We start from the raw sequence: 54,763 nt of genomic DNA, 5'->3' as shown, positions 1-54,763 counted from the left end.
TGATGCATGTTTCTATATTTGAGTTGTCTTTTACCTTATAAAGCACAAATCATGCATTTTGATCCCCTGAGACTGCCTCACATGCTTTAATGAAGAAGTGTATTCATGTGTGTGTGTGTGTGTGTGTGTGTGTGTGTTTGTGTGTGTGTGTGTGTGAGAGAGAGAGAGAGAGAGAGAGAGAGAGAGAGACTCCAGTTATCCCGGTCCTCCATACACCCGGCGATCTCATCGGTGGTCTCCACTTCCGCATCCATCTTAATTATGTCCACAAATGTTTTGGTAAGACATCCTCGCGACTTGCGTCTGCGCCATGGAGATGGCTCCCACAACACCAGCATGCTGGCCGGAAGCTCTCGGTGTCTGTAGCAGTGCCCAGCCAGCCTCATTCTCCTTGCTGCCATCTTCCCACTCACCCTTGGGCTTTCTCCGTACAGATCTTCAATACTGACGTGCGCGTTATGACTTATGTCCAGTGCTGCATGTAGCATTCTGGTGTAGCATCCGTCCAGCGACCTCTGCAGGGAGTGGGTCAGGGTCCAGCACTCACAGCCATACAGAAGAACGGTGTCCACAGTGGCGTCAAATAAGTGGAGCTTGGTTTCATGGGAGAGGTTGGATTTCCACACATTGCTCATGCCATTTAGAGTGCTCCACGTGAGCCCCTTTGAAGTCCTGCTCCGTTGAGTTGACCCAAGAACCCTGGTATTTGAAGTCCTCAATCTCCTTCAGAGCAGTACCTCCAGCTGTCATTAGGGGCAGATGGTGCAGGTGATGATCTCAGTTTTCTTGGCGTTCAGTCCAAGACTTGGCACATTCTTTTTCTAGTCTGGACAGGAGCTTTTGTCGCCATGATGTCAAAATCCTCTCTGTTGTCGTCCGGCATCACAGCACTTTTGTTCAAAAGTCCAAATACAAGTCCCTATGGCCCGAAGTAAGTTAAGGAACACCATAGACCTTAACAATTTTCATCACGACGCCTCTGTGTATTGAGTCAAATGCCTTTTATAAATCAAGAAAACACAGCACCGTTGTCTTGTTGTTCTGAAATCTGAGTTACTGACCTATTAAGTATCATGTGGTTGTTCATCTTTGCAATGATACAGGTCAGGCTGATGCTGCAGTAGTTATCCAGCTTTGAGAGATCCCTGGATTTAGGCACTGGGGTGATGTTGGAGAGAGACTAATTATCAGGCGTGTTATTTTTCATTAGGGCATGGTTGCAGATGTCCAAGATGATGTCATCAATGTTGCAGTTCTTAAAGACCTCTGTGGGAATGCAATCTGGCACAGCACTCTTTCCTTACTTCAGAGTGGATTTAATCTTGGCGAGCTCTGCAGCTGTAAAGGGGCCATCGCCAATACTGAGATTCTCATAGACCGCAGGTATCTCCTCCTCTGCTTCTTCCACTGTTGGTTGAATGCCTAGGAGGTTCCTGAAGGGAGTGAACCAAGTGTTCACCCTCTCCACTGGGCTGTTGCCTGCAACTTGGCCTTCGATCCTTTGCCCTTTTTCATCCACTCTTCTTGTTAATGACTTTCCAAGCCTCACTGTATCGTTGCTTCCCTCGGGCTGCCTCCACTCTGCGCTCCTTTTCCATCAGCTCCTCCTGTGTGATCTTATCGTAGGTATCAAAGAGCTGTTGCTTTGCCTCATTCATTGCCAACCGGCTCATCATAGTCTTCTCTTGGTCAAGACGTTGGTGAGCCTAGTGCAGCTACAACCTCCGGATGCCTGGACCTTAGGGATGTGAGAAATTGGAAGCAATTTCTCACATCCACTGGGTATGGAGCCTGGTCGTACTGAAAAAGTCTTCCAGTCATGCTGGGTCTTCAGATTTGGCTTGTGGACCCTCAAGCTTAGCCTCACCCTCATGGAAACCACTCGGTGGTCTGAGCCCACAGTGTTGAACGAGGTTCTGCATTTGTGATCGAGTTCCTCCACTTGTGCCTTACCTGTAAGTAGTCTAGCTATCTAAACATACCGGAAGTCTGGTCCTGGAAGGTCCATCTCTTTCCTCTTCTTTTTTGGAACAGGGTGTTACCAGGAAGTAGCTCATGTTCCGTCAGAAGGGTAGCAAAAAGTTCGCCATTTCAGTGTGTTGCATCTGGAAAGTGAAGCGTGCATCCTCTGGTCTGAGCCTCGCGTTGAAATCTTCCAGAATTGAGAGGACGTTGTACGCTGGAACTGCAACAGAGATTGCTACTCTAAGGTCCTTGTAGAACCTCTCCACTTCTTCAACTGAAGCCATGTTGGTGGGTGAGTACACAGCCTTGATGGTAGTGACCAGGTTGCTGTCAAACTCTGCTATAAAGATCCTTTCAGTGTGCTTTTTTAAACCCCAAGGAGAGCCTTACGCGCCCGCAAGCTCAGCAGTAGTCTCACACCTGTCGCTGCCTGGGCCTCATTGCGCCATGTAGTCAGGGTTTCCTCAGGGTTTGGGGTCCAGTCATCATACCGCCCCCCAGAGAGGGACCAGCACCTCGGTCTGCCGCGAAGCTCCTGCGGACCTCCACCGCTGGAAATATAGAACTTGGAATGTTGCGTATCTCCATAATGTTTAGGGGGTTAACTGTAAGACTCCACAGGGGGGTATTACCAGGCTTAGTTGAACAGACTATGGGTTCGCCAAGTGTCATAGCCCTGGTTTGACTTGTTTGTTGCTTAATATGACACCAATATTAACCGGATACCACTGTCAGATAGCTAGAAATGACTTAACTATCCTACCTGTTACCACTGTACCTGGTCATATAGCTAGAAGTTACTTCACATCCTTTGTCCTACAGTCACTGAATTGGCCATAACCTTTTTGCAAACCAGTTCTTGTTTGTCTCAAAAATATTTAAATTTTAATAGATTCACTTAAAATGTATTCAAAGAAATTCCACCCAAACAAACATATGTATTAATGTCCCTAATACTTCACTTGTCAAAATACACACATCTAAAACCATTTCCAAAGCCAACATTTCAAAGATGAATTTGGATGTTTGTAGTTTGTAGATTGTTTCAGATTCATTCTTAGATATATATTTTTGATGTCCAGTACGTGTTTCAGTCTCAGGAATTACATGTTTTAGACACACTACATAATTTATATTATAATAACTGTGATAAACGAATGAGTTGGAATATCACATAATTTCAGAATAATAAATTATACTAACTATAATTCAAATTCCTTATCCTCAAAATTCCCACAATCTAAATTCCATCTGAAATTACTAAACTGAATTGGAATTTCACAGCATCTCTTTTCATAATTGACCCAAACCCTGTTGTGTATGTGTAGTGATTTTCATCATATTGTAAATGACCTAAACCCTGGTGTGTGTGAACAGAGTAGTGATCTTTGGATTATGGAGCTACTAAACCAGACATGTGATAGTATGGATGGGCTACTAAACCAGATATGTGATAGTATGGATGGGCTACCAAATCAGATATGTGATAGTATGGATGGGCTACCAAACCAGATATGTGATAGTATGGATGGGCTACCAAACCAGATATGTGATAGTATGGATGGGCTACCAAACCAGATATGTGATAGTATGGATGGGCTACTAAACCAGATATGTGATAGTATGGATGGGCTACTAAACCAGATATGTGATAGTATGGATGGGCTACTAAACCAGACGTGATAGTATGGATGGGCTACTAAACCAGATATGTGATAGTATGGATGGGCTACTAAACCAGATATGTGATAGTATGGATGAGCTACTAAACCAGATATGTGATAGTATGGATGAGCTACTAAACCAGACATGTGATAGTATGGATGGGCTACTAAACCAGACACCATTTGCTTTTCCCAACTCTCAGAGGTTTCTCTCAGCAAGACAGATAATATACAGTATGCTTCACCACTCAGACAGTGTGGGTGCTTCTGTTTCCTTAGTAACCACTCAATAGAATCCAATATGACAGTCCTCCAACATGACAGAACACCAATATGACAGAACACCAATATGACAGAACACCAATATGACAGTCCAGCTTCCCTGTGAAGCTGCTGTTGTGAGAGATCTCTCTACCCATTTGATCTCTGTACTGAATGTGTGGGACTTTTCATCTGGGTTATTGTAGTGTAACAACCCTTGGCTGCGCTAAGTGAGTTAGCACTCTTAGTGTTGAGATTAGCGAGTTGGGTTTGAGAGTGTGGGTTTGATCCGCTACAATTCTTACACATTCAGGTGGATTTCATGTTGAGGTTCTCAGTGAACCATCAGAACAACTACATTTACACTTCAAAGTTTTAATTCGTCCACACACTTCCCTTGCCCACCTCTCTCTCTCTCTCTCTCTCTCTCTCTCTCTCTCTCACACACACACACACCTCCTTGCAGTTGGTGAAGCACTTCTCGGTCATGCCCTCCACCTCCGAGGAGCATGGGAGTTTGGGTTCCTCCAGGCCAGATTGAACAGAGGCTTGACTGGGGGGTGTATGGTTGTGACTGGAGGGTGTATGGATGTGACTGGAGGGGTGTATGTGTAGTAGGGAGCACTGCTCCCAGGTAATTGCAGCACAGATAGCCACTCCCCCAGGAAGTTCATGTATGGGCTGAGTGCAGCATTGGTAGAAACCCCGCCCCCTGTACCAATTTCCCTTGGCCTAATTGGAGGAGCCCACAGGTGCCTATAAATAGAGGGTAATGGGTAGCCTTGTGTAGCCTCCACCTGGTTAGGACCTCTCCCCAGCACCAGTGTTCGCTGCGTTGATGGTAGGTAGGTAGATGGAGGTATAGCTTACAGGACATTTTAATGTTTTCTGAGTTTGTTTTCTTTGCTAATGTTTGCCCACTGTGCTCTCTCTGTACTGTAGCTCCTCTCTGACCCCCCTCATGGGATTTCCTGTATGACTGATTGCCGCCACTCCACTGTGGGTAATTACATCTGGTCAAATTGAGAGTTATGTTGGTGGGGCAGCTGAGGTGGTTCTAACTTTGTATGTTTTTATGTCTTTCACCAGTGTGTCTGCCAGTGTCAGCTTTTGGTGCCCTGGCTTTGCTGGTACTGTTTGGTAGCCATCCAACACTACTGCCAAGTGGTCTCAGGCTGGCTGCTGTTTTGCCTATACTGGTTTTGGTTTTATCAAATTAGTTATTCATTGTTTGTTAACTAACTGGCATTTATTTCTTAGAGGGCCTCCCCTGTGAACCCCCCCAGGCCACAGTAGAGTGGAGCGTCACCAGTCGGTGGGTTAGTCAGTTTTCCCCTCCCACACTGCACTGCATGTTTACACCCCATTTTGCTGTGGTTGAAGTAAGGTTGCTGTGGCTTGCTGTTCCTACACTAGTGTGTGTGAAGTATTGCACCCCCTGGGCTCAGCCCTCTTAGTCTACCCCCGACATTGGTGGCTCACCCTCTCCTAGGCTCGCCAAACCCCCCTAGCCCTCAGGTGTTCAGGCCTGTTAGTAGTTTTATTAAAGTTGTTCCCTTTTTATTTATAACTTGTAATAAATATGTATGTTACCCTGATTTTAGGAGTTAGCTCTTTTCCACATTTCCAGCTGTAAATAAACTTGTGCTCTTTGTTGGAAACGCGTCTCTGGCTGTCCATGGTTGAACTTGTGTCACTGTAGTCCCGAGGACCTCACCTCGTGTATAAAAAAGGTGGCGTTGTCGAGCTTATCACCTGGTTACAATCTGGCGTTGTCGGCAGGATCCAATTTGTACCAGCAGAGGCGTGTTTCTTTCAAATTGTTTTTAATGCCAGTTGGTACACTTTTGTGTATAGTGAGCCTGTTCTCTAGTTTACCGTGAATTGTTTAATTCCAGAGGCAAAACAGCAGCTGGCCCAGCCGGACTGAAGACACCCAGCTGCAGGTCTGACTGTCCTTCAACCCTTCCCGTGTTTCCCTGAGTCACCGCTTCCACGTAACAATGAGTGCAGAAGAGGAGATGCAACAGTTAAGAGACTTGGTTGCCCAACTGATGGCTGATAAACAAAGGTTGGAACAGAGGGCACATGGAACAGAGGGGACATCGAGTGCAGAGGCCCTCACAGCAAGTAGACCTATCCCCAGTGCCCCCGTGACTGAACGCTTGATCTATGTGCCACGAGACAGAAAATGTCCCATGTTTAGAGGCAAAACTGGTTTAAGTATTCTAGAGTGGGTTGAGGAAGTCCGTGCCTGCATGCGTCTCCGTCATCTATCCCCTGTTGACCAAGCTTTTTTCATTTATGACCACTTGGAGGGTGAAGCAAGGGAGGAAATCAAGTATAGGCCCAGAGAGGAGAGGGAGGACCCGGAGAAAGTGCTTGCAGTGTTGCTGGAACTGTATGGTTGCTCCCAGTCATATGTTTCACTGCAGGAAGAGTTCTTTTCTAGGAAGCAGCTAGAGGGAGAATCACTGCAGGAGTTTTCCCATGCTCTGATGTGCCTTATGAACAAGGTGATTGAATCTTCCCCAAGTGACATACCAAATTCAAATGTCTTACTACGTGACCAGTTTATTGAGCATGTTTCTGATTGCACCCTGCGTAGAGAGCTTAAACAGTTTGCCCGCCTCAAGCCTGCTTCCACCTTGATGGAAGTCCGGAGTGAGGCCATTAGATGGGAAAGGGAGGGAATGCCAGGGGGTGGGAGGGGTAGGAGCTACTCGGTCCCCTCCGCTTTTGGCACCCAGTATGCTGTGCAGGGAAGACCCCCTATGTCGACCCCTCTTAGTGGTGTTCCCCAGTCTGAACTAGCGGAGCTGAAGGAGATTCTGAAGAGTCAGCAAGAGCAGTTAAACCAACTCGCCCATAGCCTGGCACGTCTTCAGAACCCCTACAACCGCACTTCACGTAAGAGTCCTGTCATTTGCATGAGGTGCCAACAGCCAGGCCACTTCGCCAGAGAATGTGATGGGGAAAGAGTCCCCTCGCAGGCCCCACCACCACAGATCTCTGCTCCCCCAGCTCGGGGTAGGTTCCAGGGATCCACTCAGCCGGCGGGAAACTAGTGCCCACTGAACTGCAGAGCCAAAGTTCAGATGGGGGCCCTTCTGGCTCACTCCCTGCTACTAATCCTGGTCCTACAGAGCACCTGGTAAGCCCATGTCCACATCTCATGGTATCTATGGGTGGGGTGGGTGTCCCTTGTCTAATAGATACAGGTTCCATGGTCACTACCATAACCGAGAGTTTCTTTTTACAGCATATGAAGCCATGGGGCCAAGAGAAACTACACTCCTGTAATTGGTTAGAGCTTAGGGCAGCTAATGGAGGGGAAATACCATTTATAGGCTACCTAGAGTTGGATGTAGAATTGTGTGGGAAGAGAATCCCAAAGCGTGGAGTGTTAGTTGTAAGGGACTCCACAGCTCAGTTACCTTCTGCTGCCCCTGGCATCATTGGTTCTAACGTAATCAGGGAGTGCTACAAGCAACTATTTGTAGAACATGGTCCTGCCCTATTTGATGTGCCACTGGTGTTACAGGCCCCCAGCCCCATTCAACAGGCCCTGCAACAGTGCCATCGAACCAGCATCCAACCTCCCCCAGACTACTCAGGTAGAGTAAAAGTAAGGGGTGGGAGGGGTGTTCGGATCCCAGGGTGTAGTATGAAATTGGTGGCGGCTACCTGTTCACAATGTCATTATGGCAGCTCAGCACTTTTTGAGCCTCCTAGTGCTGGTCTGCCTGTTGGGCTGCTTGCGGCCTCGGCACTAATCCAGGTTTCAAGGGGAATAGCCTACATTCCTATATTCAATGTAGGGGTCACTGAGGTGGTTCTCCACCCTCGCACAGGGCTTGGTATCTTGAGTAATACCAGTGTGGTCAGTTTGCCTAATGGCATCATAGAGGTTAAAGGAGTTGTCCAGGCCACTATTTCCTCTCAGGCAGCTACTGACGCCATACCGGCAAAGATTAACCTTCTAGATTTGTCGGCACTACCCGAACAGGACCAGGGCTCTGTTAGGTCTTTACTGCAGAATTACAGCTCTGTATTATCAGCACATGACAGTGATTTAGGTTGTACCAATCTTATATCGCATGACATCCCACTGCTAGATGAGACCCCAGTAAGACAACGGTATAGGAGGATCCCCCCCTCAGAGTATGAGTCGGTTAAGGCCCATATCAGTCAATTGCTGGAAGCACAAGTCATTAGGGAAAGTTGTAGCCCTTTTGCCTCCCCCATTGTCCTGGTAAAGAAGAAGGATGGGAGCCTTCGCTTGTGTGGACTACCGGACATTGAACAGTAAAACGCGCAAAGACGCATTCCCCTTGCCACGCATTGAGGAATCCCTGGATGCCCTCTCAGGTGCACGCTGGTTCTCCACACTAGATCTTGCCAGCGGCTATAATCAAGTTCCAGTAACCGAGAGAGACAAACCAAAGACCGCATTCTGTACACCTTTTGGCCTTTTCGAGTGGAATCGGATGCCTTTTGGCCTCTGTAATGCACCAAGCACCTTCCAGAGGTTAATGGAGCGGATGTTTGGAGCCCAACACTGCCAGTCATTGCTCCTGTACCTTGATGATGTTGTAGTATTCTCGTCCACAGTAGCAGAGCATTTACAACGCTTGAGCGCTGTACTGGGACGCCTGAAGAAGGAGGGCCTTAAGGTAAAACTGGAAAAGTGTTCCTTCTTCCAACAGAAGGTTGGTTACCTGGGGCATGTTATCTCTAGTGAAGGGGTTTCAACTGCTCCTAGTAAAATTGAAGCTGTGTCTAACTGGCAGCAACCTAGCAATGTTGCAGAGTTGGAGTCTTTTTTAGGGTTGGCCAGCTACTACCGACGCTTTGTGGAGGAATTTGCAAGGATTGCAGCCCCCCTGCATAGGCTGAAGGCGGAGCTGGTGGGCGGAAAACCCAGGAAGGGATCAGGACAGAAGCTGGCACTGGTATGGACAGAGGAAACGGTGCAGAGTTTTGAGGAGCTCAAGCATAGGTTGGTGACAGCCCCAGTGTTGGCATATGCTGACTTCTCCCGCCCATTCATTCTGGAAGTAGATGCTAGCTATAATGGGTTGGGGGCAGTCCTGTCTCAAGAACAAGGTGGTGTGGTCAGGCCTATAGCATATGCCAGCCGTGGCCTTAAGCCAACAGAACGTAATATGTCCAATTACAGCTCCATGAAGCTTGAGTTTGTAGCACTGAAATGGGCAATGTCTGAGAAATTCCGTGAATACTTGTTGGGCCAAAAGTGTGTGGTTTATACTGACAACAACCCACTTAGCCACCTTGCCACGGCAAAGCTAGGTGCTGTTGAACAAAGATGGGCCAATGAACTGGCTGCTTTTGATTATGTCATCAAGTACAGGTCTGGCAAGAGTAACAAAAATGCAGATGCACTTTCCAGACAGTACATGCCGGGCCCAGTGACCCCCCAAGACTGTGTTCCTGGCATTCCGGTTCCTACCTCCTTGCAACAACAAGCCTCTGCTCCTGGACGGTCCTTCCAGGTAACTCAGACAACCATTTCCGTCCTGCCCCGCACCTCCCCTGCTGATCTCTGTGCCCTGCAGGAAGCAGACCCTACCATACAGGAGGTCCTGGTCTATTGGAGGAGGAAAAGGCGTCCGGATGCTGCCGAACGGGGCTTGATGTCCAGATCTGCTCTTATCCTGGTTAAGCAGTGGGACCGCCTGCTGGAGCAGAGCGGGCTACTTCACCGACGGGTGTTCCGCTCTGATGGGGGGGAAGAGATCCTCCAGTTGGTCCTCCCAGTCTCTCTCAAGAACCAGGTCCTCCACCAGCTGCACCAAGAGCATGGCCACCAGGGCATCGAGCGGACCACTGACCTAGTCCGACAGCGGTGCTACTGGCCTGGCCTTTATGAGGACGTTAAGAGTTGGTGCCAGCAGTGTGAGCGGTGCCAGATGGCCAAGGACAACCAACGGGGAGCACGTACTTTCATGGGCCATTTACAGGCTTCAAGGCCTAATCAGGTGTTGGCCATAGATTTCACACTGTTGGAGCCGTCTCAGGCTGGGGTGGAAAATGTCCTTGTAATGACTGATGTGTTCTCGAAATACACCCAGGCAGTTCCCACCAGAGACCAGCGGGCGTTAACTGTGGCCAAGGTGCTGGTTAATGAGTGGTTCTACAAATTTGGGGTGCCCAGCCGCATACATTCCGATCAGGGCAGGAGCTTTGAAGGTGCTCTCATCCAACATCTGTGTGGCCTGTATGGAATCCAGAAAACGCGCACTACCCCATATCACCCTGCAGGCAATGGACAATGTGAGCGTTTTAATAGAAGTTTGCACGACCTTCTGCGTGCGTTGCCTGTGACCAAGAAAAGAGATTGGCCCGCCTACCTCCCACAGGTTGTATTTTCCTATAACACCACTGCCCACCAATCCACTGGTGAGTCTCCATTCTATCTGATGTTTGGCCAGGACCCTCAACTACCAGTTGACTTCCTTCTAGGGAGAATTGAGGAACCAACGGCAGGCAGCGTACATGACTGGATCCAAGAACACCAGACCAGACTCCGCATTGCGTTTGAAGGAGCGAGGGAGAGGCTGAAGGTTACTGCAGAGCGCCGCAAGATTCGTCATGATGAGAAGGTGAGGCCTGCCCCCTTTCAGGAGGGCCAGCGGGTGTACCTTCGGGAGCTGGGCAGAAGAGGACGTAACAAGATCCAGGATGCCTGGAGCTCGGTGGTGTACAAGGTGGTGAAAGCTCCCACAGACGAAGGACCAGTTTACACCATCTCACCTGTTGATGACCCAACGAAGGTAAAACATGTTCACCGATCCTTACTTAAAGCCCAACCAGAAGGTGAACCTTCTGATGGTAGGACTGAGAGTGCATCCCAGGAGGACCAGGAGTTTCAGCTGGAGTGTGACAATGAGGGAGCCCCAGATGGAGATTGGTGGGTTAGGGTGCAGGAGACCCTACAGGACCCTGGCGTGGCGGTACCAGTGGCTGGAGCATCTGGAGTGCCTGGCCCACCACTCCCCCTGATCCACCCTGTGGTTCCGCAGGCACCCTGGTTGCAGATGGACCCAAGGCATGTACCACCTGCCCCTCCAGATGAGGTTGGACCCAGCACTGATGGGGCCGTGCTGCGGAGGAGCAGTCGCACCACAGCAGGGCAGCATAACAATCTTTATCATCTCCCGCAAGCCATGGGGGGCAGGGCTAGAGGGACAGCATCAGCCTCAATGTCTAATGGGATGTCCGCCGTCTTTAGGCCATGGCAATAATCGTCGTGACGCCGATACAAATGTCAGGGGAAGATTGTAGTAGGGAGCACTGCTCCCAGGTAATTGCAGCACAGATAGCCACTCCCCCAGGAAGTTCATGTATGGGCTGAGTGCAGCATTGGTAGAAACCCCGCCCCCTGTACCAATTTCCCTTGGCCTAATTGGAGGAGCCCACAGGTGCCTATAAATAGAGGGTAATGGGTAGCCTTGTGTAGCCTCCACCTGGTTAGGACCTCTCCCCAGCACCAGTGTTCGCGGCGTTGATGGTAGGTAGGTAGATGGAGGTATAGCTTACAGGACATTTTAATGTTTTCTGAGTTTGTTTTCTTTGCTAATGTTTGCCCACTGTGCTCTCTCTGTACTGTAGCTCCTCTCTGACCCCCCTCATGGGATTTCCTGTATGACTGATTGCCGCCACTCCACTGTGGGTAATTACATCTGGTCAAATTGAGAGTTATGTTGGTGGGGCAGCTGAGGTGGTTCTAACTTTGTATGTTTTTATGTCTTTCACCAGTGTGTCTGCCAGTGTCAGCTTTTGGTGCCCTGGCTTTGCTGGTACTGTTTGGTAGCCATCCAACACTACTGCCAAGTGGTCTCAGGCTGGCTGCTGTTTTGCCTATACTGGTTTTGGTTTTATCAAATTAGTTATTCATTGTTTGTTAACTAACTGGCATTTATTTCTTAGAGGGCCTCCCCTGTGAACCCCCCCAGGCCACAGTAGAGTGGAGCGTCACCAGTCGGTGGGTTAGTCAGTTTTCCCCTCCCACACTGCACTGCATGTTTACACCCCATTTTGCTGTGGTTGAAGTAAGGTTGCTGTGGCTTGCTGTTCCTACACTAGTGTGTGTGAAGTATTGCACCCCCTGGGCTCAGCCCTCTTAGTCTACCCCCGACATTGGTGGCTCACCCTCTCCTAGGCTCGCCAAACCCCCCTAGCCCTCAGGTGTTCAGGCCTGTTAGTAGTTTTATTAAAGTTGTTCCCTTTTTATTTATAACTTGTAATAAATATGTATGTTACCCTGATTTTAGGAGTTAGCTCTTTTCCACATTTCCAGCTGTAAATAAACTTGTGCTCTTTGTTGGAAACGCGTCTCTGGCTGTCCATGGTTGAACTTGTGTCACTGTAGTCCCGAGGACCTCACCTCGTGTATAAAAAAGGTGGCGTTGTCGAGCTTATCACCTGGTTACATATGGTTGTGACTGGAGGGTGTATGGATGTGACTGGGGGGTGTATGGAGGTGACTGGGGGGTGTATGGAGGTGACTGGGGTTTGTATGTAGTGTAGGTGACTGGGGGTTTGTATGGAGGTGACTGGGAAGGGGTGTATGGAGGTGATTGGGGGGTGTATGGAGGTGACTGGGGGGTGTATGGAGGTGACTGGGGGGGGTGTATGGATGTGACTGGGGGGGGTGTATGGAGATGACTGGGGGGTGTATGGAGGTGACTGGGGGGTTGTATGGAGGTGACTGGGGGGGTGTATGGTGGTGACTGGGGGGTGTATGGTGGTGACTGGGGGGTGTATGGAGGTGACTGGGGGGTGTATGGTGGTGACTGGGGGGTGTATGGAGGTGACTGGGGGGGTGTATGGAGGTGACTGGGGGGGTGTATGGAGGTGACTGGGGGGGTGTATGGAGGTGACTGGGGGGTGTATGGATGTGACTGGGGGCTGTATGGATGTGACTGGGGGGGTGTATGGAGGTGACTGGGGGTGTATGGAGGTGACTGGGGGGTGACTGGGGGGTGTATGGATGTGACTGGGGGGTGTATGGATGTGACTGGGGGGTGTATGGAGGTGACTGGGGGGTGTATGGAGGTGACTGGGGGGTGTATGGATGTGACTGGGGGGGTGTATGGATGTGACTGGGAAGGGGTGTATGGAGGTGACTGGGAAGGGGTGTATGGAGGTGACTGGGAAGGGGTGTATGGAGGTGACTGGGAAGGGGTGTATGGAGGTGACTGGGGGGTGTATGGATGTGACTGGGGGGGTGTATGGATGTGACTGGGAAGGGGTGTATGGAGGTGACTGGGGGGTTGTATGGAGGTGACTGGGGGGGTGTATGGTGGTGTATGGTGGTGACTGGGGGGTGTATGGAGGTGACTGGGGGGTGTATGGTGGTGACTGGGGGGTGTATGGAGGTGACTGGGGGGGTGTATGGAGGTGACTGGGGGGTGTATGGAGGTGACTGGGGGGGTGTATGGAGGTGACTGGGGGGTGTATGGATGTGACTGGGGGGTGTATGGATGTGACTGGGGGGGTGTATGGAGGTGACTGGGGGGGTGTATGGAGGTGACTGGGGGTGTATGGAGGTGACTGGGGGGTGTATGGAGGTGACTGGGGGGTGTATGGAGGTGACTGGGGGGTGTATGGATGTGACTGGGGGGTGTATGGATGTGACTGGGGGGTGTATGGAGGTGGCTGGGGGGTGTATGGATGTGACTGGGGGGGTGTATGGATGTGACTGGGAATGGGTGTATGGAGGTGACTGGGAATGGGTGTATGGAGGTGACTGGGAATGGGTGTATGGAGGTGACTGGGGGGTGTATGGATGTGACGGGGGGGTGTATGGATGTGACTGGGGGGGTGTATGGATGTGACTGGGAAGGGGTGTATGGAGGTGACTGGGGGGTGTATGGAGGTGACTGGGGGGTGTATGGATGTGACTGGGGGGTGTATGGAGGTGACTGAGGGGGTGTAAGGAGGTGACTGGGGGGTGTATGGATGTGACTGGGGGGTGTATGGATGTGACTGGGGGGTGTATGGAGGTGACTGGGGGGTGTATGGAGGTGACTGGGGGGTGTATGGATGTGACTGGGGGGTGTATGGAGGTGACTGGGGGGTGTATGGAGGTGACTGGGGGGTGTATGGAGGTGACTGCCTCACGTTCCCTGGAGTGAGGGCATTGATGGTGACCCCTGGGCTGCCCCTGGCTGCTATAATAATAATAACTACAGGACCCGAGAGGGGGGGTCTTTATTTTTTTTTACCACAAAGTGACACATTACACACAAGTGAGAGGGCGACTTAAGTTGGCACACAGCACACACACATGCAATTTTTGTGTCACCGGTGGAAATTGTGCGGTGCATTTATCCCATCCCAGCTGTCCTCCTCCAGGGGCAGCCAGGAACTCCTCCTCCTCATCCGACTCCTTCAGTTCATCCCTCCTCAGGTTCTGCTGCCTCCGCAGGGCATCAATGAACCTCCAGATGGTCAGGTGGGCGGCGCCTACCAACCCAACGAAGGCATGATGCCATCCCTCCATGGAACTGTCATCTACAGTACGTTAGTGCTTCACCTGTCCTGTACACCCAGACTAGGAGTGAGACCAAATGTTCACAGGGAAAATGAAAATAAAGCAAACTATATATTTCACAGTCACTAAACAGGCTATGAAAATATTGATGGTGCTCAATCATTTATCATATGTGTATATAGAGCTTTGTGTGCAGTCCGAATGTAACACAAACACAGACTCCTACACACGGTGCCCTTTACACAAAACAAAGCAGCGACAATAGATAAAAATAGAACAAGAAAAAGTTCTTGTTTTTTGTTCCTTGACCTAGTTCATTGCAAGGTACAAAACAAGAGCAAACATCTTTATTTGTCACACAGTGAACACACATCACATGGTGTAAGGAGGTGGCAATGCCAAGACACACACACACAAACTGACTGGAGCATCCACCGATGAAATTCTTCTCCTGCTCTTGACCCATCCCAATGTCCTTCCCCCAAGGGCAGCTGGGAGCAGACAGTAGGCAGCGTGCATGAGCCGCGCCCGGGGACCAACCAAGTGCTCTTGTCCGTCTTCACCAGGGACAGACAGCGTCAGCAATTTTTTCTTCTGCATGTTGTTCATACTGGGTTCTTTATGGGGGAAACCCTTGCGAGCATGGGGAGAACATGCAAACACCACACAGAAAGGCCCGGAGACCTTCTTGCTGTGAGGAGACAGTACTAGGTAGCCTGGTATGACCATCCCGATCTAGCGAGCTCACTGCTTCGCTCCACAATATCAGTCTGGCCTTCGCCCCATAGAGAGCGATTATGTAGGAGGGGGTACTTGCCTTGACAGACAAACACCTTCAGCCAATGAGCGTTCAGCAAACCTTTGCCGAATCCAGTCGGAAGAACGGCAAAAACGTCTTTTCCAGGAGAAACTGGCACTTTCTACCATCACACCGCCCTCCACCCATCTCACTACCATCAAACCACCCTCCACCCATCTCACTACCATCACACCCTCCACCCATCTCACTACCATCACATCCTCCACCCATCTCACTACCATCACACCACCCTCCACCCATCTCACTACCATCAAACCACTCCACCCATCTCACTACCATCACACCACCCTCCACCCATCTCACTACCATCAAACCACCCTCTACCCATCTCACTACCATCAAACCACCCTCCACCCATCTCACTACCATCACACCCTCCACCCATCTCACTACCATCACACCCTCCACCCTTCTCACTACTATCACACCAACCTGCACCCACCTCACTACCATCACCCTCCACCCATCTCACTACCATCATACCACCTTCCACCCATCTCACTACCATCACCCTCCACCCATCTCACTACCATCACACCCTCCACCCATCTCACTACCATCACACCACCCTCCACCCATCTCACTACCATCACACCCTCCACCCATCTCACTACCATCAAATCACTCCACCCATCTCACTACCATCAAACCACTCCACCCATCTCACTACCATCACACCACCCTCCACCCATCTCACTACCATCAAACCACCCTCCACCCATCTCACTACCAACACACCCTCCACCCATCTCACTACCATCACACCCTCCACCCATCTCACTACCATCAAACCACTCCACCCATCTCACTACCATCAAACCACTCCACCCATCTCACTACCATCACACCACCCTCCACCCACCTCACTACCATCACACCCTCCACCCATCTCACTACCATCACACCACCCTCCACCCACCTCACTACCATCAAATCACTCCACCCATCTCACTACCATCAAACCACCCTCCACCCATCTCACTACCATCACATCCTCCACCCATCTCACTACTATCACACCAACCTGCACCCACCTCACTACCATCAAACCACCCTCTACCCATCTCACTACCATCAAACCACCCTCCACCCACCTCACTACCATCAAACCACCCTCCACCCATCTCACTACCATCACACCCTCCACCCATCTCACTACCATCACATCCTCCACCCATCTCACTACCATCAAACCACTCCACCCATCTCACTACCATCAAACCACCCTCTACCCATCTCACTACCATCAAACCACCCTCCACCCATCTCACTACCATCACACCCTCCACCCATCTCACTACCATCAAATCACTCCACCCATCTCACTACCATCACACCACCCTCCACCCACCTCACTACCATCAAATCACTCCACCCATCTCACTACCATCAAACCACCCTCCACCCATCTCTCTACCATCACACCCTCCACCCACCTCACTACCATCAAACCACTCCACCCATCTCACTACCATCAAACCACCCTCCACCCATCTCACTACCATCACACCCTCCACCCATCTCACTACCATCACATCCTCCACCCATCTCACTACTATCACACCAACCTGCACCCACCTCACTACCATCAAACCACCCTCTACCCATCTCACTACCATCACACCACCCTCCACCCATCTCACTACCATCAAACCTCTCCACCCATCTCACTACCATCAAACCACTCCACCCATCTCACTTCCATCAAACCACTCCACCCATCTCACTACCATCAAACCACTCCACCCATCTCACTACCATCAAACCACTCCATCCATCTTACTACCATCACACCATTTAACCCTTTAGATGACTAAAGGGTTAAAAATAAAACATTTTTTACATTATTTCAGCTTGGTACCCAATATAATCTTAAAATAGACACTTGAATGATAAAGAAATAACAGGTGGTGAAAAAATGCACCCTATGCGCTTTAGAAAATGAAAAGATAGTTGGTCATACACACATTTTTGGCCATTTTTTTCTGTTTTGGTCCAGAAATAGAGTCAATATGTTGTCAAATGTCGAAAATAACCATTCCATTAAACTCCTGGGGCCGGTTGCACAAAACATTTTAGGTTTTCCCCTTAAGTATGACCCTTTATGGTTAATTTCCCCTTAGTGAAGGGAATTACTTAAGGGTGTTGCACAGAATCCCTTACAAGGTTTCCTGAGCTAAGGAGAAACGTTAAGGGTTTTCATACAAGGAAAGAGATTTTACAGCAGTAAAATTGTAGTTTCCATGGTGACCATTGGTTTGCTTGCACGTGACCGGCTATCTGTCACAACACTACACTGGAACGTCCTGCGAGGCTGTGAGTAAAAAAATGGACTGTCGATCAAATGTGTAATGAAATATCAGTTGCTCCTCACTGTCTAGTGGGTTCTCCCTGTCGCAGAACACTCTTCTTGGGACGCGATTTCCATTGTTTATGTTCATAAATGCAGCCATGTGGCTTAGCTAAGGTTGGGGTAGAGGTCCCTTAGGTTTTTTCCCTCATTTTGCTTGCTAAGGTCTTTTGTGCAACACCTAACGGACTTTAAGGGACTCCTTAAAGTCGCACTGAAATGAAAAAAGCATTCTGTCCCATTTTGGTTCACATAATTGGTCATAGTGTTCATCTATTCAACGAAGTATGCAAACAATTTTTTACAAAATTCTACTTTTGTTGTAATCTTATATCAAAGTATATAATTTCTTACTTCCTGGAAAACGGTAGTTTTCGGTCACGTGTAATGACGACAACAGGTACCTTAGATTTTAGGTCAATAATCTCACGACATCCACCCGTCAATCAACGCTATCCTTCTATCAAATCTTTTCTTAAAACCCGTCCACTTGTCAATGTTCCAATCAAATTCCTCTAAACATATGTCCCACCCTCATAGCTTGTTTGCGTCGGAAATACGTCAAACTACGGAAGTTAGATGATCTCAAACATCCGTTTCAGTGCGACTTTAAGTATCAGACCAAGATAAGTAGAAAACCTTAAATACTTGAGGGACATCTTAAGGAAACCATAAGGGGAATACTTAAACGTGTTTGTGCATCAGATTTTATTTTAAGGAAATCTTAAGTCAGAACTTAAGGGAAAATATTAACTTAAGGTGTTTTGTGCAACCGGCCCCTGGGGTCAGAATTGTATGGGAAAATTTATTATTTTGTCTTTGTATGTTGTTTACTTCAAAAGTTATGCCACTTTCTATATCATATTTAGATTTTTTGGGTTTGGGTTAGGTGCCATAGAGGGTTAAAAATGAAGCCTTTGGGACATTATTTCAGCTTGTTACCTGGCAGATTCTGAAAATAGACACTTTAAGGATAAAGAAAAATCAGGTGGCATAAAAAAATCCGGGGGGTGCGCGTGGACCCCAATTTCCATCTAGACTAATAGAAGTGTAGAAGGTGTGGTCTAGAGAAGGTTAATAACCTGCTACTCAGTGGTGGAACATTTAGCTACTAAGCCTCTGATTTCAGGACCATAATCATTTGAACATCCTACATTTTTTGTCAGACTTCCAGGTCTCCATGAGACAAGTTCTTAATCCCCATGCTTCACGGTAGGTGAGACAGGTTGTTAATCAATCAATCAAAGCTTTATTTGTATAGCGCATTTCATACCCAGAGGCAACACAATGCGCTTTACAGAGAACAAGGGAGGTGGGCATACGACCCACTCTCTACATATTCCAGAGGGAAGCAAAAAAAACAGTAATCACCCGGGGGCCAGATAAGTGAGCTGTAAAAATTCTTCCCTGACCCCTCTCAACAAGGCGATCGAGCAAGCTCCAGGAGTATGTTTGTCTACCAGCTAAGAACATTTATAAAGCAATACATTACATTAAATTACATTTCAGAGTAAGAGAGGCTAAAAAAGCATCATAGGAGAGAGGACATCCTACAGACATGCTACGACAACCACAGCAGACACAGGGGTATCTATCGGACTCCGGGAGGTCTGCTGGGGACAGTGGGGCATCCACTGGACCTGGACTACGACATCCACAGCTGACACAGAGGTATCTATCCCTACTCAGGGTGGTCTGCGGGCGACAGTAGGGCATCCACTGGACCTGGTTAGAAGATAGGAGGGAGAGAGAGAGGCACTAGGGGAGGCAGAAAACTGTTAGTAGCACACTGAGCCATTGAAGCAACAAAGCTGTCAGAACAGAACAAGCCTGTTTCAGGGTAACCAGCTTCTGTACACTACTTGATATACATACTGTGCATAGCAGGATAAACACCAATGTATACAGAGGATTCACAGGTAGGTTTGAGGCTGCCTTTCTGTATCTCAAGGTCCTACAGTAGATAGTGATTGTAGGCTAGGTCGAAAAGGTACGTCTTGAAGTCTCGCTTGAAGACCTCCGTTGTTTCGGCCCTTCTTAGGCACTCCGGTAGGGTGTTCCAGAGGTTGGGGGCATAGAAACTAAAAGCTGCCTCTCCATGTTTCTTGGTCCTGGCTTTTGGAACTGTTAAAAGTTCAGTATCTGTGGATCTGAGTGGTCTGTTGGGCATGTACTTAACAAGCATGTCTGAAATATATTCTGGTAAGTGACTGTGGAGAGATTTATAGACTAGTATTTTAAAGTCTATTCTAGAGTTGACTGGTAACCAGTGTAGTGATTTTAAGGCTGGTGTGATGTGTGCCCTTCATCTAGTCTTAGTGAGGACTCGTGCTGCAGCATTCTGTATTATTTGTAGCTTAGAGATTGCTTTCTTTGGTAGGCCTGATAGTAGAGCATTGCTGTAGTCCAGCCTGTTTGTGATGAAAGCATGCATTAATCTTTCGGTGTCAGCCTGAGAGAGAAAGGGTTGCACCTTGGCAATGTTCCTTAGGTGGTAAAAAGATGTGGAAATTAAGATCTGAGTCAAGTATGACACCTAGGTTTTTAGCCTGGCAATTGGTGTCAATTTCCAGAGTTTTTAAGTGTGCAGATAGTTTCTCTCTTTCAGCTTTTTCTCCAATGATCAGTACTTCTGTTTTGTCCTGGTTTAGTTGGAGGAAATTATGTGACATCCATACATTTATATCCGTAATACACTTGACAAGGCAGTGAACCAAGCTGCAGTTACTGGGTGTTACAGAAATATAGAGTTGGGTATCATATGCGTAGCTATGGTAGCTAATGTTGTGCCTCCTGATGACACTGCCAAGGGGCAGCATGTACAGGCTGAAGAGTAGAGGTCCTAGGATCGATCCTTGGGGCACCCCACAGGTCATAGGGATCTTTCCTGAGCTATATTCACCGAGGGCAATGAAGAAATCATGACCGGTTAGATAGGTCTTAAGCCAATTTAGGACTGGACCAGAGAGGCCAACCCACTTCTCCAGTCTTTCGATGAGGATTGCATGATCTATAATATCAAAGGCTGCACTCAGGTCCAGGAGGACGAGAACAGAGAGCTCTTTGGAGTCAGCATTAATTCTGAGGTCATTTACACCTTTGACTAATGCCGTCTCTGTGCTATGATGGGCACAAAAGCCGGACTGGAAAAGGTCAAGGGTACAACTTGTAGCTAGGAAATCATGAATCTGTTTGAAAACATTTTTTCCCAGAATTTTACTCAAAAAGGGAAGTTTGGAGAATGGTCTAAAATTGCTAACTGAAGTGTCTAAGTTGTTTTTCTTCAGTACGGGTCTCACCAAAGCAGTTTTAAGTATTGGTGGGAAGACACCTGTAGATAGGGAGTCATTAACAATGGATAAAATGTCATAGGATACAGAGTCAAAAATAGTTTGGAAAAAATCGGTGGGGATGGGATCCAGCAGGCATTATGAGGATTTGAGTTTGGATACTACTTTTCTCAACATTTCTGTGTCCATCAGTGTAAACAAGCTCATATGTCCATTACATGGAGGGAGAGGATCTGTGAACGGGATGCATGGCCTTTCCTGGGTGATATTCCTCCTAATATTCATAATCTTATCTCTGAAGTAAGCTGCAAATTCCTCACATTTGGAGGTAGAGAGCAGGTTATCAGGTGTTTTTATTGCAGGGTTTATTAGGCTATCAATTGTTGAGAAGAGCACCCTTGAATTATTTCGGTTGATAGATATACATTTTGAGAAGTGGTCTTTCCTTGCATTTCTTATTGCTTTATTAAAGGCAGAGAGATGTTCTTTGAGAATATCATGGTGGACCTGTAGCTTGGTTTTTCTCCATATACGCTCAGAACGTCTGCAGGTTCTCTTTAGTTGTTTGTTTCCTCATTTCGCCATGGAGCTTTATTATTGGCTGTGATCCTTTTCAGTTTAATAGGTGCTACAGAATCCAAGGCTGCCCTTACTCTGGTGTTAAAGGTGGTCTTCAATAGTTCCTAATGGCCCCACTTCTGGAGTTGATAAACTGCGCCCCGGGCTGATGTAACAGTTGGTTGGGGGGCGCATTATAAATAAAAATAACATAACATAACATAACAAATTGTTTGTGGTCATTATTTCTCTAAAACTATCGGCTACTGCGAAGGTAAGATAACGTTTCTTGATAAAGCGCCCAGTACTACTTTTGACTTTAGGAACCAATGCAGTGAAGAAGATACAGAAATGGTCGGAGAGAGCGAGGTCACTAATAAAGAAGACAGTGATAGTCAGGCCCTTAGTAATCACTAGATCAAGGGTGTGGCCGCGGTTGTGGGTTGGCTCAGTGATATGTTGGGTAAAATCCATGGAGTTTAGGAGGTTGATAAAGTCCCTGGCTTTCGAGTCCGCCTCAGTGTCCACGTGTATGTTGAAATCTCCAATGATGATAATCTTATCATAATTTGTATGGATGATGGACAGGAGTTCTGAAAATTCTGTAGAGAAGGCAGGGCATTGTTTGGGAGGCCTATACAAGGTTACTGCCAGAACTGGGGGCTGGCTTTTTAAGACAATAGCGTGGTATTCAAAAGAGGCAAAATCATCGAAGGAGATGGTCCTGCAGCTGAGGGCATCTGTAGCTATGGTGGCTGTTCCTCCACTTTTTTTCCCACTTCTGATAGATTGAAAAAAGCTGTAGTTAGGAGGAGAGGCTTCAATGAGGGCTGCTGGTCCATTTATATTTAGCTAGGTTTCAGTTAGGAACATACAGTCTAATTTATGTTCACATATACACTGTAAGATCATTAATGAGAAAAGTTTTGCTTGGTAGGGACCTGACATTCAGGATCGCCATTGAAATAGCTTCCGGAGAAAAGGGCTGGCTCGCCTGACTAGTAGGCCTGGATGGTATATTCACTGGAACGGATATCAGGTTTTTCATATTAGATCCACCTGACTGTTTCCTTATGGTAATAGGTGTGCGGTGGGAGATAATTCGCTGAATGGCATATTCAGGTGGGCAAAATTTGTTTATAAAAATATAAACGTCGCTATGCCAGGTCTCAGTGAGGGGCAGGGAATCCAGGTCTATGGTGATGGGGCGCTGGTGAGATGGAGCTGATGTAGCCCGACCCGTGGGTACAGGAGGCAAGGCAAGGCAAGGCAAGGCAAGTTTATTTATATAGCACATTTCAGCCACAGGGCAATTCAAGGTGCTTTACATGAGACATTAAAAGCATTAAAACAAAAAGCAAGACATTAGGTTTATGTTTGGCAGTAGGGTGGTTGAGACGGGTCGGGCTAACCCCACATCAGACGCTGGATGATCTCAGCGTCAGGTCCATATTCATACTGAGCAGACGGGCACCTGACCTGCTAGGATGAAGGCCGTCCCTGGCGAAGAGGTCCGAGTGGTTCAAGAAAGTGGTGAAATTATCTATGAAGGGAAGCTTCAACTGGCAGCAGTAGCCTTTCAGCCAGATGTGGAGCTGACGGATCCTACTATATTTGGCATCACCATACCGGGGAGAGGAGAACGGGCCAGAGATGATGCAGGTCTTTCCTGACGCCTGAGCAGTGGAGATCAGGGCCTTGAAATCCTCCTTCAGCCGCTTAGATTGCTGGAGCTTGTTGTCATTTGTTGTTGGATGATGATGGATGAGGCCTGGGGATAATCCGCGAGGAGTGATGGGACAACAGTCCTGATGTCCGAGACCTTAGCTCCTGGGAAGCAGCAGGTCCAGGCTTTCGGGACCACTACATGGCGCACCATGGATGATCCGATGACGAGCACAGATGGGGGGGCGGGATTAGCGGTGGGCCCACTGGGCTTAGGGGGCCTCCTTGGCTGCCTCACACCTGAAGGCCAAGCGGCAGAGGGTGGGAGCCGGGGGTCCCCTCGGTGGACTGGACTGTGCTCAGGCCAGGAAGCAGGCTGATTAGCCTGGCTATTTTGCTGCTCGCCAACCAGAGAGGTGTGGATGGGCTGCGGAGGACTGGTATGGTACTGAGTAGAGCAGGGTGTGAAATGAGCCCCAGCAGCAGGGAGCCAGACCGAGGAGCTGATGCTGCTAGTATCCTTGGACCTCTTGGATACAGGCTCGGCCAGCGGAGCAAAACTATTCCTCAGCTGGAGGGTGTCGTCGTCAGAGGGTTGGGAGAGGACCCTGGAGGTTTCCCTTCCTCGTTTCCTCCTAACAGTGGTCCAAGGAGTGGAGCTTAAATGCTTGGGTCTGGCTCCGAGTATGGGCCAGGACTCCTCACCCAGGAGGAAACCAAAATCCACATCCCCACCCCCGGATGCCGCGGACGGTGGAGCAGTGGGAGGCAGAACGCCGACGTCTGGGTCGGGTACCAGTGAGTCCAGGAAATGTTCGGCTTGGTGTATAGAGTGTAGAGTAGAGATCCTACCTTCCAACGCAAGACTCGTTAAAATAATTGTGGAATTAAAATAAGAGGATAAGAACCACCAATCTATTTGCTAAAAGCAAGGCTCAGCTGCTGGCTTGAGCAAAACAACGCTCAGCAAGCTGTAAGACAAACGAAAACCTGAAGACAACCAACCCAATCTACTTGCTAAAAGCAAGGCTCAGCTGCTGGCTTGTAAATCCCGCTCAGCAAACTGTAAAACAAACGAAAACCAAAGACAACAGACCTTGAGATCCAGACGTCGGACTCTCAGGTACCACCAATGTTTATGCGCAACTTTGATCATGGAGGTATGGTATGCAGGTGGATAAAACTGGAAAAGAGCAATGAACCTGCGATGCTAGCGGGGAGAGGGAGTGCTATTTACGTAGTAATGCTAACTGGGAGGTAGGGCTACTTACTTAGCAGTGCTAGCAGGGGTAGTGAGGGCTGCTTACCTAGCAGTGCTAGCCGGGAGAGTGGGGGCTACTTACCTAGTAGCGCTGGTAATACTCACGCGATCTACTGGGAGCAGGACAAGGCCTCCGGTGTGTTGGGTTGGTACTGGAAAGGCAGGGGACGGCTGTACCCTGTTGGCTAATGGGCTATCCCAGTCGGGAGCTGGCTAGGGCTGGCTAGCCGCAGCAACGTAGCTGTTCGATCTAGACTTGGGGCTCGAGGTCCAAACGTCGGATCCAAAGATCTAATTATTGGATACCGCCAATGTTAGTGCGCGATTTTAAGCGCGGAGATATGGTATACAAGTGGAAAAAACTGGATAAAACAATACACTTTGGGAGAGCTGGCGAGACAGGTTGTTAATCACTATGCTTCCCGGTAGGTGAGACAAGTTCCTCATCACCATGCTTCACAGTAGGTGAGACAGATTGTTAATCACCATGCTTCACGGTAGGTGAGACAAGTTCTTAAAGGAGTAGTAAAGGGAAAATGCATGTTTAGCCCTGTTTTAAGGTTACTTATGATCATATACAATGGTTCAGATCAAAACGTTGACAAAACTAGCACTTTTGAGAAAGTCTGATAATTGCTCTACCACCGTTTAGGTCATACAATGGATGTGGGTGGGCACCTTGAAAAATCTTTCAAAAACATGTTTTTCAAAGACAAGAAGCTCACCGAGGGGGTAATTGGTGTCTGTTGGTGTTCTGACATCAAATTCGCCGCAAAGTATGAATCCTGTAGGGTTTTATTGATAATTTTATGAAATCCATTGACTTGTATTGAAGCGACCGTTGTAGATGTGTAGATCAATCTGAAGAGGGGATTCAGGAAGCAGAACTACTTACGGTAGCTATTGTTATTGTTTATGTTGCTAGGCTACCTAGTGTGTGGACGTTTACACACGTATGTGCTGCGACTAAATAGTCTATGCTAAATATTTAAAAAAAACTTTCCAGATGAACTAGAATCTTACTTTATGGCAAATTATATGTCAGAACGCCAATTAACACCTCGGTGAGTTTCTTGTCTTTGAAATTGAGAGTTTGTGTGTTTTGTATGTTTTTTTTAATGATTTTTCAAGGTGCCCATCCATTGTATGACCAAGACGGTGGTAGAGCAATTATCAGACTTTCTCAAAAGTGCTAGTTTGGTCAACGTTTTGATCTGAACCATTGAATATGATCATAACTAACCTTAAAACAGGTCTATGCATTTTGCCTTTACTACTCCTTTAATCACCATGCTTCACGGTAGGTGAGACAGGTTGTTAATCACCATGCTTCACAGTAGGTGAGACAGGTTCTTAATCCCCATGCTTCATGGTATGTGAGACAGGTTGTTAATCACTATGCTTCCCGGAAGGGGAGACAGGTTCTTAATCACTATGCTTCACAGTAGGTGAGACAGGTTCTTAATCACCATGCTTCACGGTAGGTGAGACAGGTTGTTCACCACTATGCTTCATGGTATGAGAGACAGGTTATTCATCACTATGCTTCACGGTAGGTGAGACAGGTTGTTAATCACCATGCTTCACGGTAGGGATGGTGTTCCTAGGTTACAATAAGTGCATTCTTTATATGTAGGTATCATCCACATCATCGTACTCCTCCTATGGATTATAAGATAAGAATCAGAAAGTTTTATTGACAGGTATGTTACACATGAATAAAATAAATGAAATGAATTGTATTGAAATGTTTGATTTGATTGCATTTATTCTCCTACTCATAATTGTATTTTGTTCCTATGCTGTGAACTGCTTTTTTCCATGGAAAATGTTCCATGCCCAATATTGTAATACGCAGCCGATAATTAAAAACATTGTCTCGACTCTCTACTGTACGTCGTCCTCAGATGGAGGGCTCCTCCATCAGCGCTTCCAGTCATCCCGGTCCTCCATACATCTGAAATCTCGCCGGTACTTTCCACCCCTGCGTCTTTCTTGAGTATGTGCACGTATGTTAGTGTGGGATGACCTCGTGATCGATGCAACAGAATTAGATTGTCTAGTTATTACATTGTTTTTTATTACATTAAAATGAGAAATGTATTACATTATTGGCAGTTAATACATTATTGGTAGTTTGTTACATTATACTGTAGTTGCTGCAAGGATTGTCAAGCACAGAGTTAGAATAACGTAGGCAAGGCACACGAAGGCAGACAGAATGAGAGCTTGCGAGATCAGACTGGTTTACCATTACATTACATGGCAGACGCTGTTATCCAAAGAAATTTACAAGTACATTCAACATAGACTAGCAGGTAAAAGTGTACTATTACTCACCAATAGTGATAGTACACTACAGTATACTCATAAGGGCATCTCCTTCCTAAAAAAGTGACTAAGGGCATAATCTAGTGCTAAAGCCAAAGTGCAAGAATAGCAAACTAAAAATACAGAGGGTGCTAAGAGGAAGGGTCAGAGAAGTAATTCTTGAAGATGTGAAGGTCACTCCAGGTCATTCCACCACTTTGGGGGCAGTACGGAGAAGAGCCGGGACCGTGTCACAATCGACCGCAGGGGCCTCGGAGTGACGGAGAAAGCGTAACGGTCGGGAGGGGGTGTAGGTTTTTGACCATGGACTGGAGATAGGAGGGGCCTGTTCCTTTCATTGCCCTGTAGGTTAGTACCCGAGCTTTAAACTGGATACGAGCTGCTACAGGGAGCCAGTGTAGAGAACGGAAAATGGAAGTTGTGTGGGAGAACTTGGGGTGGTTGAACATCAGGCAAGCAGCAGCTTTCTGGACAAGCTCCAGAGGTTTATTGATTTGAATGAATACAATTCAGAATTAATTCCAGCCTTTGTCTTTCCACTCATTCAATTGTGTGATGTATTTATTTATTCTGTTTTAATTTCAGAATTGCATACCAATTTCAAGCCATTTGATACAAGCCTGTATTCTGTAGGAGCCATATCTTAAATTCATCACATCTGCTGTGTACAGTAGACGTAATATTAGAATATCAAGTCCTTAGTCTTGATGTGTCTCAGTCTCCTCTTTGAATTCATGAAGATTCACGTCTTCCAAAAATGTGGATTCTGGGCCATGCGTCTCTGAAAGTTCTCATACCTGGGGAGGGAAGACATAGGACGTTTTAGAAGGGGAGGAGAAGGAATATGGAGCGCATCAAAATAAAACATTTAACATTTTGATGATGCTCTGGAAGATTAAACTCTTGCATATGCTACTATGTTCTTTAAAGTTCAAACACTTTATATTCTGTCTTATTCTGACTTGCTATGGTCTAGCCCCCATGGCTTATGCTAACTGGAGCCAATGTGGTTCTCTGAAATGGATTTAAATCAGGAACGTCTGCATCTTTCTTCACTCCCAGTGAGAGATCACTAAATCCATATACTATAGATATATAGAACTGTTTAAAAGTCTGAGGCCGCCCCAAAAAATATGTTTAATTATGACAACAGAAGCAGAAATATAATATAAAGACATGGCGACTGGTAGGGGTGAGAGGTTGGACGCTAGGTGGTTTTAATTCGTTTTGAAAAATGTGGGGAACAGTTATTACAGCTTTAATAAAGTGACATAAAAAAATCCTACAGACACATTTGAGTCATCTGATCATGGCGGCGAGTGACAGGATGTGACACAGAGTGAAAGGCCCACGAGCGAGTCAATCGCGGGGGGCACACAAAAGATAAAAGATGACAAACTGTCTAGTGGACATGCCCTGTCAGGGAACCCCTCTAGATGATGTCACGCGGCGTTGCCATGACAACTGCGGGGGTTCTGCTCGCTTAATGTCCGTGAGTGAGTGACTCGCTTGGCGCCATACTCGCACACCGCACAGGATACCAAGCCCCATCTGTGCATCAATGAGCGGAAGCATCCGACGCCGGTCTGGAGGCGATTAAGCCTCACCCACGGCGGTCTGGGTAAGTCCATCTTGGGAGGGGAAGGACCAGCGGCCAGGATGAGTGTGGAGGTGTTTGCCTCCCACTCTGCACACCAGGTGTAGTCCGCCCATCCTGCCTCGCCGATGTTAAGATCTCTTCATTGCTGCAGGAGATCCTGTGCGTCGCCTTGAGATGCCAGGGACGCTGCGCTGTTGCAGTGAGCTTGTCATGGAGCAAGTGGTTAGGCTCCAGGGCCGGCAAGCAAGACGTGCTGTAGTTCCTGTGCGGCGGAGGCCAGCGGACTGGATGCCTGCAAGGATGGGAAGGTTGTCCACAGGAGTGGGACGCAAGCATCCTGTTGAGGCTTTGTTGATAGGTGGGTCGATGAGGCGGGTGTGATCGCTGCGACACCAAACTGGGGCGCAGTATTCACTGGTCGAGTAGACCAGTAGGGCTGCTGTACATAGTGTTTTTGCGCCGGCGCCCCAGCCTGATCAGACCAGTCGCCTCATCCACTCCACACGAGCTGTTAACTTCTTGCGCAGTGACTCGAGTTGTTGGCAGAATGTGAGCGACCTGTCCAATGTCACGCCGAGATTGGTTCGGCGCTGCATGGCAGGAGTGTTCCATCGATGTGCACTCGGAGCTCACGTTTGGCTTCCTTGTTGTTAAGGTGGAAGGCCGCCGACACAGTCTTTACCTCACTGAGCTTCTATCTCCATTTCCAGAGGTATGTCGCTACTGTCTGCATGTCCTGGCTCAAGGTCTCCTCCACGGTCTGACAGTTTCCAGCTGAGCACACCAGCGCAAGGTCGTCTGCGTAGGCGTACTTTCTGGAGACTGTGATGGGCAGGTCGTAGGTGTAAATGTTATAAAGGAGGGGGGCCAGGACAGATCCCTGGGAGACGCTGTTCTTAAGGCGTTGCAACCTGCTTGCTGTCCTCTACCGGTGGTGAGGGTGAAGCTGCGGTTTCGAACAAACTCCATGATCATGCTAACCATGTGCCTGTCCGGCAGCAGGCGGAGCATCAGCGTGAATTCGCTGAGTTGTGGCCTTCCAGAGGTCAGAAACTTATTTTGCCACGAGACTTGACGATTCGCGGTCTTTGCCCTCCTATGTCCCACTTTTCACAAATTGTGATGCGATTTTGTTTGCAGAGATGGGGCAGTGACAGAGGGAGGGTCTAGACCTACCAGTGAGGTTGTTAAGGATGCTCCACTCCTTGCAGCTGGAGTGTGAGAAGTCGATAGAGTTAATGGCCTCCTCCCAGCACTCTTGTCTCCTTTGGCTGAGTCTAGACAGCAGGGCTGAGGCAAGTCTGTCTGACTCAGCTCCTGGGGGGGCCCGAAGAAGGCACAGTAGAGACTCTCTCACACTGCATCACAACACGGTTTGTAGCTATTGCGACATCCATGTTGGATGGATTGTTTGGCTGCTTTCACCAGTATGATGCAGAGTTCCCGGTATGCCTTGTCCACGTTGTTGGTGTTAGGTGGTGGGAGGCATCTCGTAGATCTATGGGTAAGGAGGCGGTAGTGTTTCCAGTAGGCCTTTCGGAAGTTCCATCGCTTCCCCGGCTCACTCGGGACGAGGTCCAAGCCAAGTCCGGATTCGTCCCAGTTTTCCAGCGACCTGAGACAAAGCTGGTTGCGCCCTTGGGATCGTACAACAGGGCCAGGCTGTTGTTAGCTGCCCAAGCAGCCAGGTTTTCTCCGTCGGATGTATTGGTGCTGTACCCCCAATCCTCGTGCTGACAATTGAAGTCGCCTGCATAGAGGCAGGGGTGGGGGAAGACTGGGAGATATGCTGGTGTGATTCGCGAGGGCGGAGGCTTGTAGACGTTGACGATTTTAAAGCCACCAACGTCCACGCACAACCACTCAATCTCCGAGCCAGTCGGGGATTGGTCGACGAGAGTCCAGTTCAACCTTTGATGGACGAACGTAGCAAGGTCATGCTTCCTGCTTAGGATAGACCCAGCTAGATCGAAATTTGGGAGGACTAGCTTATCTGCTGTTACGCAGTGGGTCTCCTGGAGGAGGATGACGAGGGCCTTGGTGGTGCAGGCCAGGTGCTCGCTAGCCGTGCGTGTCTGAGTGACTTGCTAACCATCCGTCTGTGAGTGGAGTGACTGTCTTACCGTCTATGAGTGAGTGACTCGCTGTCTGGGAGTGACTCGCTAATCATCTGTGAGTGACTCGCTAATCGTCTGTGACTGAGTGAGTGACAACTGAAATAACAGTTGAATAACCCCGACTGGCTGGACACATGGACCCGAGGCAGCTTGGAGGGAGCCAAAACAGTTTGTTTTGGTGCCCAGACGTTTTCTTGGACAAGACAGTTAACAGTTCACTTTTTTTTATCAACATGGCATACTCCTTATTTGATTTACTGACACTGTAGGTATTGCACTGTTGTACATCTTGAGATTATAGACTTTGTTGTATGTTTTTTGTATATTTGGTGTATATTCTATGTACCTACTCTAATTAGTACTGATTGTGCCTTTTTGTTGTCCTTATGCTGTAACACAAATTCTGCTAGGAGATAAAGGTATGATTCTTAATATAGTACCACAACGCCCATTGGCACGGCAAACCACACTTCTAGTGTTAAGGAAGTACTGTTCATCAGATGCTTAAAGCTTTTTGGGTCTTCTACTGCCTTTTGTCTTCAACTTCAACCAGTTTTCCTTTATAACAGCTTGAACAACACATCTCAAAAATCTGGTTTGGTGGGCTACTGCACGCCAACTGTTGCCTTGTTGATAGAAAACTATGATTCCATGTCCGTCAAAGGCTGTTATCTTAGCGATAGCCTCTCCTCCAGGTACCTCAATATTTGTAATTACCATCCAGTACAACCATGTATGTTAAATTCCACCACTAGCACACCTGGGTCGGTTAATCAATCAAATACCTCATACAGCTGAATCAGTTTATTTTTGTTTATTTTCTTCAGTACCCCATACGTAACCCTGTATGGTCTGTGAAGTTGTTTGGATCAGTGGATCTCGGCTGGCGTTGTCCAGTAAAACGGATGTCTCACTTCTGCGCTAGGATACTCTCCTGTGCCTCACATGCACCTAGGTTTCTTCACAAAACACAGGAGATTGAGTTGGTTCCCAGTTTAGCGAGCTATACCTTCACTGTACGAACGTGAGATGAGTTGCTATCTTATACACATTGCAACCTTATTTCTCTGAGCCGAATGGTTTTATCAGCATATATTTTGGTGCAATTTTGGGTCTATAGTGTCAATATATCCCACTGCATCCAAGCTAACAGTCTATATCGCAGACTGAGTAGAATATTGTTTCCCTGTCCACTGGAGACTCTATAGTGAACACTGGAACAGAATGACGAGTGCAACAGACATTTACAACCTTGCCAACGTTTCCCAATCAGTTCCCTTCAAACTTCCTTCAAAATTATACAATTTCACAATGGCATACAAAGTGACTGTAGGTCCATTGTGGTTGTTAGAATTTGTAAATAAAGGCCTTTTAAATATAATCAGTTCTACATTCAGCCCTTAATGGGATCCATGTTTGCAAAACTTTTTCATTGTTTTTGCATATACATTTGAGTCTCTGATGGGCCTACTAACACAAAACGTATGTAGTGAAACAACCCATTTTGTTGTGGTCAGCTGAAATGAAAAAAAGTAGAAAGTTGAAAAAAGGTCAGTCCCAGCAAGCCATTCAAATCTCCCGTGTCAAATTACATCACAGTCAGGGACCTATTATAATAATCCCGCCCCCATTTGAATACCTCCAATCACCTGCGTTTGTTTACCTGGGTATAAAGGCTGATATTATCATCATCATCAACCTTTCTTTTACTAGGCAAGTTAATTAAGAGCAACTAGGTGGGGGTAAAAGTCCCCTAGGGGATGGGGAATAAAATAAAAAAGAGGTAGAACAAGTAACAGGATTAAAAAGACATGACATGCACAAAAATTATGTGCAGGTCCCGCTAGCTAGCATAATGTCTTTGCACGGAAAATGCTCTGTTCTTGGATGTACTAAGCAGGACAGATCGCTACATTGTCTCCCAAGCTCAAAGGACAGAAGAGCTGAGTGGATATATTATTTTTGATGGCAACATTCCAGTGTGTGCTAGCCATTTTTGGCCCGATTGCTTTTCCAAGCTGGGTCAGTACAAAGCAGGATTTTCAGATAAACTCTTTCTGAATGATCAAGCAATACCAACTGTCCGTGGAAATCATATAGAAACTGTGTGATTGTGCTGTGTTTCTTTGCATATAGTACTAACACTAACTAGCTAACACAAACAAACTCCCCTTTTGCCTCAACCTGGATGCTTGTGTCATCATATGTTAGAGTAACGTTAGTGGACAGCCCCACAGAGTTTGGTGTGTGGGTCACTGATATTTGACTGATTAGATAGATAGATGGATAGATGGATAGATGGATAGGTCAGACAATTCTTGTTACTTTTTATTGTATTAATCTTTATTTGTATTCTAATAAGTTTCCATGAGCAAATAAGCAACCTCTGCCCAGACGAATAGGTCTGAACAAAGCAGCAAAAACAGTTTTCTAGGGTGGCCTATAAGCACAAATACATTTCACTCTAGGCATACAGTACCTTGTTGGTTTTGCTGTCAAATGCACACAAAAAAGTTGCGTTTCTGCCTGTGTATACATTTCCAACATTCAAACACTTTTTAGATCTTGTTGGTGCAGGGCTGGGTATAGTTCATTAGCAGTACAAAGAATTATTTACCATTTCTGGATAGAAGAAGCAGGGATGAACATCTCTGAGGGGTTTGGTGTCATCTGTGACTGTGCCACCGCAAACGACAAGCAGAAGTTATACAAACTCTCCAGCATCTTCTGAGTAAACTGGGAAGAGATAAAGGGATATTCTCTTAGTTAATGTTGACTGTGATCCTGTGTAGTTTTGATCTGTTTTTATCTTGTTGCGTGGTTCATCCTGTTACGAAGAGCACACTGAAACTAATTCCTAACGACCTGAAAAGTTGTATGGAAATAAAGTATTGGATCTTGAATCAAACCCAAATGAGCAGACCTAGAACAGACCTGAACACCACAAGCTGTCCCCCCTAGAACAGACCTGAACACCACAAGATGTCCCCCCTAGAACAGACCTGAACACCACAAGCTGTCCCCCCTAGAACAGACCTGAACACCACAAGCTGTCCCCCCTAGAACAGACCTGAACACCACAAGCTGTCCCCCCCCGTCAACCCCCCCAGAGTCAACCAGTGCTGGGACCGTGTCTGGTGCTTGTTGTTTATCAGTGATGTAGAGGGCTGGTTTCTAGGAGTGCTTTAGTAACATATGTACCGGTTTTGTGACCATCTCGCTGTCAGGGAACTCTAGCTCAGGTGCTGATAAACTGTGCAGTCATGAGTTGTGTATTCATCTTCTATCATAAATCAAATTGCGCTATATTTTCTTAGGTTATGTTATATTATATAGGTTAGGTCAGGCATTCCCAAACTGTGAGGCGGGCCTCCCCTGGGGGGCCCCAAAGAAATTCAGGGGAGGCGCGGAGGGATGGTTAGAAAAAAAAAGAAGGAAAAACATTTTTTTTTTTTTTAAATGTCTATGGTTTTTATGAACGAAACATGATTTTAAAGGTCAGAAGATCGAAATAAATAATGGGAGAGATGTATACTACATTTGTGGATAGTGCAGAGAGAGCCTCCCCCCGCAGGCATGAATGTATTGTGCGAAAACGTCATAACGTTTACTAGCAACAGGTGCCACCGAGCTAACTTAGCTGTGTAACATTATGGGCTAGCTAACGCTGCCTTGCATAATGGACACATTTGGGGGGTTGGAGGGGTGCAGGTGTGTCACTGTTTTCAGAGAGGAGACCCACATTGATGGAGTTTGGGAACCCATGGGTTAGGTTATATTGTATTAGGTTAGGTTATATTGTATAGGTTTCTTTCAATGAGAGACAGAGCAAAGCGATCTGATCCTTTTGAGGGATGTATTATGGGACAAATGAGAACCCATTCAAGTTGGGAGCGGATCTAAATCACCTGGGCAGATCCACAAATTAAAATGAATCTAGCTTAAAGCGAAGCCAGCTGCCCGTGTGAGGGTGTTAGAGACACAGGGTCTGGACTGGGGGGTGCCAAACACGGAAATAAGCTCCCAAGGTGAGTTTAATGGTTGTCAGCACAACGTTTCGGCCGTAGAAGCCTTCTTCAGGTGCAATACAAGACGTGTGTAAGGGGTGGGGTATAAATACATAGGGGAAGTGGGTGTGTTCCCAACCAGGTCAAGGGTAAAAGTTTAAACTACATTCAGTGTATACATAAACATCTGCTCTCTCAGATATATGGGCATTGAAAAGGTAAACAGACCCCCTAGGGGTGGTGACCATAAACGGTTACTTCTGCAACGTGAGACACACTACATTTACACCCTGAATACTAGTCTCCATTTGGTCTGAATGAAGATTTTGATATTAAGCCTTTCTTGTAATTCATTCTCTCTGTCAAATTTTGTCCTGAGCTCATATTTGTTTCCTACCTACTCCAGTGATGTGTGTGTCTGCTCATGTATAGTAACATGTGTACTCTCACAATTTACTATTAGGCACTTTACTATTTTATGTGCTATTGATAGACTTGCATTACAGCGATGAAATGACACCTACTCACATTCTTTAGAGCCATTCTCCTTTCCATTATGGCATATTAAATGTGTTGAATGTATTTGCACTTTTGTCTATGTACCCTTTAGGGCTGGTGCACTGACTGATGATTTATGTATACCTGTACACTGAATGTAGTTTAACCTTTTACCCTTGACCTGATTGGGAACACACCCATTTCCCCTATGTATTTATACCCCGCCCCTTACACACGTCTTGTATTGCAGCTGAAGAAGGCTTCTACGGCCGAAACGTTGTGCTGACGACCATTAAACTCACCTTGGGAGCTTATTTCAGTGTGAGGACAATTTTTACAATTTTGTCGTTTTCATATGTTATGTTTGATCCAGCACCTGCACTACTATGATGTGCGCGCATTCCTTTAGCATTTGACCAGTGTGCCAAACACGGCCGCTCATTCGCCTCCATTCATTTTTTGGATTTAGGCTCAGGAGAGGAAAATTAAATTAAAACAGCTATATCACAACGTGGGAAGGACACAGAGACACAAGGTTTGGACTGGTATAAATTCTCAACCTAACAAACGCAGCAATGCCAAACATGTCCTGCTCGCACGCACAGAGTCAAGGAATGCATTCATGGGCAGAGGTCTGTGCTCGCCGAGCACTATTTCTAGTTGCTAATATCCAAGCTGTGCTGATAATCAGTACAACAGCACTTGCTCTCGTGTGATACTGCTCAATTCAAATGTGTATAACTGAAAAATGCTTTTGCTGCTCAGTTAAGAAATGTACAAAATATTCCACATAAAAACATGTTGTCACCTGTGTGAAGGAGTCCACGTGGGACACAGTAGCGCTGGTCTCTGGCGTCTGCTGAACAAGCTGCTCCAGAGGCTCGATAGACACGCCTACTTGAGCCATCGAGGCTGCCGCCATCATGCCAAACGGATGTGCTCCGCCCTCACCTTGGAATGACACCAGAAAACAAACCACAACGTCAGTTATATGCTTATTCATATGCGACAGCTGCATCCTCCATTTTGTAATATGCAAATCCTCACCTGCTTTTAAATTAGATATTTTAAAGATGGCACTTGGTTTGTCGTTGGTGATGAAACCCAGAAGCTGCCAAACTTGCCCACCGACCGAGTCTGGGAAGGAGAAGTAGACGGCGCCGCCCATGCCCACGGGGAAGGGCAGCGTTCCCAGCATGAAGACCACCACATGGTTCACATTCTCACAGTCCGGCAGGTTGAAGACAAACTTGTCACTGGCGACTTGCAGAGCTTCTGTCTGGACCTGGATTAACAGAGAAATTATAGTAAACACTTTAGACCAGTGGTTTTCAAACCCCGGATTATAGTAGCCTGACACTTTAGACCAGTGGTTTTCAAACCCCGGATTATAGTAGCCTGACACTGAAGACCAGTGGTTTTCAAACCCTGGACTGCAGCCCTCAGCAGGGTTCATAATTTTACATTCATGAATTTGAGTGTACATTTGATTTGTGTGGCTGCAATCCAACAATCTGACAGTGTGAGCAGATGTTCAGAGCAAGCAGAAATGGATGTGTTGTTGCGCCTAGAATAGGCCTAGGCTTCACTAGCCTACTGGAGTAAGAAAAGAGTTTAACTGTGTTTGATGTAATCTCTAGATGTAATACATCTTTAGCTCTAAAGGTGTTTTGCTGTAGAGCCTCTATGATAGCTGCCACACGTTCGTAAAAATGCACTGAGTGAGTCCTACTCATACCTATTTGGAATAACATAGCCTACTACAGGGTAATCAGAAAAGAAGGATGATCCTGGCACTCGAGGAGGATAGATGATAAAAAGCCTTTATTAATACATGGCTAATAAGTGTATAAGTAAGTACTGTTATGGACCAATTGGAAGTGACGAGCTATTGGATAATCCTTGTTCTAATAGCATATTTATGTTCAGCAAGGCGGTCACGTAAACGGCGCTTGGTGCGGCCAACATGAGAAAAAATAATAAGATATATATATAAAAAAAAATCCTTTGTTTTCCTACTACAGGGTAGTGTTGTCACGATACCAGAATTATAACTTCGATACGATACCTGCTAAAAATATCTCAATACTGATACTGAAACAATACCATACCACGGCAAAAACCTAAGACATCAGGAAAAGTAGGCTAAAGGAATAATACAATGCCAGGTGTAGCCTACTGATCTCAGTGTTTGCTGTCTGCTGAGGCGGAGCAGGAATGTGAATTGTTTAATACTAAATAAATAACATATATATTTTTATTTTATTATTTTATTCAATAAATTAAAAACCTCTACTTTGTAAAATAATAAGCTTGTGATGCTACAGTTATAAACTGAAAGTGTCTGCTCTGCTCCACTAGTCTGACACTCAGATTGAATTGCCATTCAGATTCAGGGAATGCAGCCAGGCTACAGATCCCTCTCTTCACTCTGACCCGCATGCAACAGAGTGGGTCGCAGCCTCGCAGCACAAAGCAACAGTGTTCACGTTATGGCATGACGAGCTCCAGAGTTTACAGATTGCCTCATCAGATATTAGCATTGGGGTTAAATCCAAAATATTGCCAAATAGGCGCTTTTGCTTTTGGAAATCTGCCACCGTCTAGAGTAACCAACTGAGCAGCCCTCAGCCCTTCACTTTCCTTTCACGAACCCCTACCCTGCAAAATCTCAAGACTTCTGAACTCCAAACAATAACCCCAACACACACACACACACACACACACACACACACACACACACACACACACACCCTTCCCTGGTGGTACTATAGCAGCCTATACAGTAATAGTAGCTAGTACTACTGTAATTATTACGAACCAACAAAGACCTGTTCCACACATTCATTATCATCCTTAACGACCATACAGTCCTACAAGACACAACATATTCATCAACCCCCGTATTTTCAAACGATCCAACTGTGCTGCTCTCATGACATGGTGAAGAGAGGGAGATAGGAGCTTGCAGGTTGAGTAGCCTAGAGACTAACTGGCAAAAGGCCTTTTGTTTTTGAGATACTCCTACTGGAGGTACTACAACAAAACACAACCATGTTTTTCCTCATCTCTAAGGTCCCACATACACTCCCAGCCAGAAGTCTGGACACACCTCATTCAACTGAATGAGAAGGTGTCTAAACCTTTGACTGGTACTGTAATGAAATGGATTCTTGTATATAAATATTTTACTGGGGAAATGGTTCAGTTGATAGATACTATTATACACCCCAAAAACAAAAAATAACTAAAATACTTGCTTTCTAATCTCTTTTACCATAACTAATTTGTCAAGTTTTAATCTCTTATTTTTATCTACTATTTTAACTGTTTTATTTTTTCTGTAAAGCACTGTGTGCTACATTTGTTTATATGAACAGTGCTATATAAATAAAGTGGACTTTGACTTTAAAATATAGCTTGGTCGAATCAGAGTGCAGACACACAAACTCGTGATTAATAATTAATTAACAATAACAATATTCATTATTTAATTAATTAGCAAATTCATTAATTGTTAATTGTATTAACAAGCTCCAAGAGCTCTCACGCCAGCAGTCAGAAAGTTGCTTTAAAACCTAATAGACAAGCCTGGATGTGAAGGACCCTTGATGCACGTAGGAAATATAGTAGTCATCCACCTAGCAAAGATTAACAAGCTCCAAGACCTTTCAAACTTGGCACGCAGTCCGAAAGTTTCACCTAATAGAAAAGCCTGGATGTGAATGATCTTTGAAGCATGTAGGAAATATAGTAGCTAGTAACACATCCACCTAGCTATTAATTGCTATAAGCTACTTATCCAGCTAGCTAGTAGCTACCATGGAGGTATAGGTACAGTAGCTACACATCTACTCACCCAGGCTACAGTAGTAGCTACTGCTCCAGCTAGCTAGTAGCTACACACCCACATAGCTAGTAGCTACTCGTCAAGCTAGCTAGTAGCTACTGATCCAGTCAGCTAGTACCTACTGATCCAGCTAGCTAGTACCTACTGATCCAGCTAGCTAGTACCTACTGATCCAGCTAGCTAGTACCTACTGATCCAGCTAGCTAGTACCTACTGATCCAGCTAGCTAGTACCTACTGATCCAGTTAGCTAGTAGCTACTGATCCAGCTAGCTAGTACCTACTGATCCAGTCAGCTAGTACCTACTGATCCAGCTAGCTAGTAGCTACTGATCCAGCTAGCTAGTAGCTACTGATCCAGCTAGCTAGTAGCTACACATCCAGTTAGCTAGTAGCTACACATCCACCTATCTAGTAGTAACTGATTCAACTAACTAGTAGCTACTCATCCAGCTAGCCATGCTAGCTACTCATCCAGCTAACTAGTAGCTACTCATCCAGCTAACCATGCTAGCTACTCATCCAGCTAACTAGTAGCTACTCATCCAGCTAGCCATGCTAGCTACTCATCCAGCTAACTAGTAGCTACTCATCCAGCTAGCCATGCTAGCTACTCATCCAGCTAGCTAGTAGCTACTCATCCAGCTAGCTACTCATCCAGCTAGCTACTCATCCAGCTAGCTACTCATCCAGCTAGCTAGTAGCTACTCATCCAGTTAGCTGCTTGTCCATCAGCATATCTTCTACGTACGCGCCGCCGTTCATGGCACTTTTGACAGCCTTCGTTTCAGTGTCTTCTCTAATACCATATTATTAATTTGACAACACAGTTTAAAGTACTCATAATAAGGTTAACATTCACAATGGACTCACCAAAGTTCATCTGCCATCTCCTTCAAACTTCCCCGGATGGGAGACCTCTACTAGCATATCACCAGCTAGCTAACTAATCTGAGCAGCGACCACAAAACAAAGTATTAAAAAAAACATTTCCAGTACATTAGTGTGTTATGTTGTGTGCTCTTATCCAAAAGGTGGCTTTTTGGATATGGGAAGTCCTGCTCGCGAGCACATACTTACCAATCTGCCAGCAACCAAACAGCCGAACATGTTTCTCCCACACAGCTTCCATGGATGTTCAACCACAGACGTCCAGACAGCCTGCTCGTTCCTGCTGGGGTCTCGGCGGGGGTCCCAGATCACACATCACCTGCCCTACCTGCACTCTGCTCTGCTATGGGAGGTAGTCCCAGATCACACATCACCTGCCCTACCTGCACTCTGCTCTGCTATGGGAGGTAGTCCCAGATCACACATCACCTGCCCTACCTGCACTCTGCTCTGCTATGGGATTCACATTCACTTACACACACCAGGTATCCAGTATGGGATTTTTATTAATCAAAGAAAAATCGATTTGTACATTTCCAGTAAGCCGTCTATAATAAGTAGGAAAACAAATCTAATTGGTTCAACTTTACTGTCACTAATCTAAAACTGTCAAAACTGCAGATTGACAAAAAAGTCTGCCAACAATGTACATACCAAAACATCCAAGGACCATACATGTACTTTTTCTATGTCCTCCGCAAAAACAACAGTGGTTTTTAATATGACAAACATCAGTCTCCCTTTCTCAGTCACACTGTATGTACATGGGTATGATAATAGTTTAATTTTTGACAATCTTAAGGTCTGTCTGTAGCTGTTCAATCATTCGGGAAAGAGATCAAGTGTACACTTAAACACGCAGTGTGCTTGCGTTTAACTACACGTGCACGTCCACCACGCGTCTCCTGTGTTCTTTTGGAACGTTGGCTGCGGTTGACTTCGCAGGTCGTCAGAAATTAACGCGCTGCAAGGTACGTTCTTGTCTACGCGTACATGTCATTAAACAGCAAGTATACCGGCGAGCTTTAGGAAGAGATTTAGATCAAGTGTACACTTCAGAAGAGATTTAGTACACAGCATAAGACTTCTCAGACAGGGAGCTGTACTTGATTGCTGGGGACTGATGAGTCAGAGCATCATCGGAGTCTGTCCCAGCGCCAGATGGAGGCGTCGTCGCAAACCGCGATCAAGATGCTGCTGTCTCGGCTGAAGCTGGTCTGTCTGATGGCCGAGGTGCACCTGGGCAGGGTGAGGGTGGTGCACCTAAACACAACACCATACAACGCTCAGTCAAAAAACAAGTGATTGCTGCAATTAATGTGACTGTGTTTTGTAGACCAATTGTCGTATTTTGTTGTCTTAGACCAGGGGTGGGGAAAACTGTGGGTCCAAAGCCATATTTGGCTCCTTGACTACTCATCGTTGGCTCCTAGGACCAGATGTTTAGCAATACAATTTACAATTAGTAGCCTATAATACAAAACCACTGATATCCAGTTGAATATATAGATATACTTTTATAAATTCTAGTTCTATGCTGTCAGTAGGCTACCAGCAGATATTTTCTGTGTTACGATTCAGTAATAAAATGGCCATGAGAAAGGGAAAAGGGCAGACATCACAAAGACGAATGGAGCGAGTCTCCCGCAGTCATAGCTAATGCAGCTGCGTGGCCGGGATGTTTGATCTGCACTGAGAAATTCTCCCACAGTAAGAATCCTTTTGTGGTCCCCAACAGTTTGGGAGCCGAAACTGTCCATATACCTGTGTTACTGTTCGCTGATGAAGAATTTAATTTCTTTCAAAATGTACAGTGAGACTGAAACTGATTTTACATTCTGTAAGTTTTGTTTTCTCATGAGCATAGCTTTCTGTGGCTTGATTAAAATAAAAAGCCAGCTTTGATCAAGGCGTCAACCAACCCTTGATTGGTTCAGAACAGAGGGATTAAAGAACACAGTGGTGTAAATGGCATGTTCTTCACTGTTAGACAGGTGGGCGATCTAGAGCTGCTTACTTTGCTTTGTGAGGGTCCTCAACCTCCAGGTCCCAAACATAGAGTTTCCCCACTTGGTTTCCCAGGGCCAGCATCTGTTGATCAACCAAGACCATTTGACAGTTGATGTAACACTGACTGATCTACAAACAGTTTGAATTAATGTGCATTTGATGATACAAAATCGTTACCTTCTGCCAGAAGTCCATGGAGAAGCGCATGTACCAGATGTCACACTGGCTGTAGTCGAAGCGGCCGAGGATCGTCACGTTCGATTCATTTGGTTTGATGCGATCGATGTCGTCTTCCATCTTTCCTGGTTTCCAACAGACAATGGCGTTCTCGCATGACTACAGAGGACGGAGCCAGAGAACACAACAGACATGACTAGAGAGAACAGAGCCAGAGAACACAACTGACATGACTACAGAGAACAGAGCCAGAGAACACAACAGACATGACTAGAGAGGACAGAGAAAACAACAGACATGATTAGAGAGGACAGAGCCAGAGAACACAACAGACATGACTAAAGAGGACAGAGCCAGAGAGCACGACAGACATGACTAGAGAGGACAGAGAAAACAACAGACATGACTACAGAGGACAGAGCCAGAGAACACGACAGACATGACTAGAGAGGACAGAGCCAGAGAAAACAACTGACATGATTAGAGAGGACGGAGCCAGAGAACACAACAGACATGAGAATGAAAATGATCTGCTGCCAGCCTAAAGGAGAAGTTAGCATTTAAGTTGTTATATTGCAGTATTAGACCATGTCATACTCTATCCCAGGCTGATTTTATTTTTGATACAAGAATGAGGATATGTAGGAAAAGGTTACCAAACTGTATTAATGAGATGGCTAGATAAGCAATTTTCTGTGACCTACTATACAGTATATACCATGTTTTCTAGTATCAAAATGTTGGATGACGATGTCTGACCTTCAGATGTTTGTGGCCATATATTTTCTCAACTAATACCATCTTAACTTTTAAAGGAACGGAATTCACCCATATTCGTTTTATACAGTTACGGGTACACTCATGTACTGTAGTAAAATACATGCACTAAATAATTTGTATCTGGTACCGTTGTTCATAAAGGATTTTCCCTTCCCACTCTAGAGGGGGCACTGCTACTACATCAGGGTGGACAACAAGTACTTCATACACTGGCCAGTTGTTGATATAATCCTGGACACCATACAACCACATGTACTTAGAGACCAAATGTGTTATTATAAAGTAGATGAAGGAGCTTGGGGCGGCACATAGCTCAGAAGGTAGAGCGGTTGACTGGGGATCACAAGGTCCCCGGTTCCATCTTCTGGCACACAGCTTCTGGCAGTGTGCCCAAGTGTCCTTGAGCAAGACACTGAGCCGCCAGAATAACATCAGATTGTGTATTAGCTTAGCTAGAATAGCATCAGATTGTGTATTATCTTAGCTAGAGTAGCATCAGATTGTGTATTATCTTAGCTAGAGTAGCATCAGATTGTGTATTATCTTAGCTAGAGTAGCATCAGATTGTGTATTAGCTTAGCCAGAATAACATTTACTGTCTTATGTCTTAAGTCATGTCTTGATGTCTGAGAGTGCCGGGCACAGTGCATTTCATTGTATTTTATAATACACATGACAATAAAAGCCTTGAACCTTGATTAGATTGTGTATTAGCTTAGCTAGAATAGCATCAGATTGTGTATTATCTTAGCTAGAATAGCACCAGGAACGTTCGCAGCCGATGTTCTCCTCTTAGAAGAAAAAGGTGATTTTTCGCCTCTTTACGCTAGTAAAATTAATGGATGACAACGTAGGCATGGACTTATTGTGGAAGGCTTCATGCACAGGCGCAGTGAAAACAACTATATGATCAGTTCAGAATGTTGGCACACACTCTCACCTTGGAGAGAATGAGATCCCCCAGCCAGCGGACACAGTCCACATAGTTTCGATGGATGTCTCTGGTGGAGAAGTCAGGGAAGTGAATCTTCTGTGAGACAAATGGTCTGTAGGAAACAAGTAAACACAGTAAGGAAGCTTTCAGTTGTCCCTGATGTTGTCCACTATGATGACAGGTCATGAATATTCAGCATCGCCGATGTTGTCCGCTACGAAAACAAAATGACAAGGAGAGAAAGCTGAATTAAAAAGCTATGTAAATAAAATACTTTATATGTTTCTATTTTGGTCATCACCTGGGCACACATCATGTTACAGCTCAAACATTCCATCAGTCCCATATTCTTTTTGAATCATTCAACAAAAGCAAATAAATAAAATAAAAATAAAAATAATACTTTGAAATTGAATGTTTTCCATCTAGAACAGGGCAGGCTACTGAAAGTGAGACTGAACGCTGCTACTAATCATGAAACACTTAACCAAGCATGCCCAGTGTAGTAAGGCCTTATCAACCTACTACTCCCAATTTAAAAGACATACACATTATATGGCTCTTTGGCAGAGATGCAATATCGGCTTTATGAAGCTGATAGCCGATATGAAGCCAAAGCGTGAATATCGGCTGTAATTATCGGCTGAGCCGATTACTGGTCGATCTCTATTCAGCATCCTTGATGTTGTCCACTATGATGACAGGTCATGAATATTCAGCATCCCTGATGCTGTCCACTATGATGACAGCGCATGAATATTCAGCATCCCTGTTGTTGTCCACCATGATAGGTCATGAATATTCAGCATCCCTGTTGTTGTCCACCATGGTAGGTCATGAATATTCAACACCCTTGATTTTCTGCTCATTCACTATGATGATAGGTCATGAATATAAAGTCAATACACTCCCATGCCTCACATCATCTAGGGTTGCAATTACTATTTTGGTAATTGATTGGTGTGTCGACTATTACTTTGGTTAATTATTATAATTTAAAAAAAACTCTGGGGTTCTGTGTTTCAACTTTTCATCTTCATAATGATTGTGGGGTTCTGTGTTTCACAAGGCTGGTGGTGGTGCCAGACTCAGTGGTTTTGTGTGTTTATTTGTTTGTTTTGTGTGTGACCACTAAGGTTATTCACAAAATGTTTTATTTGAATTCTGAAAAGATGTACAGCTCTTTTTTCATGAACTGTTGCAGTATCAGAATTTTCACTGACTGGAAGTTTCACTCTGACTGGGCAACTAGCATCATAGTAGCAAGATATCTTAATCTTCTCTTCGGCACTGGTGCATACCCCATTAATGAGGGGAAAAACTGTATTAATTCAGGTTAATGAAGATTTAAATATACACAATCAACATGTTTCCAGCCCCAATAGAGAACAAATTCTTGATTCTCATGCTTCTCATATTTCTGTGTAAATGTATAGATTAGATGGACAGCATGATATAAATTAAATGGCATTTTCTGTAGATGCCAATACCTGCAAATGAAATACCGGACTGATGGCTACAAACAATTTCTGATTCTAAATGTCCCTGAAATCTGAGTCATTGTGGAAACGATGGAATGAAACGAGGAATGAATGGGAAGGTTGTTGCTTTGTAACTACTACCCCTCCCCAAACGCATGAGACAGAGAATACATCTTGGGCCTGTAATGACCACATGAGGCTTTGTACCTGTTAGTCTTGGAAGGGTTGTACTCATAGGAGCCCTGAATGGCTCTCTGCATGCGCTCGGAGTTGATCCTCCACAGCTTCAGAGAGTGGTCCATTCCACATGACATTATCTTCTCTCCCAGGAGATCAAAATCCTACAGACAAACACAGTCACCCAATTCTAGTTTCTTCATATGAATGTTAATTACTTTCAGAGGAAGCCGTGGTGAATAGACTCACTGCACTGAGGACCTCATCCCGGTGGCCTTCTACGCCCCCAAATATGGCCACCAGCGTGTCAGTCTGGATGTTCCACAGGCGAAGGGCATGATCTAAAGAGGCATACCCAGGAGTTATTTAAATACTTAAACATATAGAAGGTATATTTTAAGCCACTTTGATTAAGGTTTGCGTATTCATTAAGGTTTGCGTATTGAGTCATGACATGAGACATTCCATTAAGCATCTGTATGGGAGGTCACCAAGGGTGAGTGAGCAAATAGCAACCAGGAGAATGAGGCTGGCTGGTCACTACCAGAGACACCAGGAGCTTCCAGCAAGCAAACTGGCGCTGTGGGAGCCGAGGGCGAGGGCGTCCCACACTAACGTACGTGGACGTACTTAAGAAAGACGCAGGGGTGGAAAGTACTGGCGAGCAAGCCAGATGCATGGAGGATTAGAGATGACTGGAAGCACCGATGGACAGATCGTCCGAGGACGACCTGGAGATTAGACCAGTGGTTCTCAAACTGTGGGGCACGCTCCCCTGGGAGGGGGTAGATGGATTTCAGGGGGCGCGGGAGATAAACAGAAAAAACGCAGAGGAAGGAAAATATCAGGCCGTCCATACGGCAACGATGATTTAAAAATTATAAAAATCCCTCCATGTCATTACAAGGACACTCCAATAAAACAAAGTATACTTATACTGTTAAATATAGCTGCAAAGCAGCAATTTAGGGGTCCAAGTTGTAATGTAGAACTTCTAGATGCTTTTTTGATTATTAATCACCCCATAACTCTACAAGCCTATTTTGCTCCAATGTTTACAACAATACAAACAAACATTTTATGGTTTTAAAGTACACCTTTATAAGAAGTGACAAGAGGCTATGTTTTCATAGTCTTAAACATTTTTGGACCTGGCTGTATACACCAGAAGAGCATTTTTCTGCGCGGACACCAAGTGATTCTGGTCATCTGCACTTTATTCACGCACACTTGCTTGTGGAAAAAATAGACCAGGCACCGACACTATCACTGCAGTGTGCAAGCCGGACGCGGTGCTTCAAGGGGCTTTCGTATCCGGTCTGAACCCGCAGTAAGAATTATCATTATAATCTTAAGCACTGAGCTCGGAGAGGTAATCAGATGTAAACAGAATATGTGAAGACTTCAAGAAAAAACACAAATCTACACATCCTCAGTTTACCTTTGCTTACAGACAACAGGAGGTTTGGGTCCCTGGGGTGAAACTTGAGCTCATTGATGGCGTTCCCGTGACCCACGTAGTGCTGCATTAGAAAAGATTCAGAGGTAATAAGAATCAGACACCTTTTAAGGGGAATTTCACCACAACAAAGCCAATATCCCATTATTCCTCATGTACTACTGTAAAACACGCTAAAACAAACAAAATCCCTTTATCCTTCAGACCAACCAACCAACAGAGGGAGCTATGGAGCTGCTGGTCACAGCTAAAAGGGATGTTAAAATACTTGAGCGATATCCAGGCATGTTTAACTGAATCATCCCTGCAACTTTGCTAGGGTTCAACCCGTTCTACTGTCTCCATCTATTGGATTGTTCTCCGTAAAACTCCTTCCAGATATCAGGGAAGATGAATGAACAGGCTGACCTTGATGCACTGCATGGTGATGTGGTTGATGACCCGGATGATGCCCCGTGACCCAGCGACAGCCAGCAGGGGATGGCTGGTGCTCGTGTCGAATGTCCAGGCGCAAGTGTAGAAGTTCTCATCTGCCTATGTGCAGCCACAGTCAAGGACTAACACAAGTTCTGTTTCTATCTATTCTCTGTGCCACAGCAAATTCTGGGCAATTAGTCATGCAGATCTTGTAGAAATGAGAATGTGAGGAATGTTTTGGGGGGGGGATTTGCCTTTAGAATTGGGCTCATCACATGACATCAAGGATGTGCCTTTAACTGAGGGCGTGTTCCCTCATTTTTCCACCACACCTGATACCGGGAAGGAAGCAGCATTCTCCCTGAACGCAGATGCTAACTAGCTAGCCAGCGCCAATTACATTCTCCCTGAACCAGATGCTAACTAGCTAGCCTGCGCCAATTACATTATCCCTGAACACAGATGCTAACTAGCTAGCCTGCGCCAATTACATTCTCCCTGAACACAGATGCTAACTAGCTAGCCTGCGCCAATTAGCGTCAGCCAACTCAGCAGTGCCATGGTTAATGCCCCCTGCCCCCCATACAAAAAGGTAAACGTTCCTTTTTCAGTTCCCTAATTACTAAGTATTAACCTGGCAAATATATGGTAATTTGTAGTACATTATTGGGTAATTACCCCTGGTAATAAGTAGATAGATACACAGAAACTACAGCTGAAAAACTATGAAAACCTCCACTATAACCCATCAACTCAACTAAGTACCCTGTAGTTGTGACCGGTTTAGGTTGGTATGGAAAGGGGGAATAATCTATTACAAGGTACATGGTAAGAGCCTGGTAATACCAATGTCTGGTTATGTCACTAATTAGCTAGCTTTTCGGTGGCGTAGCTGGTTAGAACGAGGTCTGTCATGCGGGAGACAGGGGTTAAAATCCACCCCTGGACAATAAAAATACACAACAGAGTTCAAATTGGTCATTGATCATCTCTTTCCATTCAATCAACACAAACCTGTACCATCTATATTCCACAGTGTTACTAAGTAAATTTATACAGTATTAGGCCAACATGCAGGGTTGGAAATTAACTGTCACCAGTCACCATTTGCGAGCTAAATTCCTCTATGGCGAGACAGATTTTTAGCTGTCTCGCCACATGGCTAGTTAGAAAAGATTCCCAATACTGTTGTGCTATTTCTAAATCGTGTTTTTTTGTTGTTGTCGCGCGTCATTTCTTCGTGCCCTGTTCCCATTGGTTTGTTGCGTGCATAACGTTAGTCATCAAACTGCGCGCTCAGATAATATCACATCAGATGCGAAATCGGGTTAAACAATGAGAGAAGTGAACATTGCGTAGAATATACAGATATGACAGGATCAAAGTGTTACTATGAAGGCATAGCCTAATGCTATTTATTCCTCCATAAATGTTACATTTACAATTTAGTAGGCGACTACTGAATTTAAATGTAACCCCAACACATCATGCAATTCTCATATTTTCCACCAATATTATAGAACACTATTGATTTAGAATTGAAGCCTATATAAGAACAGTATGACTGTAATATGGTACTATGATGACTGCTAGTGATGTCAAAATACAATAGTAAAGCAACTTATTACTTTTGGCTAGTAAAAAATCTGGCTGGCGACCTACCTTTTTCATCTACTAGCCACTTGGCTAGTAGGTCAAAAAGTTAATTTCCAGCCCTGCCTACATGTACATGACAATTTACTCAGAAAGAAATCTGAGACTGTACTGTAAAAGGAAACCTTGTTTGTGTTCATGGTATCACCAGGCTATTACCTTGTAACAGCTTATTCCCCTTTCCATACCAAAGTTTGTGTAAAATTACTCACATTTTTCTTGGGGCTTGTAGAGTATAACGTACCTGACAAAGGTGACAATAATGAACCTTAAAACCATAAAACACCACAAGAAAATCAGCTGACAACACCAGCCATGGAGGATGATTACTTCATCTGTTTCTGTGCCTGAAGGCCCTGGAGAACACCTGGAAACAGTGTGAAGGATACATCTGCATCCACGTACGACTGCAGGAGTCTGACCTCTCCTTGGGAATGGCACTCATACAGGGTGACCTGGGGGGTGACAGGTTAAGTGTTACTAAAGACAGATTCATATTTACATCCAATTGGAGAACGCCAACCGTGTTGGGTGTCTTCCCCCTGGAGAACGCCAACTGTGTTGGATTTTTGGAATTACAAAAGGATTGTTCAGTACAACCACTAGCAATACTTGCATTACTGATGAATATGGTAGAGTAGGAGGAAGGTTCCCCTCCGCTCCTCTCTCCAAACTTACTCTGTTGCTTCCCACTGTAGCGAACACCAGAGGGTCCCCCTCTTTACTGTGCCAGTTAAACTGGACTCCAAACAGCGGCAGGCCATGATCCTCCTGGGGAAAAGAGGTCTGACATTTTTACAATGAGCGCAACACATTCTGAGCTATCACCACAGACTGTAGTAGAGTAGTGTAGTGTCCTAATCCAGGCACTATAACCTAGTATAGTAGAAGATGCTACTGACTGGACGCCAGGCACCATAGTGAACCTGCAGGTAGTTCTCTGTAGTGAGCCACCATAAATCCTGTGTAGAGGTAGCACTGTTATGGTTAACAGAATTTCCTGTTTTTTGAAAAACCACAACTCAATATAAAAAATGCTTTTTGTTTAATTTTTCTTTAATTTTTTTTGCTGTGCTTTCAAATTCCAATTCTGAATTACTGCAATACCCAGATAAACTAAACAGCGTCATGCCGTCTAATGTAACAAAAATGATACTTAATGTAACAAAACAGAATATCTTTGAGGAGTTTTGGACGCATCCTTCAATTACACTCACATGAAGTGCAAAAACATGTTAAATGTTTAAAAAAAACAATAAAAAAAACTGTGTGCCCCTTTATCTTTGTCCGTATGACTGGAAATGTGAAGAACATTTTGAGACATGTTTAGTGCTTACAGTTAAAAACAATTCCAATGACTAAATGTGGTCCAGAATTATGACTGTATGAGTAACGTTATACTCCCAGGTGAGACATGGTGGAATCTTCATACTCACCCTCAGACTGTTCACACACTTGAAGGAGTATTTGCATTTCTTGGACTTCCACTTGCCCTTGCCCCAGCTCTTCCTGCCCGGGGCGTTGACTGTGTTGGTGGGGGTGTCTGGACGTTCGATATGGCCACTCTCAATACTCACAGCATCATCCTGTCAAGGCAAAACAACCATCACAGGCAAACCATGTTTCAGAGCTTTTCATTGACAGCTGAATGAGATACACTTCTTTCTTTCTGTTTACACAGAGAGGGCGGCAAGGGACAATTTAAAATATTAACGAAACTACATTGTTAAAGCATTACATGGGAACGTTGTCTAGTTTAATGACAATTACATTTTAATATAAAGCGTTTAATATAAAATGTTGAGACGTAGTCGCCACTAAACGGGTGGTAGTGGTACGGTAAGCTGTGGTTGTGAAGTGGCTCCTTGGCCGGAAGACATCAGGGCTGAGTTTCCCAGAGGCAGGATGAACGTGGAACGTAGCGCTGCGATGCCTCTGGGAAACTCAGCCCAGACCTGTCGGTCCCTGGTGATGCTAGCTCGATTAATACATCCATGTGCTAGCTAGTCGAAACACTGGGTTGGTGCTAAGTTAGCTACCTAACGTTACCGCCCGGACAATCCTAGTACCTACCCCCGGACTCAACTAGCCCGGACTATCCTAGTACCTACCCCCGGACTCAACTAGCCCGGACTATCCTAGTACCTACCCCCGGACTCAACTAGCCCGGACTATCCTAGTACCTACCCCCGGAACCAACAGCCCGGACTATCCTAGTACCTACCCCCGGACTCAACTAGCCCGGACTATCCTAGTACCTACCCCGGGACTCAACTAGCCCGGACTATCCTAGTACCTACCCCGGGACTCAACTAGCCCGGACTATCCTAGTACCTACCCCGGGACTCAACTAGCCCGGACTATCCTAGTACCTACCCCCGGACTCAACTAGCCCGGACTATCCTAGTACCTACCGCCCCGACCCAACTAGCCCGGACTATCCGCTAGTGCTAGCTAACTATTTATCTTGCTTGCTAGCAACTAGCTAGCCCTACCGTTAGTTAGCTAGGCTAGCTAGCTTGAACACCATGCTACGCCTCAAAGAAATAACGCCCATTAAATACGGTTCACTCACATTTTCATCCCCAGAGAGGTCGGGATTACTATTCTCGTCGCTACTCAATTTCTGCTTTTTTGTTGACATCCCTTTTCCCGCTTCGGAGGTGTCGGACATGTTGGTGTACTCCCTCATCCTCCCAGCCTCCAGCCCTGATCCAGCCTCCAGCCCTGATCCAGCCAGCCGACCTGAGGAAAGAAGCGGCAGCCGGAGATACCATGTCCGGGTTCCTGTTCTTCATGGCCGGTTGGCATTCAACATTATGTCGCACTACCGCCACCCAGGGGTGTGGTGGGGTTTACAGAAGAGGGTGTAGCCTACTCTGTCTACAGAAGTGAGTATAAAGAAGTGGGTATACTCTGACTAAAGAAGTGGGTATACTCTGACTAAAGAAGTGGGTATACTCTGACTAAAGAAGTGGGTATGCTCTGACTAAAGAAGTGGGTATACATATATGACTAAAGAAGTGGGTACACTCTGACTAAAGAAGTGGGTACACTCTGACTAAAGAAGTGGGTATACTCTGACTAAAGAAGTGGGTATACATATATGACTAAAGAAGTGGGTACACTCTGACTAAAGAAGTGGGTATACATATATGACTAAAGAAGTGGGTATACATATATGACTAAAGAAGTGGGTACACTCTGACTAAAGAAGTGGGTATACTCTGACTAAAGAAGTGGGTATGCTCTGACTAAAGAAGTGGGTACACTCTGACTAAAGAAGTCGGTATGCTCTGACTAAAGAAGTGGGTATACTGTAGCAGTAATGTTACAGTTTTTACATTTGGGGTGTTTAAAGAAGTGTGTATATTGTGGGTCAGTGGATAAAGAAGTGGGTATACTCAGTATACTTCCATATACCCTCCACTAGGCTACACCACTGCCGCCATCCATTGAGCTGGTGTGTCAGGGCCATGGATGTATTGGGCCAGACACTGATAACCTTAATTACTGAAAACCAATACAACACCAATACAGGTGTTGACATGGCTGTGAATGATCATATTGCATGAACCAGCAATAGAGACTTTCAAAGTAAAAAACAGAAAAACAATCAGATAAATGGTTTGATCAGAAAAGAAATATGTCACATTTGAAACTAGAAAATAGTTTTTGAAAACCTTTACAAAGACAATTGAAAAACGGGAGTAAGAAGCCCTGGTTTAAGAAGTGTGTAGTCACTGTTTGACAGGTGAGATGCACTGTACTTTGGCCTGAAATGTCGAAATCACAGGCATGTAAGAAGGCATGATTTTGAGAAATTTTATTCATAAATACCATATTTCACCAAACTTTAAGAAAATGACTGAAAATTAGAATATTTCTAGGAGAGGGACCCACAGCAAATATTACTTTTAAGTATGTCTCTTTGTCGCAATCTGTGGAACAGTGAATAAACTAGTCAAAAAAGTTATGCTCAGCCCTGTAGGCTGCATAGGCCTGTTCAATCTAGCTAACAGCCTACCTAACATTTTGTTCTATCTGTTTTTTGCTTGTGTCTTTTAACTTAAGATTTCCACTGAATCTGCGCATGTGCGCCAGCATAAGCACCCACAACATAACACTTCTCAGAGCAGGTAGCAGAGTCGAGAGTTCACGTCATTCGGACGGCCATTCTGAAAGGGTGTGATGTGAGGAGGCGAGGTGCTCGCTGGTGAGGGCGTGTCCTCGTTGGTGAGGTCACACTGGAAGTAGAAGTGATCGCTGCCAAGTCTGAGCTTTGGTAATTGGCCACGGTTTCATCCTGTCTCTCACAGTTTGGCCCTTCGTGGACTAGGACAGAACCAAATAATTTGTGCAAAGGTTATGAAACGCTGATACATCATTTATGTTCCATAATACTGGACCCTGACGAATCACACCTGACCTTGTTCGCTCTCCGCCAGAGCTGGTTGGTCGTCTACGTACACGCGCCGTTCCCCCGTCCCCCTGCCCATGATGGCGTCCTCAGACACACGCAGGTTCTGGAGCAGGAAGTAGGTGGTCATCAGGCCTTTCCCCTTCACCTGGATCTCCCCTCGTCTCCGAATCTCAAAGCTCTGGTTCTCCAGTGCGCTACAGGTAGAGGTAAAACTCTGGTTCTCCAGTGCGCTACAGGTAGAGGTAAAACTCTGGTTCTCCAGTGCGTTACAGGTAGAGGTAAAGCTCTGGTTCTCCAGTGCGTTACAGGTAGAGGTAAAGCTCTGGTTCTCCAGTGCGTTACAGGTAGAGGTAACCAGAGTGATAGATGAGCATGTCTCTCTGTGAGCGTATGTGTGCGGGTGTGTGAGAGAAAGAGAGAACAGGAGAGACAGACAGATACTCTGCCTGTATGTGGGGGGGCTGAGCTGGATGTAGTCTACCTGTATGTAGTCTATCTGTATAGTCTACCTGTATGTAGTCTATCTGTATGTAGTCTATCTGTATAGTCTACCTGTATGTAGTCTATCTGTAAACTCTACCTGTATGTAGTCTATCTGTATAGTCTATCTGTATGTAGGCTACGTGTATGTAGTCTACCTGTATGTAGTCTACCTGTATGTAGTCTATCTGTATAGTCTATCTGTATGTAGGCTACCTGTATGTAGTCTACCTGTATGTAGTCTACCTGTATGTAGTCTACCTGTATGTAGTCTATCTGTATGTGGTCTAATTGTATGTGGAGGGGCTGAGGTGGATGTGGTCTACCTCTATTTAGTCTACCTGTATGTAGTCTATCTGTATGTAGTCTGGTCAAACCCTACACCCCCTCCCGACCGTTACGCTCTGCTACCTCGGGGTGACTGGTTGCCCCGTCACTGCGAGGCCCCTGCGGTCGATCGACATGGTCACGGCTCTTCTCTGTCCTGGCCCTGCAGTGGTGGAACGAACTGCCCACTGATGTCAGGACAGCAGAGTCGCTGCCCATCTTTCGTTGTAGGCTCAAAACTCATCTCTTCAAGAAGTACTACAACAATCATCCCTCCTAAGCACTTATTGTATTTCATTGTATTGTATTGTATTGCACTGTACTTTAGATTGCTATTCTTGCACTTTGCCTTCAGCACTAGATTATGCTCTTAGTCACTTGTTTTAGATAGAAGATACACTTTTGAGTTCTGGCAAGTAGAAGTACATTGGCTTTTCCTACGTTAAATGCAATTATTGTTAGTCGCTTTGGATAAAAGCGTCTGCTAAATGACTGTAATGTAATGTAATGTAGTCTGCCTGTATGTAGTCTGCGTGTATGTAGTCCACCTGTGTTAGTCTATCTGTATGTTGTCTACCTGTATGTGGAGGGACTGAGGTGGATGTGGTCTACCTGTATGTAGTTTACCTGTATCTGGTCTACCTGTATGTAGTCTGCGTGTATGTAGTCTACCTGTATGTTGTCTACCTGTATGTAATCTGTGTGTATTTGGTTTACCCGTATGTAGTCTCCCTATATATAGTCTACCTGTCTGTAGTCTACCTGTATGTGGAAGGGCTGAGGTGGATGTGGTCAG

The 54,763-nt window shown here is 45.8% G+C and overlaps 3 protein-coding genes across 3 annotated transcripts in view; all 3 read right to left on the bottom strand.

The window, feature by feature from the left end:
- Positions 1–26,476: 26,476 nt before the first annotated feature.
- hikeshi (heat shock protein nuclear import factor hikeshi) lies at positions 26,477–39,972 on the bottom strand. Its single transcript, XM_084453343.1, has 5 exons — positions 39,839–39,972; positions 35,957–36,194; positions 35,718–35,860; positions 33,022–33,140; positions 26,477–27,484 (listed from the first exon to the last, which is right to left on the bottom strand). Exons 1-5 carry the CDS (start codon positions 39,866–39,868, stop codon positions 27,430–27,432), a joined length of 585 nt encoding a protein of 194 aa, XP_084309469.1. The 5' UTR covers positions 39,869–39,972; the 3' UTR covers positions 26,477–27,429.
- Positions 39,973–40,153: 181 nt separating this feature from the next.
- On the bottom strand, positions 40,154–51,468 carry eed (embryonic ectoderm development). The gene is made up of 12 exons (XM_084453372.1): positions 51,313–51,468; positions 50,174–50,323; positions 49,416–49,508; positions 49,127–49,192; positions 47,076–47,201; positions 46,650–46,731; positions 45,458–45,549; positions 45,239–45,372; positions 43,557–43,662; positions 41,837–41,995; positions 41,667–41,740; positions 40,154–40,912 (listed from the first exon to the last, which is right to left on the bottom strand). Exons 1-12 carry the CDS (start codon positions 51,427–51,429, stop codon positions 40,786–40,788), a joined length of 1,326 nt encoding a protein of 441 aa, XP_084309498.1. The 5' UTR covers positions 51,430–51,468; the 3' UTR covers positions 40,154–40,785.
- Positions 51,469–52,867: 1,399 nt separating this feature from the next.
- The window catches only part of LOC311321598 (guanylate cyclase soluble subunit beta-2-like), a gene marked incomplete at its 3' end in the record, with an annotated part of 9,287 nt that continues 7,391 nt past the window's right edge, over positions 52,868–54,763 (bottom strand). Inside the window, exons 13-15 of the mRNA XM_084453591.1 lie at positions 54,730–54,763; positions 53,162–53,354; positions 52,868–53,017 (exon numbers count right to left, since the gene is read on the bottom strand). The exon at positions 54,730–54,763 is cut by the window's right edge and continues 121 nt beyond it. Coding sequence (XP_084309717.1) covers positions 52,868–53,017; positions 53,162–53,354; positions 54,730–54,763 — 377 coding nt within the window. The remainder of the gene's footprint in view (positions 53,018–53,161; positions 53,355–54,729) is intronic.

The sequence above is a fragment of the Borostomias antarcticus genome (genome assembly GCF_949987555.1).
Source record: "Borostomias antarcticus genome assembly, chromosome: 19".
Classification (NCBI taxonomy): domain Eukaryota; kingdom Metazoa; phylum Chordata; class Actinopteri; order Stomiiformes; family Stomiidae; genus Borostomias; species Borostomias antarcticus.
The sequence above is the reverse complement of the archived record's forward strand: the minus strand, read 5'-3'. Positions and strand labels throughout refer to the sequence as shown.

Bases quoted from the DNA above. Each gene is read 5' to 3' on its own strand.
- hikeshi (XM_084453343.1), bottom strand. From the start codon at position 39,868: ATGTTCGGCTGTTTGGTTGCTGGCAGATTG. The intron at 36,195-39,838 runs GTAAGTATGTGC...CTGTTAATCCAG, and splicing joins GTTTGGTTGCTGGCAGATTG to GTCCAGACAGAAGCTCTGCA. The intron at 33,141-35,717 runs GTGACAACATGT...ATCTCTTCCCAG, and splicing joins ACGTGGACTCCTTCACACAG to TTTACTCAGAAGATGCTGGA.
- eed (XM_084453372.1), bottom strand. From the start codon at position 51,429: ATGAGGGAGTACACCAACATGTCCGACACCTCCGAAGCGGGAAAAGGG. The intron at 49,509-50,173 runs GTGAGTATGAAG...TCTTTTCCCCAG, and splicing joins AGTGTGTGAACAGTCTGAGG to GAGGATCATGGCCTGCCGCT. The intron at 43,663-45,238 runs GTACAAAGCCTC...TGTTTCCTACAG, and splicing joins AACCCTTCCAAGACTAACAG to ACCATTTGTCTCACAGAAGA.